The sequence below is a fragment of the Impatiens glandulifera genome, chromosome 8 (assembly GCF_907164915.1).
Source record: "Impatiens glandulifera chromosome 8, dImpGla2.1, whole genome shotgun sequence".
Taxonomy (NCBI): Eukaryota; Viridiplantae; Streptophyta; class Magnoliopsida; order Ericales; family Balsaminaceae; genus Impatiens; species Impatiens glandulifera.
Genome location: NC_061869.1, coordinates 20,275,258 through 20,336,205, shown reverse-complemented (window position 1 = coordinate 20,336,205; position 60,948 = coordinate 20,275,258). Strand labels below are relative to the sequence as shown.

Here is a 60,948-nt window from a genome sequence, read left to right as displayed (position 1 = left end):
TAAATAAGATTTAAAATATAATTAATTAAAGAAATTCATAAAATTCAATTATAGCGTCAAAACAATTGAATAACCCAAAACTACCAAAATGAACATGAATTTTGAAGTTCCGTGTATCAAATGCTAAATAAATTAATTGGAAATGACATGCAGCGGAGAAATCTTCGCTAAAATTACTTCATGTTTACGTTTTGATTTTTTCAAACATTTTTTGGTACGTGGAGTCGTTCGTAAGCGAAGAAATCTATGCTTCATTATTTTTCACATGTCCTACATGTAAACCCACCAACACAACCATGAGAAGACCGTTTGCCTGTCATGGAAATACACTTACCCTTATATGTAAAGGCCAAAATTAACATGAATTTTATATTTAAATTTATTAAATATGAATTCAAATAATTATAGATCAAATGCAGCGAACAAATATTCGTTTTTAATGAAAATTGTAATTTATGATGAGCATATTTAAAACGAATAAATCTTCGCTTCAATTATTTCTAACCTGACGTTCATGTAAAACCCCCTACCCTTCCATGAGAAGACCGTTTACCTCTGATGTTAGTACACCAACGCATGTATGTAAAGACCAAAATTATCATGAATTTTATTTTTCAATTTATTAATGAAATTTATTGGAATAGACATGCAACGAATAAATCTTCGCTCCAATCACTTTAAACTTTTTTTTTTAAATTCACACTTCATTTGTATTTTTAATTCATTAATGAAATGTTTTTTTCCGGTATATCATATCTTAAAGTAATCATGAAATATCAAATTGGACCAGTCTACATTTTTTTTGACAAGAAACATCATTCATACTTTATATATTGTTAATGAAAAAGTAAAAACAAAAATTAGGTGTTGTTTGATCTTGGTGTGTTTTTTTATAAAAACCAAAAATTTCTCCAACTACACGCTCAATCTTCTAATCATAAATCAAATAATTCCATATTTTAATTAACATTATATTAAATATTAAATTATTCATATATAAAAAACATTATATTTATTACATCAGTGTAAAATTAAAATATATATACTGTTATTTATATCTAAAGAAAAATATATTAAATATAATAAACATTTAAATTATATTACATTAAATAAATGAAATGAAGCGCCAAAACCTTTTTGTCATGTCAATTCACCTGTCACATAGTCTCAGGCTTTGTGAAACCCGTATACGGCAAGTCATTTCCACTGCTACCATCCAATCAAATGTCAATCCTTCAGATTGTATACGATACGTTAAATTTGCTGATCGAAGATTTCTTCGCTTCTTCCGCATTTAGAAGCGAATAGTTGCTCACCTTTGGGAATTTCTTTTTTTTCATAATGTTGAATCATGTAAAAGAATTCCTGAGCGAAGATATATTCGTACAATCAGGCATTCAACACGAATACATCTTCGCCTATTCTAGTATGTTTTATTTCCATAATGCAGAATTACATGTCACATTTCATGAGCGAATAATGCTTCGACTCATATGAAGTTCATGAAAAACTCCTTATTCATGTTTGTAAAAACCGATACGGCCTCATGAAAATACATTCACACTAATAGAGGAATTTAGAAAATATAATATCTCAAGCCCGACTCCGGCCGTTATACCCCCTGGTTATTCTGCTAATTGACCTAAGCGCTTTCGTCTCCGGTCGTTCGACTACGAATCCATTTCTCTTCCGGTTAGTATCTTCTGCTGCTGCGAAAATGGTAAGAAGTGTTTACGATTGCATGCGTTGGTCTTTTTCGTTTGCTTATTTGAGTTCGTTTCAATCTAAATGTGACTCTATCATCTCAGAATCAGGATTCCGATAAGCAAATAGTTCCATATACTGAATCGACGGCGGAAGTTAACACACTGAGGTAATTACGCTAATGTTAGAAAATGTACAAATTTGCCTCTTTTTGGATTATGTAGTTCATCGAATTTGATAATGTTAATGTAGTGTTCAGCAAAGGAAAAGAAAACCCGAGGCATCAGGCACGCCCACGACACCACTGGATATTATGACCAACGCTGCTAATGAAGCACTTAATGAGAACCAGGTTGAGAAGAAAAGAAGAAAGACTCGTGACCCTGATGTTGATTTCAAGAGTAGAACCTCTCCATCGCGCCTTCATTACCTGATTAACAGGTTATCCGAAGAACAGAATGAGGCTGTGAGGGACATAGGATTTGGTTCCCTTCTTTCACTGGGCATATCAAAATGCCCACTTCAATTCGCACGGTGCATTGTGAGTCTCTTCAATCCCAGAAGGAGGAGCATCGTCCTACACAGTGGAGAGGAGATGCAGATTGATGAAGAGGATGTTCAATGTGTATTGAACATTCCTAGAGGGGAATTAGAAGTGGCAGAGTTTTTAGGAAATCACACGGATTACAAGGTGTACAAGTACCATCTCACGGCGTGGAGAAGGAGATGGGGATTCGAGAACAGTGGAGGTCCTTCGACCTACCAAATGCCGGACAAAATTCTTCAGAATATATCCGGAGACAGTAACTTCAAGATGGACTTCGTGGTGTTTGTTGTATCCAGTTTTTTTGGACATCCCAAAATCCACAGTGCAGGTATACCCAAAGAACATAACAGTAATTCTGTAATTTCATTTAGAACTTCAATGACATTTTAACTGATTTGAGTCACTCCTTTTTTATGTACAGATTCAAAGTACTGAAATCCCTACAGGATGTATCTAAAATCAAAGACTACAACTGGTGCAAGTTTACGTTAGACGGACTAGTTGACAGTGTTTATAAGTGGAAAGAAAAAAAGACATCCTATTTCCATGGACCATTAACGTTTCTTTTGGTGAGTGTAGAAAGCTATTTGCTGTAGGTTATACCTTCATAATTTTTCATTTATTTTAACGTAACATATATTTATTTATGCTAATGTATCAGTTGTGCTACTTGGACCGTGTGGTTGAGTTCAAGGTAAACAGTCAGATCTCAAGGAATTTTCCTATTTTGGGATGCTGGGACGAGAAGAAGATGTACGAAAGGGTTGAGTATGAGGCTGCACAGAGGGGGTTTGGACATGGTAGGGTAGTTGTTCGCATAGCCATTCCCAATGAGCAACCACCGATTCAACAAAATGTGGAGCCAACACCACCACAATCTGGGGGTGACAATCTTACTGAGCAGGCACCAATTCCACAAAATCTTGCATCATGTTTGAGGAAGGTTGCGGCCGCTGCAGACGAATTGGCACAAGGGGCTAAATATCTAAATGAGATGCACCAGATAAACGCAATGAAACTTGTACAATCTGCATTTGAGCCATTGGCCACTGTACTAAACTCCCATTCAATCCTGAGGGAAGGCTTACAAAGGAGCTTGGACAAAACAAAACATCAGCAGCCAAGAGGAAGTGGCATTAACCCCAACACAGAAACCACCACCCAAGCGAAAGCCAACACCCTTCCTCCCAACACCAAAGCCAACACCAAAGCCAACACCACTCCAACAGCCCCAACCACCAAGAACACCATAACCCCCACCACCGAAACCAACACCAAAGACAACACCACTCCAACAGCCCCAGCCACCAAGAACACCATAACCCCCACCACCGAAACCAACACCAAAGCCAACACCACTCCAACAGCCCCAACCACCAAGAACACCATAACCCCCAACACCGAAAAAAACACCAAAGCCAACACCCAAGCCAAAGCTAACACCCTTCCTCTAAACACCCAAGACAACACACAAACCACCCTCACTCCAACGACCCAATCCCACAAGAACCCCATTCCTCTCAAAACAGAAACCAGCACGAAAACCCCAACCCCTACAATGGCACAAGCCAAAGCCAACCCCATTCCTCTCAAAACAGAAACCAACACCAAAACCCCAACCCCTCTAATGGCAAAAGCCAAAGTCAACCCCATTTCTCTAAAAACAGAAACCAAAACCAAAATCACAACCCCTCCAATAGCACAAGCCAAAGCAAACCCCATTCCTCCTAAAATAGAAACCAACACAAACACCAGCATTCCAACCGCCCAACCCAAAGCCAACCCCATTCCTCCCAAAACAGAAACCAACACGAACACCAGCACTCCAACAACCCCAGCCTTGCCTCCTACCCAAATTATCCCAAAAAATGAAGAAGCTGGACCATAAAATGCCTTAAATGTCTGTAGAAAAGTCCCCCGAAATTTGAAAACGGATTGGTTAACCGATGTCATCAACACCGAAACCAACAACAACTCCCCTTCTTTGGCGATAGTAAAAATTGAACTAGAAGAATGCATCTCTAGTCTACCACCGTCACTTCAAACTACCTCTTCTCGTCCACAAATGCAATTGAAAGAATGGCTTAAAGCATTGGAATTGCCTCCAGTATTGAAAACTCCATATTTCAATAAAATGTTTAAGGATGTCAAACAAATTACAAACATTTAGAAGATTTTTGTGGGTTTCATATTTGCTACAGGACTTGATCAAAGGTAATGTTTCCTGGACATACTTACTTATTCCTGAAAAATATAATTTGTACCCCATTCTAAAACATGTTTTTCTGGTTTTATGCAGTGAAATGTTATTTTTTGGGAGAGACTAAGTCTACACGTGACGCGCGGGGACATGCTTACAATGGCTGATAAAACCTGGGTAGACAGTATGATTATTGACATTTGGTCGTACATGTTGAACGACCTTTGTAGGAGAAATGTAAAACGTCGTTACAATAAGATTTTTTACACAACCGCGCTCACCGTAAGTTGTACTAGCACCGTTGTTTATCAATTATGTTATTCGTGTGAGACTAAAGACTATACTGTAAACAGATTTTTCGTAAAGGTGGGATAACTACCCTAAACCAATTCAATGAAAGGTTCTGTCGTGAAGGTCGGGTTTTCGACATTTCGAAAAGGGACCTCTTGGATGTGGACCTCGTAAGTACATCTCTCGCTGTGATATCTTATAATAGCATGTACAACTCAGTTGAAATCTAATTTGTTTTAATTCTATCAACATATGTTTTTCCCAATCAGGAGCAAGGTCTACAATTCCTGCAGTAAATGGATTAGTCAATGAATTTGGAAATGTATACAGATTGTGTAATTAAAGTTTACAAATAATTTTAGTTGACATTAGTACAATAATGAAGATGCATACAGATTGGGTAATTAAACGATTCATATAATTTTAATTCACATTTGTACAATAATGAATATGTTGTGTAATTTAAATTTTCAAAAAATTACACTTCACATTTTGATAATAATGAAGATGTATATATACAGATTGTTTTTAATGAAATTTGATTTACAATCATACTTGTTCATTTATGTATTAAATGAATAAATTAATTGAAAGAAGCATGAAGCGCATAAATATTCGCTTCAAACAATTTTTGTTTATTTAATAAATTATGATACAATTTATATGTGAGGAGACGAGTTGGAGCGAATAATTTTTCGATTCAAAAACTAGTTTTTAGTTTGACAATATTATATGAAAACTTTTAATTTAGAGTAATCGAATTCGAGCGAAGAATTTTTCGCTTCAAGTTATTTTAAATCTGACTTTGATGTAAAACCCCACCCCACCCATGAGAAGCCGAATTACTTGTCATGTCATTACACTTACCCTAACATGTAAATACCAAATTCTACAAAAATATCATTACATGAAAGAAATATTAAGCGCGTAAATATTCGCCTCAAATACTAGTTTTTATTGAAACGAATAAATATTCGCCTCAAATAATTGTTTTGGTAAAACACACACCCCACCCATGAGAAGTCGAATTACTTGTCATGTCATTACACTTACCCTAACATGTAAATACCAAAGTCTACAAAAATATCAATTTCATGAAAGAAATATGAAGAGAATAAATATTCGTCCCAAATACTTGTTTTCATTGAAGCGAATAAATATTCGTTTCAGTTTTAGGTTTTAAATTCTCAATTTTTAATAAAAAATGATAATTAATAGGAGTCGACTGGGGGCGAATAAATATTCGCTTGTTTTAGGTGTTCTTATTTTTAGAAATAAATTAGTGTTGTCATTCATTTGGTATTACATAAAACATCGCATTCATACATTCTACCTTCTTCATGGTTTCAAATCAAATATACATACAAATACATATCAGATTTCACATGAAACTGGAATTTGATAGTTGAGATGACAAAAGAACAGTGAACGGAGTATTAGCGTCCATGCTGAAACTTTCGTCCCATTGTTGAGGAGTTGAGAACTGAGGAGTGGTCGTTGGCATTGAATTTGATGGCTGGAAAGGTATATCAATTTATTTAAAAGTATGTTAATAAATGAATATTAATAACCCAATTATTAGTAAAGAAGTTAAGTTAGCAAATTCATACCGGAATCTGTGATTCGCTAGTTATTCTTGTTGATTTTCTTTTTCTTGAGTTCTTCTCTAGTCCACCTTTCCTTCTCTTACCAGACTTTGTTGGCTTCTTAGTTTTGATTCCTTTCGCTTGAACATGGGCACCCTCGGCAGAACATGATACACCGGTTGGTGGAGTTTGCATATTTATACTCTCCTGTAATTTTTTATCCACAAACGTACACTAGCTAAGCATAATTTCTTTGACATGCCTATACGTGTCATCTCTTTCGGCTGCCTTGGTAAATAAATGCATGGACAAGCCACACAAATCTCTGTATCTTATGTTATGAAGCTCACTCGGATCAACATTACTACTGTCCACGATTGGATCAGTTCCAAATAATCCATCTTTGGCTGTTCTTGTCCACCTCTTCAATATCAACGCAGGAGGAATCTTCAACACGTCAATTGTAGTGAAAATCTTTAGGATGTGAGCACACAAAATCCCTCCAAATTCAAATTTACAGCAGCTACACTCAATATTCTTATCATCATTCTTATGAATTGTAACTATATGAGAGCATCTCCTAGTGTGGGGTGTTACCTTATATTTTCTGTGTGTGTCGACATCCTCTAACATTTCTACACCACAGTCATGCGACATAAACCATTGTTGTTCAAAGCACTTAAATACCTATGGGGTGTAAACTTTGCAGGCATCCTTTAAGATCAAAACTGGATAGTTCAGACTTGGTTGGCTGGTAATTGATTTGAAATCAGCCTTCAACACATCATATCTTCTTTCATCGATTAGTCTTTCAAAGTGTTTGAAAAATTCTAAAAACTTGTGTTTGTTGGAGCAGTACCTTTTCAACAAACTGTTCATACTCTCACTTCTCTGTGTTGTCGTCATATCAGCACAAAACATTTGTCATCCATAGACTAATGCCCACTTTCGCCTAATGCAAAACATACGTTTCAACCAGTCGTTGTTTTCAAGCCCGTAGTTTGTCAACATTTGATTCCAAGCTTCAACAAACTCTATCTCTTCTTCAAAATCATATATACACGAAGAAAAATCCTTCGAAAATTCTCTGAAATTATGGAAGACGGAGCTAAGATGTATGGATGCATTTTGAAATATGTGCCAAATACATAGACGATGATTTGTTTCGGGCCATGTAGACGACAAGGCCTTAGCCATGGCCGCGTCTTGATCTGTAAGAATGGTTTTTGGTTTTTTCCCACGCATAGCATAGGTGAAAGTATCAAACAACCATTCAAAAGTCATTGCAGTTTCATCGTATAATAGAGCTGCACCAAAAATAATTGATTGTTTGTGATGATTCACACCTACAAAAAGTGCAACTGGACGACCTTCCTTATTCTTCTTGTAGGTGGTGTCAAAACTGACAACGTCTCCGAAGTATGAATAATCAGACCGCATGTTGGAATCACACCAAAAAATATTCGTTATCAAATCGTCCGCATCAAGTTGAAAATCATTATAAAAACCAGGATCATTTGATTGTTTTTTCTGCAAATACTCTAATACACCCCCTGTTTCCCCAAAATTACAGTCTCTGATTCTTTTCGTTCGCAGGTAATTTTTGTAATCCTCAGGAAGAAAACCTAGATTCTCCCTTCCACCGATTTGTTTAGACATTAGAGCATGTGATGCCTTAGGAGGAATTCCCACGTTAGTGGCCATCTCGATATGTAAGCCTGCAACTGCAGAAATATTCCTATGGCATCTATATATGTGAGTTTTCTTTGGACTTGCAAGAGGATGACAATGCTCACTGATAAAATTTACCACTAGGAACTTTCTATTATCTGCCCTCTTTATCCTCAATTTCGCTTCACAACCGAACCTCGTTAAAGAACGGCTACGTCTCACATAGACATCACGTTTGTCTTTTACCCGTTCGCCCTGTCCACTACAACAAAAAACTCTATCCAGTATTTTACCATCGTTGTCAACATGTTTTGAACTGCGCCTTATACCAAATCCTATTAGTTTAGCGTATGCTAAATAGAATACGTAGCTTTCTTCTTCACTCTCAAATTCCCTACCTACATGTGGAATTAAGTTGGCTTCGATGTCCTCCAAAGGTTGGCCGTTTCCATCGAAATTCAATTGACGACGACAACTAGCAGATTCGCTGTTAAATTTGAGAACACGTGGAAAATAAATCTTCCACTAACCAAAACTTGTAGATGATTATAAAATGAAGGCAATATAAGCGAAGATCACTTCACTGCCCTATTATTCAAATTTATACATTAAGCGAAGAGAGTTTCACTTTACAAGCTATTATCAAAAATCATATACATGAATAGATCTTCGTTTAAATATGAACGAAAAAAATTTGAGAAGTTAAACAATATACCTTAAATCATTAATATCATTCTCGTTCATATCATTCTCGTTCATGTCTATTCCTTCCTGATAATCAACAAGAACAAGAACAGAACATTTCATGTCGAGTATTCAAAAAACATAAAAAACTGTGAAGAAAAGTAGAGAAGGAAGATGGCATTCAAAAATGTACCATTTTTATTTAGGAAGATGGATTAATATTAGAATGAACTCTCCGGCGAAGGAAAGGTCGATGGTAGACAATGGAGTATCACTCCGACGAAGAAATAGTCGACTTCTTCTCAGACAGGTGAGAGAGAAAATAGTACAATTCTAGCAGCATGGCAGCATTTAATGAAAAGGTGGGGGTGTTAGGTGGCGGTGAGGTGACTTAATAAAAAAAATATTTCATTTTCATAAATAAATGAATAACATTATTATGAATTAATACTAATCAATCAAGCACTTCATCAGAAAGCGAAGATTGCTTCAAAATATTATTTTGACAATTGAAAAACATATATAAATTTAATTTTATCACTAATGTGGGGCGCTTATTACATAGATTGCTATGTATTAATAAATTAACAATACAAATTTATACTTTAAATTATACATTATTTCATTTTAAAGATTTCGTTTATGATAATGTTGCTGTTTAAAAAAAAATACAATTCTAAGAACAAAAAAAGAGAAATCTGAAATCAAAAATAACATTACCAAATTCAATAATGCAAAATATTCAAATATGCAGTAACAAAACAAAACAAAAACATGTCTATTACAACAACAAAGGCTGCAAATCACAAGCAACAATGGATTCAAGCAAGCTTGTGTGAGGAACACCAAATACATCCAAATAAGTCGTCAAAGGATTCACTGCCTCAAATACCCAAACAAGTTCATTCATTGTGCCGAGACTTGTCGTATACCACTATAGTTTTATCGTCCTCGGGCTCAACAAATGGATTCTCCATTTCTTTAGTAGTACCTCCTCCAACAATTACAAAACCCATCAGATCCTGTTTGTAAGCCGGGATGAATTCCCCTGCAAATATAAAGGTGTAACTGTCGAACAGTTTCGGCAGCTGAAAGAAAATACAAAACATTTTTAGTTATCATGGAGAATTGAATATCATATGGAGGAGGAGGAGGAATCAGACAGACAAAACTTATATTGTTCAAATACCGCATTCTGCCAGCTCTTGGACCGCCCGCAGTCCCATGATTATCTCGCTGCACCTTGTACGGTTCCTCGTCGACGTAACATTTATATCTGATTGATGATTTTATCCCTGTACAAAAGCAAATGGTATTTTTAGTTTCATATATGTGAAAATGAATATTGAGTAAACAGTTAAGAATAACAGAGCCTCACAATCAATGGTAAGGACCCAACTCCCGTTCAATATTGCCTTCAATACTTTGATAGTGCGACCGCATCCACCATTAGCATAGGTGGATGCTATGACGTGGGTCACATCGTCTCGCCACCTCATTGTCACCGTGGCACCACATGTGTTTGCATATTGTTGCATCAAGTGCTATTTAAGAACAATCATAAATATTTTAGATAAACAGGATGAAAACTTAAACAATATGGAAAAAAAGGGATATATGTAAAGAATAGTACTATATCTTCACTTGTTAATTGATTTGGACATAAAATTCAGTCTTTGCCAAAGTTTTGGACGGATGCATTTGCGGTTGCCTGCACATGCATGAGAAAAAACAGTCTTTCTTAGTATTTAATAGGGTTTCGTGGAAATAATATCCTAAATCCTAACACTATGTAAGTTTTCCTAAATAAGATGGATTTTCATTCAACGTGACATTTGGAGAGTAGGGTTTCCCTATAGATTAACGAGAGAACGACATCCCATAACATAATCTAGGGTTTAGTGCAAGTCATAATCCTAAATATAAAAAGTATAATATTTAGGAGTACGTACCATTATGGAAAAGTGAAGATGTTGCTTCTGGTCTGGTCGACGGGGAGCCGGTTGCGAATCGCCGTGAAAGGAGGCAGGAAGAGAGAGAGAGATGAATCGGGCGGAAATGATTATAAAATAATCATATTAGGGTGTATATATATTCATGGAACCTGGGCAAACAAGTCTTCTCTCGAAAAGCGACTATTCATTCCATTTCACATGACACCTAGACCAGGGGCGAATAAGTGTTCTCTCGAAAAGCGACTATTCCTTCCACTTTACATGGAACATGGTCTAGGCGAACAAATATTCTCCTACAAAGCGTCTATTCATTCCATTGAATCTGGGCGAAGGGTATTCTCTATGAAAATTAATTATTTGAAGCGAATAAGTATTCGCTTTCAAGCGTCTCCTCGTAAAAAAAATTAACTAAAAAATTAAAAAATAAATTTCAAGTAATTGAAGCGAATATTTGTTCGCTGCATGTAATTTTTAATAAATTGAATTAATATTTAATAAACAGAAATATAAATTCAATGTACTTTTGGCCTTTACATACAAGGGTAAGTGTATTTACATGACATGCAAGTGGTCTTCTCATTTATGGGTTGGGGGGTTTACATGCAGGTCAGGTTAAAAATAAATCAAGCGAAGATTTCTTCGTTTTCATTCTTCTCCTCTTAAAAAAAATAATAAAAAAATAAAAAAATAGTGAATTAATTGAAGCGAAGATTTGTTCGGTTGCTGCATGTGATTTTTAATAAATTGAATTAATATTTAAAGAATGAAAATATAAAATCCATGCAATTTTGGTCTTTATATACACCGGTAAGTGTATTTACATGACAGACAAGTGGTCTTCTCATAGGAGGGAAGGGGGTTTTACATGAACGTCAGTTTAAAAATAATTGAAACGAAGAAATCTTCGCTTTCAATCGTCTCCTCGAAAAAAATAAAATAAGAGTGAAGTAATTAAAGCGAATATTTGTTCGTCTCCTGCATGTCATTTTTAATTAATTGAATTAATATTTAATAAACTGAAATTAAAAATTAATAATAATAAAATATAATAAATTAATTGAAGCGAATATTAGTTCGCTGCATGTCATTTTTAATAAATTGAATTAATATTTAATAAACGGAAATATAAAATCCATGTCATTTTGGTCTTTACATACACGGGGTAAGTGTATTTACATGAAAAACAAGCGGTCTTCTCATGGGTGGGTATGAGGGGGTTTACATGAGGGTCAGGGCTCCTGGGCGTGGAAATCTTCGCTCCCTTCGCTTCTCACCCTTCCCTCTGACATGGTGCCCGGAGCGAAGATATCTTATCCGGGTTTCATATGAATATTATATTATTTCCTGGCGTTAACAAGCGCTGCCGTTAACGGCGTCTGGTGTGAACCCGGAATGAAACCCGGATTCCGGATTCTCCCTCCCTCCGTCTCCTACCCAGATTGATTTATTATTATAATAATGCTGCAATTTGATTGGTCCGCAACAGGGGAACACAGGAATCGGTAGCACAAGATCTGAACTGAATTAAAACATCTTTAACATTACAAAAATAGTTCATAATATTAACTAAAACACTAGTTAAATAATAAATCAACCAAAAGAGTTCACACTTGATTGTCAAAGAATATATATTTTTTTTAAGTATTTACAAATTTAGTAAATATATTTATTATATCCAAATAATTTAAATTTTCTTTTATAAATGATATATGTGAAGACTAGAACTTATCATTGATTAAATAAGTTTTAATCTTGTGCCAATTTGATTTTATAATTTTTTTTTATTAAAATATAATTTATATTTTATTTAAAATTGAGTAAATTAAATGATACAAATAAATTTTGTTATAATTGTTTTCTAAAATATAATTGATTTAATTATTGTGTAGATTAGAACAAACTTTAAATAAAAAAAACAAATTGAAATTTATTTGTACACAAAATATGCTTCCAATGTCTTCGTGAATCATAAGAACTCAGAGATAGAGAAAGATGAATTCCTGAAGAAGAAGAAGAGAAATAATCGTGGATTACGAGTTTCTGAAATTGGAAGTTTGGAAAGCTGTTGATCGAAGTGAGCTTCCAGCCACGGACATAATCAATTAGCTCGCTCTACAATTCAGGTTCTATTCATAGAATTTAGAGTTCATTAACTTCTCTGTGTTTTCTGAGTTTGAGAAAAAACGTGTAAACGATGCCTGGTAGCAATGCTTATGTGATAGAAATTTCATTGAATTTCATTGAATTTCATTGAATCTTCAGTAGATTACTTTCTGAAAAATATACATAGGGTATTTAGGGCTATCGACTAATCCGGGATGGGGGATAGAAGTTGAGATACATTTCCAATCTGGGTTGGGGCCATTCCTAGTTAAAGGGAGATCCTTGGTTCATTTCTAACTCTCTTTTGTTTTGATTTTTTTGGGTCCTCAATCAATCTTGCAGACGATATTGAAGTGGGAAGCAGCTGCAGGTGACTTCAAGTCAAATTTGAGAATGAACAGGTTTTTCTTCCAAATCTTGCGTTATGGTACCTGTTTTTGAGAGTTTTAACTATCTTCCATTATGGCGTGATAATCAACCAGAGCTATAGGGTATAAGATGTTCATGTTTGTGATTACTATTTTCACATTTATGTCGAAATGCTGAATCGCATTAGTAATGTGTTTGGTTTTTACATCGATTCGACTCATTTCACTGTGGTAACTGTATAGATTGTTTAGGGTTTATTGGAGCTGTAATTATCTACATTATTGTAATTGATTAGTGTCTTATTGGTTGTATGATAGATATGCTTCCTATTGAAGGATTATTTCCATTTTGTCCTGTATATTTCGCCTTGTACTTTTCTCTTGAATTCTGGAATTTCCCAAATGATCTTCTGAATTGAACCTTTGTGAATTCAATATCGTCTTCTTTATTGCTTTGGGTTTATAATTTTTTGGTATTAAGATTTGTCCTTTATAACGCCTGTGTTATGCACACATAGGTTGGTCTCCAAGAGAGTAGCTTGCTTTATTTATCGGCCGGAACTTGCTAAGAGAGCCTTTTGTAGCAATGTGGCTCCAGAATTATCTGCTTCAACACATGGACAAATCAGTAATGTAATATTTGTTCCTTTTAAACTTTAGATATCTCATTTTGATTTTTGGTGGTTGTCCTTTCTATTAAAAAAAGGAGAAAAACTCTATTCACATTAATAATTCAGCAATCTGTCTTTATAGTGCATGTTTGGAAGTATCTTTGAAAAAGATGCAATTCCTTTAACTCTGACACAAGGTGTTATTTCTTTGCATGCAGATAATATTATCTTATTTCCTACTAAAACAGCAAGAGAAAGAATGATATAAGTTGTTAGTCATTTCAAACTTTCTAATATCCTTCTGTATGCCACTCTATAACTTTTCAATGCTTAAGTTTTCAATTGGTTGTAGAATTTGCACAATGCTTTTTGGTTTATTTTGATAATAATTTGTGCTATCCTATATAGAGTATCAGATAAATACTTGGTTGGATACCATTTCAGATAATTGCAAAGTAATAAAACCTTCATTTAATTGGTTGCAGGAGATCTCTATAATTGTATGATTTATGCAATTACTGGAAATGCCAAAATGTTGTAATTTATATGACCTGCTAAATATATGTATTTGTTGCTCTATTAATCCACATGAAGTCACATTTAGTAGAGTTTGAAGTGTTTGGTCTCTGTGTGGAAGTGATCACGTATTCCACAGTTTTATTTGAAACTAAACAGGGAACATTCAATCATTTTTGCTCCAAGCAACATTTTTATGACCATCAGAATTTACATCTTTCCTTGTCATTTGCTCAAGAATATATGTTCTTGTATGTTAAAATGTTGTCACATTTCATTGCCTTAGTTCCTTGCATTTAGTTAAATTTTATATTTTTCTATTTCATTTATAGCTTTTGAGTTAAGTGGGCATTAAAATGTTTTGATCAAATGTTACAGGAACCACAAAATAATACCTTTAAAAATACCCCCCAACATGACATTGTTATTGTTGGAGGTGGCATGGTTGGCATGGCTCTAGCTTGTGCTCTAGGTAAGTATTTGTTGTCATTCATCCTTATGCTGCAAACTGACAAGTATTGGACTTTACATTGATGACATTTCTTTAATCACTCACAAGGTTAAACTGGAATCAAATATATGGATTCCTTAAACAGTCAGGGAGTAAAAGGTCATGTAAATTGAAATGAGAGAGTATAAGTTTCTTCTAAGGAAGTATCTTGTTCTATTGTCTGTATGCTTATATAAAAATGAATTCAAAACAAGATCTGCAGCATACCATTCTGACCTTCAGAGGACAGTTATAGATAAGATTAATTTTGTAAGTTTAATGCATCCTCTGCTGCGAAAGAAGCAATGTTTCTTTTGGACGATTTAGGACATCCAGGTCTCTCCTAATGTAGTTTTATGCAACCATTGTTAGACCTCTTTCTTGATCTAGGCTTCTTACAATTCCTATATCTCTTCCCAAACTTGCTTATGTTAACTACTGGAGGTTTTGATGGCTTATAATTAGTTAGGAGAAAAGATTTTCTGAAGGAATGGACACACGAAAAAAAGTTGTATCATGGCTTATGTCCTCTATCAGTTGAGTTGTAGTTATTAGACCTGTAAATGTAGATCTTAAACTCATGCAGATCACCATTGCAGCTCCAACAAGCCTCATATAATGACGTCAGATATTTCACGATATAACAAATTCATCATGGAACCTACATGATGTTATTATATGATTGTAGCAAATTTTGATCTCATTTTTTATTTGGTGAGGTGAATTTTATGCTTTTCATATATTCTTTTCCCAACAAAGGACAAAAAGAGTTTGTGAACAATCTTTTATTTCCTGGTATGCTAGATCAAAAGGTGAGGTGTTATGCTTATCAGAAATAAAGAAGAAAGAAGTGTGAGGCACTTTTTAAGGAGAAACTGCTCATAAGAGAACCTTTGAAGTTATATCATGCAATGTTCTGTTTCTCGTATTCTAGCTAATTTGTCTTTGTAAACTGTTTATATTAGCCTGGATATATTTTCTGCAGATGCATATTTCACAAAAGTTGCAAGTAATTGTTACTGTACCAAATATCTTTTCTATCTAACATCAGCCTTTGTTTTATGTTCTTTGTCCTCCCTTTTTATTGGTTTCCCTCAATAAGTGATATTGGATTGCATTATCTACAACACTTGGATTTTTTTAGTTCATTCGAATAGGCTTTAGTTTTTTGTATCCATTGATTGTTTTGTAACTTAAGAAGATTACTTCTGCATATCTGGTCTCATTTTTGCCTGCAGCAAACACACCATTGACAAAACACTTGTCTGTTGCAATTGTTGATAAAAATCCTACTTTGGGGAAGGAAAGCAGCATCAGGAATGAGGATCCCCCAGATCCCAGGGTCAGTACCATCACCCCTGCATCTATGTCATTTCTCAAAGGTACATTTTTGAGATCTACTTTTCTATTACATACATACCTTAAGAATCGTTTTTCTTCTATATACATGCATTGTGCAGGGAAAAAATAGTTTGTTCTAACAAGACTTCTGTACGGTGTACTTATTTTAGACGTGATTGCCGAATCACATGAGAGTTCAGGCTCCAAATCCCTTTCCCATCACTTTCCTATTGTAAATAGTAGGTTTTTCGATCTATATATGCAAGTAGTAAACTTTTTTTAATATGGTCATGAAGGCTTGAATCCACAACCTTGTGGCCATGAGGCTTGCGCTTTACCAATGAGCTAAACGAACCTTCAAGTAGCAAGCTATTGTTGCTTTCCTGATGAACAAGTACCCATTTCATTCTTTAAGAGATTGCACAAACTTAGCAGAAACAATGAATGCTTGGATTGTGCTGTATAATGTGGCAATTATTGAGAAGCTAAACTTTTTATTCAAAACAGCTTGCTGTTGTAGAAATATATGTATCAACAAAATGAATTTGAGAATATCTTACTGGACTTTATGGTAGAAGATTTAATTCACATGCATGTGGAAAACTTATTTGTTTCGGACTCTATTTGACTTATTGAACAAAACCACAGAAGTAGTTGGGCTGCCCAAAAGCGACGCTACGAGGGGCAATAGCTTTTGGCGCTATATGAGCTATAGCGACAAAAGCGGGGTTATTTGAAAGTGTATAGCCTATAGCCCCTTATAGCTACAAGTAGGCGCTACGCTATTCGCTATAGCTAGCGCTACGCTACGCTACGCTATTCTCTATAGCTAGCGCTACGGGCGCTATTGACAACTATGGCTGTGCAAATGCTTGTAGGTGTACTGAGTATAAAAATGCCAATGTTATGGAATTTTCTAGTGCCAAGACACACTTGACTTGAATATTTTTTTTCTTAATTATTTACTACTTGCAACTCATTCTGAACCTCTATTTTTGGGTGAGGTCGGACTTTTACCTATATTTACTGTAATAAACTCTTTTAACCACTTCTATTTTTATGAAAATGGTCCTAAGGTTGCATAAACCTTAGCTTCTGGGGAACACTCTATTCTAATATGATGATGGCCTTTTGTGATACATTCAAATAGAAGGCTCATCTTTTAGTTTGTAGTGGAGATAACATTTATCGACGAGATACTGATAGCAAAAAAAACTTTAGATAACAATAAGCACACTTTTTTCAGATATTGGTGCTTGGAAGTATGTTGAACAACACAGGCATGCTTATTTTGACAAGATGCAGGTAATATTTTATGGTTCTCCTAGTTATTTATATATTTGCATGGGAAAAAAATTGATGGATTATGCTTCTTTTGTTAATGTACTCCATGTCTTATAATCTCATCACACAAACTTTGCTTTCATTCTTGATTCGTGTCATGTCATATTCCAATTGATTTAATTACCAAATGGATTTTTTTTAGGTATGGGATTATACTGGATTAGGGTACACAAGGTATAGTGCAAGAGATGCAGATAAAGAAGTACTAGGGTAAGAGCATTTTCACAGGTGGCAATTTGTATTTGTCCTTTTTCTGTTAGTAATGGCAGATCTTGCTTGATTTATTCAGCTGCGTTGTGGAGAATAAAGTCCTTCATAGGTCTCTCTATTCATGCACACAGGTATTAAGAATTTGATTTTTGTATTTACCAAACTGTTAGAAACTTCTTCATGAGAGATCCATGGGTTTGGTGTTGATATTTCATTCCTTTTTATTTCCTTGCCTCTTGGTAATTTTACTATTTTTCTTATCCAATCTGGAATATTGTTTCCTCTCAGTTGGCTGCTTCAAGCAAAGACTCTTTCCATAATGTTTTCAGTTGTAGATGTTTCTTATCCTTTTCCTATTCATTACCTACTCTTTTTGGCTTTTACAGTTCGATCTCTTTGATCAATTCATTCTTCTTGTAAGTTCTTTGACAATATAGTTGGTAGTGTGTCCATACAAAAGAGTGTATAAGACAGATCTTACAAACTTTCGTACCCTTATTATTAGGTAATTATAACTTTTTAATTTTTAATTTTGTGACTTGGGCACTCCACAGTAATGACCCCTTTAAATCAGAGCGTTTTTTTGTGTGGAAATAGAACCCAAGACCTTTTGGTCTCTTAGGTAAGACCCTTGCCAATTGAACTACCCTGGTGGGTTAGGTAATTATAACTTATGATAGTATGCATAGTTAGTAATGAAAATGTGAAGATGTCATGTCCTACCTTCGTTTACATTATCAATATTTCAGTAACTGTAGAAGAACAAAAATGGAGATCAAAATTTAGAAAATAAACTAGGTAGAAGAGTAGTTGGAGAAAGGAAGGAAAAGTAGCAAGAGCCATGTGTCACGGCCCATTCAGCTCCAGTGATCTTATAAGAAAGAAAGAGAGTTTAGTGTTTTACACCAAATACAGCTTAATGTCACGGGCTAAAATTCGACCCGTGCGGCACTAAGCTAAATCGACCCTGATTCTAGCTTAGAAAGCCTTTCTAAACACAATGCAAGAAGAACTCAAACACAAGAAAGGACTTAGAGAGAGAAAACACTTGAGAATAAGATTATATTGAAAGAATGCTTGATAATTACAATGAAATACCTTCAGGGTATTTATAGGACTTACACGTATTAAATTAGGAATTACGTCTAATTACAATTTAATTACACTAATTTAGGATATTCCTTCCATAACAAGAATATCCCTACCTAATTTAGAATATCCCTTGTAATCTCTTCCTTAATTAGAATATATATTATAATCCTTTCCTTGATTAGAATATATCTTCCAATCCCTTCTTTAATTAGATTATCTTCCAATCTCTTCCTTGATTAGAAGATTCACTGGGCCCACGTAGGTAACTGGGCCTCTCCTTGGCTAAGAAGATTAGCGCACTATCAGTCCAAGGCTTTATTGAGCCTCGACATCCTTCGGGATTGGGTCGTGACTCTAATGGGCCGTGACATACTCCCCCACCTTAGTCGTGGCCGTCCTCGGTTCGACCTTGGCATGATATTCTTCAACCTCTTCCTTGAAACATTCCCCACACGGTCCCTCGTATCTGTGCACAAGTTCCATGAGCACAGATTACATAGACTTGCATTCTGGAATATCATGGAAGTACACCTCGTGGCTCGATGTTTACACCCCATAAAAATGGGACGTGACATACTCCCCCACCTAAGTCGTGGCCGTCCTCGGCACGACCCTAAACCGGTGCATGATGATCTTCTTTCTGGCATCCCCTGAGCGCTCTTCCTCCCCCTTTGCACGTCACGACATCGGGTGCACTTATGGTCGCCAGCCTTAACCGATATAAGACGTTTCCCACACGTCTCTCGATTGAACACAGTCCCTTGAAACTGCGCACAAGCCCCTTGAGCACAGACCGCATAGACTTCAATAATTGCGGGGGCAACTTCCCCCTTTCCATCGTCCCCTTTCGTAACTGCACACCCTCTCAGATCTGCCCCTCTCTTTATATTCTCGGTGTCTCCCTCTGAATATGCCTGAGCACGACATGCTTCCTTTCCCACGGACTTGGTGCGAGTGAAGGCAAACTGACTTTGGCCCACGTTGCCTGTGGCCAAACCTTGTGGATTTAATGGTTGTGTGTTGTCTTTGGCCTTGAGCCCCTCGAAGGCTTCGACACACGCTATCTGGACTTCCTCAGGTGCTTCTTCTTTTCCCTTGGACCCGTCCCCATCATCCATCTTGGCAAAAGTGGCAAATATCTCTTTACCACGTTTACGACCTCGAACGAATCGCATCGCCGAGAACCTGCTTATTCCCTCTGATTCTCTCCTTGTTGGAATCACGCTAGTCTTCCCGTGATCCAAAATGATTAAGGAATCGGAATAAGGCATTATGCAAGCGCGTACCTGATCGCACCATTCGAGTCCCAACACTACGTCGTAGTCTTCCATTGGGACCAAGGTAAATGAGACTGTCCCATTCCAGCCTCCGATCCTGGTGTGCACTCTCCTAGCCTCCCCATTTACCGGCTTGGCTACATCGAAGGACTTCACCATCCCTCTTGTTGGGCTGATCCGCAGACCCAACGCCTTGGCTACTCCTTCTCGCATGAAGTTGTGTGTAGCCCCTGTGTCTACTAGTGCCTTGATGCGCTTTCCCCCGATCCAAGCTTCCACAAACAAAGAGCCCCTCCTTGTTCCCTTGTCCGGCTTCGCAACACTAGTCTTCACAGCATTGAGCAGTCTTAAGGATCCTATTTGAGCCTCTTCTTCCTCATCAGAGGACTCAGTTCCTTTAACTGCTGCAACCTTTTCCCCCTTAAACGGGCACATAAACTTTATGTGATTATGAGCACCACAAATATGACAGGTTATTGGCTTACCCGAGTCATCGGTTTGCCTCCCTGAGTTTTTATGTGCATGCCCCTTCTTAGATGGGCGGTGTCCCCCACCTTTCTCCTGGTCCTGTGGGCGGTCTCCCCCACCTTCTTCCTCATCATACCTGATGAACTTTGGCCTGTCCACCGACACTTTGAGCTCTATCAGTCTTTCTGCAACCGTTATTGCCTCGGAAACGTCCCGCACCTTGGCCCTTTGCAGCTCCAACTGTGCCCACGTCTTTAGGCCGTTAACAAACGCGAACAGTGCCTCCTGTTCCGTTAGACTAGGTAACTCGAGCATCAACTCCTGGAATTCCTTCACATACTCCTTGATGGTCCCTTTGTGCACAAGTTGACTCAACCTTTTCCTAGCTTCGTACTCAGCATTCTCTGGGAAGAATTGGCGTTTGAACTCGGTCTTGAAGTCTTCCCATGTTTCCATCCTCAAGGTCCCTCGTTCAATATCTCCTTCTCGCCTCCTCCACCACAGCAATGCCATCTCTTGTAGGAAGAAAGGTGTTGTCTCCAACTTGTCACGATCATCAAGTATGCTGGATGCTCGAAAGTACCTCTCCATGTTCCAAAGGAAGTCCTCCACTTCCCTTGCACTCCTCGATCCTTTGAATGGAGTTGGCTTAGGAACATCCATCCGTTGAGGTGCCGCACCTCTGTGTTCCCCTCCATTCCTCGCAATCCGTCTTTCCATCGATTCTAGCCTCTCCAAGATCTCCCTCTTGAGAGTCTCAACCATTGCATGGACTTCTCCCCGGATTGGATCAAGCACCTTCTGGCAGATGTCATTAACCTCCCCTCGAACCAATCCTAACACTTCATCACGAATGCTACGATTCGAACCGTTAATGATCCCCATTAACTCATTCTCCAACTTTTCAGCACCCTCGTCCAACATCGTTACCTTCTCGGCCACCGCGCTAAACACTTCGAGAGCTTCTTGGTGATCGCTCATGCCTTCTTCAAGCCGGGTCACCCGCGCTTCCATGGCAGCACCTCTCTCGGCGGACTTATCCCTCTTGGATCCCTTGTCCTTATGTTGGTCGGTCGGAACCTTAGTGACGGTAGTTCGTGAATCCATTTCTTGCAGCTTGAATGCGGAAATACAACCTTGCTCTGATACCACTTGTCACGGGCTAAAATTCGACCCGTGCGGCACTAAGCTAAATCGACCCTGATTCTAGCTTAGAAAGCCTTTCTAAACACAATGCAAGAAGAACTCAAACACAAGAAAGGACTTAGAGAGAGAAAACACTTGAGAATAAGATTATATTGAAAGAATGCTTGATAATTACAATGAAATACCTTCAGGGTATTTATAGGACTTACACGTATTAAATTAGGAATTACGTCTAATTACAATTTAATTACACTAATTTAGGATATTCCTTCCATAACAAGAATATCCCTACCTAATTTAGAATATCCCTTGTAATCTCTTCCTTAATTAGAATATATATTATAATCCTTTCCTTGATTAGAATATATCTTCCAATCCCTTCTTTAATTAGATTATCTTCCAATCTCTTCCTTGATTAGAAGATTCACTGGGCCCACGTAGGTAACTGGGCCTCTCCTTGGCTAAGAAGATTAGCGCACTATCAGTCCAAGGCTTTATTGAGCCTCGACATCCTTCGGGATTGGGTCGTGACTCTAATGGGCCGTGACATACTCCCCCACCTTAGTCGTGGCCGTCCTCGGTTCGACCTTGGCATGATATTCTTCAACCTCTTCCTTGAAACATTCCCCACACGGTCCCTCGTATCTGTGCACAAGTTCCATGAGCACAGATTACATAGACTTGCATTCTGGAATATCATGGAAGTACACCTCGTGGCTCGATGTTTACACCCCATAAAAATGGGACGTGACATTAAGCAACAAATGATCCTCTATAGTGTTTATATACTACTAAGAACCATGTAAATCAATTAACTAGAATTTCATAAGCAGTTTATATTCTTTGGATAACTGCTTTATTGTTATTTTGTTACGTCACTTCATAACCGCTACAACTGCTATAGCTTCAATCCGCTACAGTTCCGTTCATGTCAAGTACTCTGCTCTAATATTATTTCTACAACTCCAATCAGCTACAACTCTGTCCATGTTAAGTCTCCTGTTCCACTGCTACTAGTGCTCTGGTTCCTCTGCTACAGATAATCTAGTATATAAGTCTTGACTTGGGTCATGACAGAAGACTCATTTAGCTTAGTGCTAATGCGTAAGACTCTTTTTCGTATGGTCATGGGTTTGAGTCTATATTGACCATTTTCAAAAAAGAAAAATTAATGTAAAGGTAACAATGGAAAAGATAACCACATTATGGATAAGACATAGTAAAAGGTCAGTTAATTAAAAAGTAAAAAATTTATATATTGTTGTGTTATAACCCAGTTTTAGAACTAGGGCTTTGAAGAAGGTATTGGGATAGGGGAACTGGCCATATTATATGGAAGATTACAGAGAGAAAAGAGATGAGAAAAACAGATATTAAATTAATTTCTCAATTATTTAGTAACTGCCAATAAAAGATCTTTTAAGGCCATTTATTTGCCTTTTGAAGACATTATTTTCACCTTAGCATCTACCTTTACTTGCATGTATGCCATTAACCTTATGCTACTTTTTACAATCCTAAAATCAGGTAAACCTGATGATCAAGCGAGGAGGTTGATTTATTGTGTTAACTGCAGATATTTTCTATGGTCGCAGACCTTTTTACTTTTTTTTGTCTCCTCTTGAGAAATAAAAAGACCTGGTGAGATGGAATCTCCTGGGATCCAAGATAAATAACTCCACTGTTAGGTAGCTTCTGCACTTGTATTGTATGGATTGTTCCCCTTAATTTATTGAATCTAAAGAGCTTGTGAAGGTTGAGTTCTATTCCTCTTTGATGCAAAAAAAATTGCTCTCTTTCGGTTTTCCCATTTTGGAATTCTCTTTACCTTCTGTTCTAAAAATATTGGTCTTATCTTTCTTTTTTCATTGTGATGTTGACTTGATGGACCTGTCATAGGTTTATGTAATTCACATGATTTCTGGAAGTTGAAATTATATTAACTCCAGCACCTCCTTTTATATATGTTACTTAATATATATATCTTTTGGATGTGAACATTTCCCCCACTAAAACTATTTTTGTTTAAGCTACATTTAATAAGATGCCTTTTCAACCTTCTTGAATATAAAAGTGAAGTATAAAAAAAATGTCTATAGTATATTAGTAACTATGTAAATTTACTATAACCAATTCACATAAAATGGATGAACTGATTATAATTGATTTAGAAACATGCATACACCACAAATCAAAATGCATTTTCTGGAACGATTTATCCAAATAGTTCACATGCATGTGTTAATGAGTCTGGTACAACAAATTTAACAGCATCTGATGTATCAAGCATGGCCAATTGCACTGACAACAATCAAGTGAATAAAACATTTTGAGTATTTTATGTCGATCTTTTGTATCTGCATTGACTTCATTTTCTGAGCCTAGTGGAATAACTATGTCAGGATGCAGATTCAGAAAAGACAATTTATCCATCAAGATTATCTTCATTGTCTGTGTCTCCAAGCTCGTCATCCACTCAAGGGGGTTTAGCTAAATTGGAACTTGACGACAACACTAGCTTGTTTGCAAAGTTGGTGGTACTTTCTTTCTCCATGTCTCTACAATTAACTTTTCAATAGAATAAGAGAAAAAGGTATCAGGTATTTGTGATATACTCAAGGCCTTGTTTGATTTGGGTTATTTTAGTTTAATTTCAAATAACCCACTATTCAATCAACAATCTAATCATTAATCATATCATTCAAATAATTAACCAAAATGCTCTCATCTTTTTAATATCTTTTTTTTTTTCATTATATATTTCTGCCCCTAATGTCTTTTTACCAACATAACCCCAAATAAAAAGGTTTTCAATAACCTACATCAAAGAAGATTATTTGGAATAACCACATGGTTATGTAAATAACCCAAGATCATACAAGGCCTAGGAATATTTTGGTATGCATGTTAAATCTGTGATTTGGATCTGTAGATTGGTGCTGATGGTTCCAAGTCACACGTCAGACAATTAGCACAATTTGAAACAACTGGATGGAATTACTCACAAAGTGCAGTCATCTGTACAGTATTACATAGTACAAAAAATGGATGTGCATGGCAGCGATTTCTCCCTGCCGGTCCCATTGCACTTCTACCAATGGGTGATAATTTCAGCAACATTGTCTGGACAATGAATCCGAAAGAGTCTGCTGATTACAAGTTAATGACAGAGGAGGATTTTGTTACAGCCATAAATCACGCTCTAGACTACGGTTATGGCCCTCATCCTAGATCAGAGTTACTGAACATGGGAAGTATGTTTTCTTGGCTTAAAGCAGATGTGACATCATCAGCTAGTCAGCATTTTGAAGTTCCACCAAAGGTGGTGAAGCTGGCTTCTGAAAGAATGGTGTTTCCATTGTCGTTGATGCATGCTAATAAATATGTGTCGAAGCGTTTAGCTCTTGTTGGAGATGCTGCGCATACTGTTCATCCCTTGGCAGGTCAAGGGGTAAATATGGGATTTGGAGATGTATCTGTTCTATCAAAAATCATTGCTGAAGCTGTTGCAGTAGGATCTGATGTGGGAGAGGTACATGATCTTCATCCCTTACCATTTATAAATCGTTTATTCTTATGCATGCATTCGCATACGTAAAATATCAGGAAGCCTGTAACTAAAGTACATATTGCATGTCCTCGAGAATTAGTAATATACCTTGTTTTTCTATTTTTTGAAAATGATCATACCACTGAGCTAAATGAGCCTTTACCTGAATTTTTATTACACTGTAGATTTTTGGATGGTGCAGATTTTATAGCCTTATCAAATGTGTTGGTGGGTAATTGAAATGATGTCTGACCTTCATGTTATACAACTTCCTCCGGATTAGAAGAAAATAATTGCTGTTGGCATTTATTAGTCAAGATTTCCTTAATTTCAGATGGACAAAGATTAGGGAATTCGCTTATTTTCTTTTGGATTAAAGTTCATTTCGATTCCTGCCTTGCATCAAATGCACATTCTATTCAAGTCAGTAGGGTAGCTCAAGTGAAAACAGTATTGCCTAGGAGACCGTCTCAGAAAATTCGATTCTCACTAAAAACGCCCTAAGTTGAAGTGAAGGGTCATGACTGAGGGGGTCATGCTAGCTTCCTAAAATTAAAATGCTCCTTTTGATTCCTCAACTTGTGCCGGGATCGTTATGCTATCTATATTTACTTTTAAAAATGGTTCAAAATACTCAACGTAGTCAATTCTTTATTAATTATGTTAAGTTTTTAAATCACCTCTGCACAAATGCAGCTTCTTAATCTAAATTATTGATTAAAATATTATAGTTTTCTCCTAAAATGCATACTAAGACATTAACAAGGTCAACTATAAATGATGACCGCAACTAAATTGACCCATTTTTAAAAGTTGAGAAAGCAAAATGACTTATTTCTTTCTTTCTTTTAAATAAGGTCAAATTTCATTATAAAGGTGCCAATAGACTGTAGAAGTAAAACAAAGGAAACAAAGACTAGTATACATTATTCTTACATGAGTAGAGAAATCTCCTAAGTTTATAATTCCTCTTGGATAAGTAGATTACCTAAGGCTGCAGTTATGGGAAAAGAATCAACCCCTAGGTGTCCACCCACCAAAGCAAATTAATAGACCTTATATTAAGTGCTTTAGTATCTTTTTCTTTGTTGCCTTCCAATATCTAACATGTAGCAATAAATTGAAACAAAAAAGAAAGCATTAGTAGGAAATGAATTGAGGAAATCAGTTCATTCATTTCTTTACTTTCGCAATAGAAAAATGTTGCTGATTATTATATATGTGAGGTATACAAGGTGAAGAAGGATCCAATGCATTTGTAACAAGTATGGAATTTAAGAATAAAGATGAAATGATTTTTTTTCTTCAACATAAAACGCTTCCAGATGAAATCGAACCCGTGACCTTTTGGTCTCTTAAGCCGACTCTTACTACTAGGCTACCTTGGTGGGTTAAAGATAAAATGATTAAAATAACAGATTCAAAGAGAGATAAGGTGAGACACAGAACAAATTAGGATACTAAGTTCAACACAACTTGTGCCAGGTTACTAACAACTTTAAAGAACTGTTTGTGCCTCGTTAAAAAAAGAGTTATGTTCCTTCTTGCCTTTGAGGAAAGAAAGCAACCAACTCTTCTTGCTTGAGTAACTGACATATTGAAGATTTAATTCACTATCCTGGACCTGATCCATTCTGATATCTAAATACCAGCTGGTCATGAGGTTGTTGTGTCTCAGTTATAAGGGCTATCATTATTTACACCCAAGTTATAGTATTTCTGTGCATTTACTGATTTACTCATGACAACATTCTTTTCTAGTCAACTTTTCAGCATAAGTAACCAAATATTTGTGGAATGAGTTCTTCTAAAACTTGGCATTGCAGGTCTCTCTTCTGAAGAAATATGAAGCTAATCGAAAAGTAGCGAATATTTCAATGATGGCAATATTGGACAGCGTTCAGAAGGCTTATTCGGTTGATTTTGGGCCTCTAAATGTTGCGAGAGCGGCTGCTTTCCACGGGGCACAACACATTTCATTGCTGAAACAGAGCATTATCTCATATGCATCAGGTGATGGGAGGCTACCTCTTTTTCCATGAAGATATATAAGGAGGATAATCATCATTTTCCAGTGATCTAGTTCAAATAGTTGTTGGCAACACTATTTAAGCTTTGTATATTTGGTTCATGTATGACTGTCAGGTTTGCTTCTGTCTGCATTTGACAGGATTGATTCAGGGAGACCTTATCCTTCATGTTTTTGTTAATTCAGTTACGTTGGAAATGTTAAATACTTAAAAGCTGAAATAACCCATCAAACCTGTAAAAAACAGCTTAGATTACCTACGTATTTTTAAATTGTCCCAATTTGAGTTCTTGTTATTTTTTTCTTGTTTAAACACCAATCTGGTTCAATTGGCTCAAATGGATCTATGTCTAAATTGACTTATGCTTTGTTTTTTTGGGGGATATTTGAGATTATTTCTGAATACCGTGTAAAAAGTGATTTTTAGGTAGATGATAAATAGATTAGAAGATAGTTTATTTGAAAATAACGCGAGTAATATGTATTTATGTTGAATGAGAAAAATACATTGTTATAGTCTTGCCAATCTAATGCCAAAAAGGAATTTTAGATTTTCAAGATCTTTGTTTTGGAATTTGGATATCTATTTTAGATACCAATTGCATGTTTTAATTCACAACTCTTTCTATTGGGGATTTAGTAGCTCCCTACTCTATCTTTCAATTTTCAATATCTATTTTGGATATCAATGTCTATTATAATCCACGACACTTTTTAGGGTGAGTTGGTTTTGTGAGTTGGGTGGCTAACTTTGACCATTCTCTTTTTAACTTGGAGTGGATTTAATAAATCTGTCTTTCTACATTCGATATAGACTAGGGGTTTAACGACCGGTTAAACGATTCTAGTTAAGTTCGGTTTTACTTTTTATTTTATAAATCGGTTAATCGACCAATATTGGTAATGATTTTACCGGTTTTGGAACCATTGGTTTCAGTCAGTTAACCGGTTTAACCGTGAATAAATAATTCAATTTTTTTAAATTAAGTATTAAACTTATTAAATGATTTATTTTTTCAATTCTTGTTTTTGCCGTACCTTTATGTTATTTTCCATTTTTTTATTTATATTATAATACAATAATATAATATATTATAATAATATTTTATAGATATATTTAAAAATATTTTATAATATATTATATTATTCTAACAATATAATATATTTTAAAAGTATTCATTTTTAAAATAATATCCATATAAATTAGATTTTTTTTAACAATTCTATACAAATTATAATTTAAAATTAATATATATATATATATATATTATTAAATATTATTTATATATATATTTAATATTTACAAAATAACTAATATAAATATATATGATTAAATTATTACCGATTTACCGGTTAAATTGCTAGAAAAATAGTTTAACCGAAAACTGACTCGTTTAATCATTAAAAACCGATTAACCGGAACCGTTAGAATCAGTTAACCAATAAAATGAAACCGGTAAGCTATCGATTCGGTTGAGTTATCGGTTTTCCGTTTTTTGCACAGCCTAATATAGACACTATTTTTTTAGATTCAATTTAGAATTTTAAAACAACAGATTTAATTTTTTTTTTATATACGGGATTATTGCATGACATTAAGACAAATAATTAGTTTAGAAAACGGTATGGTTTGAATCGAATTTTAAATTAATTAAATTCCGATTTTTTTTTTTAATTAAAATTCAAATAATATAAATAAAATAAAACAATAAATAAATTGAATAAAAATAAGGTTTATAATTATGATATACTTTGAACCAAAATTATAATTATGTATAAATCTTGAGTGAGAAATAAAATGAATAAAAGATAGAAAAATTATATTGAGATGAGAAATGAAAATTAATATATGGAGATACAACTCTAAGGTGAATACAATGTAGATGAGAGAAATAAACTCTAACAATAGAATAACTAATATTTTTTTTTATAATTACTCTTAACCACTAATATTCTATTTATAACTGTCCTTTATCATAACCTAATACAATTTTCTTTAGTTTTGTATCATTACCTTCTCTTTCAATTTGTTCGTTAGTGAACGACAATAAACGAAGGTTCAACTAAAACTCCCAAGTTATCTTGTGACTTTTTGAACTATGAGTGATTTTTCAAACCACACACTGTTTCAAAAGATTTCTCAATTGTAATTAATGTTGGTAACAAGAGTGCAAAATATATCTTCTTATTCATCTCAAATGGATTCTTACAAATCTTTATAGAAAAGTATTGACTATTTAAATACCAAAATAAATTATGATGCATATTAAATAAGTTTTCCACTCAAATCTCTTGGTTATCTCACTCACCCCTAAAAATATTATTATTATTACTAAACATCAAAAAAAAAACTTATTAATTTAAGTTTTTTCAACAAAATTTCCCCTTAAACTTAAATACTCTTTCCATCTCTCATTCCAATCAGTCTTTTACAACTCTATAGTAGTGTGGTCGACAGTGGCTTATTGAATACGCCAGTGACTTGAGATTGACTTTCAACATGCTCTAGCTCAAACTTTTCTTCTTTGACTTGTTCTCGGATGAAATGAAATCAGACATTGATGTGTTTGCTCATTCCATTATTAACCGGGTTCTTTTCCAACTCGATCGCTGACTTGATCGCCAACTTTTTATCAACTCGGATCACAGTCCCTTCATCTCGGATCACTCCTAAATGCCTTAGTAAATTTGAAAGTCAAACTGCATGACACAAGCTCCAAGAGGTTGCCACATACTTTGCATCGCTGGTCGACAGAGTTACAATAGGCTACTTCTTTGACAACCAAGTAAAAGCCATATTCCTAAGTAGGAATACATAACCCAAAGTACTTTTCTGGTCATAAACATCACCACACCAATCACTATCCGAGTAATCCACTAATCGGTAGTCATCTAATTTTGAATAGAAAAGACCAAGTAAAAGGGTTCCTCGAACCTATCTCATAATTCTCTTCAAGGCCTTCCAATGTGTATAGTTTGGATTCTCCATGAATCTGCTTGCTATCCCAACACTCAACATTATGTCGGATCTCGTACTTGTAAGATACTTTAGACTTCGGATTAAGCTTCGATATCTCCCAGCATCATCTTGTTCTCCTCCATCAAACTTTGAGAGTTTAGTGTGTCTGGTTCCATTGGAGTAAAAATCGGGTTACAATCCTCCATTTTAAACTTCTTTAAAATTTCATGCAAGTACATCTCTTGGGATATAAAAGTCCCTTCCTCCGACTGCTTCACTTCTAGGTAGGGTTGTAAATGAATAAAATACTTTTGATTCGATTCAGTATTCGTATTCGAATTTTGATATTCGTATTCGTAATTTTTTTATTCGAATTCGAATAAAAATATTCGATTCGATTCGACTAATAAACGAATACAAATACAAAATCAAGATATTCGATTCGATATTCGCTAATATTCGATTATATATATATACTGTTTTATTAATTTTAATTTTATAAATATTATTTATATATTATGTAAAAATATTAATTTTCAAAATTTCGAATAAATTGTATAAAATATGTTTTAAAAAAAATCGAATCGAATACTCAAATCAGATCGAATAATACGAATATTAATTTTAAATCGAATACGAATCACATTAATTATTCGAAACAATTTTGAATACGAATATTCAAATAGTTTCACGAATACGAATTGAATACAGTAATATTCACTTCGATTCGTTTACAACCCTACTTCTAGGCCAAGCAAATATTTCATCAGATCTAAGTCTGTTATCTCGAACTCTTTCTTCATTACCTCCTTGAACTCCTTAATCAATTATGTGTTGCTTCCAGGAATATGAGGTCGTTGACATAGAGAGCGACTAAAATCATATCATTTTCTGATTTCTTTGTGTAAAATACATGCTCCCACCCGCTTTTCTTGAAACACTCGTCAATTCTCTCATTCCAAACACGAGGAGCCTACTTCAACTCGTAAAGAGATTTTCTTAATCTCAACACCTTCTACTCATTCCCTCTCTTCATATATTTGAGTGGTTGTTCGACGTACACCTCCTCCTTCATCACTCCATTTAGAAAGGCTGACTTCACATCCATCTGTAGAATCGACCATTAGTTAGTTCTAAGAAGCTAACGAGATCAGAAGTCGGATTGACTTCATTCTCATGACAGGAGAAAAGACACCATCATAATCGATTCCCTCCTTTTGTCTATAGCCCTTCACCACAAGTCGAGCCTTATAACGCTCAACCTCTTCCTCAATATTCATCTTTTTTGTACACCCATTTTACTCAACTGGGTTGAGCTCCTTCAGGAAGGTCGGTCAACTCCCATATTTTATTGCGTTCAATTGCCCCAATTTCTTCATCCATAGCGAATCTCTATTTATCGTCTTTTATAGCTTTCTCAAAATTCAAAATTTCTGAGTCGGACATGAGATATACAACGTGGACTTTATTTGTAGTGTCATATATCTCCTGCAAACTTCTCATTCTGGGCTGTTAATGCTCAGATTCATCTTCTGAAAGCTCGATGGTTGTTGATATCGGAGGCATAACAACCTCAAAATTTGTTTCTTCCTCAATTGGGTTACTCTAGTTCCATGCCATTGATTCCTCTACATGAACATCTCGGTTCACAACCAATTTCTTGTTAACATGATCAAACAATTTATATGCCTTAGATTTTTCATCATATCCGATAAATATGTACTTTTTGCTCTAATCTTCTAATTTTGTCATGTGCTGACTTGGTACTTGTCCATAGGCCATACTACCGAACATATTGAGATGAAAGCCATTCGCTTTCATACCACTCCAAATCTCTTAAGGCATCTTCTCTCCTAGTTTTACATGTGGACATCTATTTTGCACATAAATTGCACACTACACCGCCTTGCCCAAAACTTTTTCGGCATATTCTTTCCTTTCAACATAGATCGAACCATATTAAGAATAATTCGATTCTTTCGTTCTGCTACACTGGTTTGCTACAGAGAATATGACACAGTCATGAAATGCTTGATCCCATGTTCCTCGTAGTATTTGTTAAACTCAACAAAAGTGAACTCACCTCCTCTGTCAAATTAGACTCCTTTGATGACTTTGTTTGTTTCTTTCTTCACCATCATTTTAAATTTATTGAATATTTCAAACACTTTTGACTTCTCCTTTAGAAAATAAACCCATGACTTCCTCAAGAAATCATCAATTAAAGAGAGAAAGTATCTCTTACCTCTGAATAATTATGGAGTTATCGGCCCACATAAATTAGTATGGATCAGTTTGAGTTGCTTATTTACTCGGTATTTAGAACTGCTTGTGAAAGAAGTTCTTACTTACTTCTCGATCACACATTCTTCACATAACCACTTTTCGAATATAATATTAGGCAGTTCAAACACCTTCTCCATTTTCACCAGCTCGGTTAACCCTCCGAAGTGAAGATGACCGAACTAATAATGTCACTTCATGGCCTCATCCTTTAGATCAAGTTGCATACATTTATCTTGAATTATTTTAAGCTCAAGTTTGTACAAGCAACTTTCTTCATTTTTACGTGGGCAATGATCCTCCAGAGTTTATCCCTTAGTTGTAGTTCTCATATCTTCATTAGAGCCGAGTACCCTTTCTTAATCAACTTTCTCATGCTCAGTATATTACTTTTGAGATCATGTATATAGTAAGCATCTCTGATCTCTCTGATTCCCCTATTTCTCCGTTGATACCTGATCATTTCTCGACCCTTGTCGGCTACTTTTAAAGCGTCACCGAAAGAAATGGACCCGGACTCCACTTTTGAGAGTATTTTGAATAGCCTTTCGCCACACACATGTGGTTACTTGTGCTAGTGTCCAATTAACAAAATGAGTTATTAGAACAACTCGGTTTGATCTCAGTTTCTGGAATTTTTGTCACCAGAAACAATCCTACATCTTCTTTCTCAACAAAGAAGTTTATTGGTTCCTCATTTTTCTTGGTTTTACAATAATTGGAAATATGATCCAATTTTCCGCAGTTGTAGCATTTTATCGAGTAACAATCCATGGAAACATGCCCATACTTTCCACAATTATAACACTCAATATTATTGTTTGTGTTTGTCCTATCAACCCAAGCTTGACCTCGACCATGCCAGATCTGTTGGCCGACTTGCTCACTTCTTTGTCCTCCTCTTCCTCTACCACTTAGGCGTCTACCTCTTCCTCTGACTCTAGTACTCTGAGCATAGAGCACATTCTCTTCTTTTATTTTCGCCTTCACCTAGAGAGCCTGTTCAATGGACTTCCTCTTCTTATTTTTCTTTCTCTGCTCATGCGCTTTTAGGGACCCATAAAACTCTTCAATGGTGAGCATTGATAGATCCTTAGATTCCTCTATTGCGCACACGATATTTTCAAAACCATCTGTCAATGAACTCAAAATCTTTCAACAACTCGGTTTGATGAAAGACTCTCACCATTCTGATTCAGCTTGTTCACCATGGGTTCCACCCGAGTAATAAACTCAGATACACTTTCAGACTCTTTCATTCTCATGTTTTCTAGATCGCCCCTTAGAGTTTGAAATTGGGCTTGATTCACCCGTTCGGCTCCTTTGTTTTCTGTTTCGAGTATATCCCATGATACTTTGGAAAATTTTGTGTCGGCTATCTTATCAAAGCCAGATTCGTTGACAGATCAGTATAGTAGATACAAAGTCGCTTTGTCTTTAGCTCGAATGATCTTCAACGCGTTCAACTAGGCATTTGAATACCCATCTGTGTTTGCCGGTTCCTCATACCTAGTCTTAACCACATCCCAGTTATATTAGGAGCTGAAAAGGGCCTTTATCTGCACCTTCCAATTGTCGTAGTTGACGCATTTTATTAACTTGGGTAGTGGGATACCATTGGTTAGAACTACCATTTTCTTCAAGTGTTTACACTCAACACGCACCTCACAAAGCTCTCGATCGCTCCTCTATCTCTCTCGATCAGCGCACACCGCGACGTTCTCTTTTGAGACTGACATGTTCTCTCACGCTCACCTCACACACAATGACTCTGATACCAATTTGTTGGTAACAAAAGTGCAAAATATTTATTTTTATTCATCTTAAATAGATTCTTACAAATCTTTATAGAAAAATATTGGTTCTTCAAATGCTTGACTCTTCAAATACCAAAATAAATTATGATGCATATTAAATAAATTTTCCAACAAAATCTATTGGTTATCCCACTCACTCCGAAAACTATTATTATTATTATAGGAACTAGCACAGTTCCTTACATTTGAACTGATAAAGATATAATTAAAATATTATTTATGAATAAATATTTTAAATAAAATAATATTATTTAAATTTAATTTTTGAATTGATTTTAATTATATTTAACATATATTTTTAGATGCATGAAATATCTAAAGTTACATGATTTATTTTATAAGTTTGAAGTTTAATTTTTGTTTATTTATAAAACTTAAAGGAAATATATTGTATAAAATGTGGTCTAGATTAACTAAACACACTAAAAAAAAATTGACAAAATATTTTCAAACATTAAGTTTTGAATATATCCGTACTTATTGGTGATACTGTTTATTTAAAAAATATAATACCGAAATATACCGAAATATTAGATAACCCATTCATTTTAGTTTGTATATTGAAAAATCAAATTTAGTAAAATCCCACCAAAGTAGCATAGTGGTAAGAGTCGACTTAAGAGATTAAAATGTCACGAGTTTGATTCTATCTTAAAGCATTTTGAGTTTAATCGGAGACCATGACAGTGAATTGTCAGGCTAGTTCTCCTTTAATTATAAACAAATAAAAATCAAATTCAGTAAAAATATATATTTATCAAAAATAGAAAAATAAATAACTTAAATATAATAATAATAAAATAAATATAAAAAATAATATTATTATAATATATATTTTACAAATATTATAAAATATTTAAAATTAATATATATATATATATATAAATAAAAAAATTATATTATAATTATATTTTTCTCTGTAAATCTTGCATCAATTCTATAATTATTTTTTTAATATATCATTTGCTTTTTTTATAATTATAAATAAATTTTAAATACATTTTTACCATTTTAAAATTTAAATTATTTGGTACCTAGTAGGAAAAAATCAATAATAGTTTCATATGTTACATAGACAAATGAGTAATTTTGTATGGTACATTATTATAATTACATGAAGTGAACCAGGAATAATTTGAAGGTAAGAAAGTCGCAAAATTGCCAATACAAGACGCCACTCAACATCGTCGGAACAATATCTCTTTTCAACCCTCCCCAACTTCCACCTCAAGAACGAAATGGTAATAATAAAAAATTAATCTAAGCATTCCATTAGATCATAATAATTACTTCATTTAGAAAACATAATTTCTCCTCTCGATATTGATTCATATATAATTATGTTCAATACTTGAATAGGTCAGCCACAACAACACTCCTCCAGCAAAAATGGACAATTTCCTATTTTCATATAATCTTAAGTTATAGACAATAAAGTTAGAGATACAATAATATAACTATCTAGACTTGCAAATATAAAGAAATATTCATCAACAACAAATAAAGACCTAAGCTACTATATAAAGAGAGATAATTTTCAACAACAAAGAAAGACCTAAACTATTATCTAAAGAGAGATTATTCAAGATAATTACCTTCGTTGCGGTGTTGAACACGTACCGCTTCGAGATGAACTTCAGCTTCCAACACCATCTAGATGTCAACTTTTTTGTTCCGATATGGAATTTGCATCATCAAGCTAGCCACTCTTCATATAGAGACAGAACAGACAAACAAACAAAATCCAAAATTTGTTGCACTGAGTTTGGGGTGGTCAATTTCAACCATTTTCCTCCACTGGCCTAATTGTCTCCCTTACTCCTCTATCAGTTCTCCCGCCAACAATTTATGCCGCCATCTCAACTGACTTCTTCAAGGAGGAGGAGGACGAAGTTATCACCACCTGCTCCTACTACATCTAAAAATATTTAATTAATGGAAAAGTTAATAATTGAATCCAAAATCTTCTACACTAAAATTGGGGTGGCCAATACCAACCAATTTCCTCCCACTGACCTAATTTGTTAGAAATTAAAATAATAATTAATGTGTTTTTTTGTTATTCAAGAGCCTCTTGGATTGTCAAAGACTCTTGGTCTTATCTAGTAAATGAGACTCTTCATGTCTCTTAGTTATGCTTTACTTTATTTAAGGATTGTAATTGTGTTCTTATTCTATCAATTTCAATAGACAGATTTTCATTCAAGGTTATTTTTATTCTCTAAATTTTCTATTCACTTTCTAATATATTTCTCCACGATTCGATCATCGAAGTCCTGATTGTGACTTCGTTACATGGTATCATAACTTTGGTAATATTGTTGAAGAAGGTATCGTTGTTATTCGATATGGAAAGTGGTGGTCGTGTAGCTGGACTCAGTTTGGAGTTGTTAAACCAGTCAAACTACCGGATATGGAAAACCTATATAGAATCGTACCTGGTTGGGGAAGATTTGTGGGACATCGTCGTAGACGATGATGATGTAGCTCCTGATGATGTTGCTGAAAATGCAGAAGCATCAAAGAAGCGAAAGAGACTCAACGCGAAGACATAATTTGTGTTGAAGAGGTCAATCTCCCATAATTTGTTTGAGCATATCATCGGTTGTGGATCTGCTCGTGAGATCTGGGAAACGCTTGATCGTCTTTTCAACAAGAAGAACGAGGCTCGTCTCCAGATGCTTGAAAACGAGTTGGCAGTCGCAAAACAAATCGGATCTGTCTCAGAGTTCTTTCTTAAGGTAAAGAGTATATGCTCAGAAATTTCTTTATTGAAACCAGATGAGAAAATCTCAGAGGCTCGAACAAAGAGGCATATTGTTCGAGGAATTCGACCGAATATATACCATTCATCACCTCGATTCAAGGTTGGGCTCAACAACCTTCACTCGAGGAGTTTGAAAATCTCTTGTCATCTCAAGAGTCGTTGGCCGCACAAATGACTGGAACAAGTATAGAGGAGGAGTTGAACAATGCGTTGTTCGTGAAGAAATCGAGCTGGAAAAAGGGAAAGTCGAAGAAGGAAGAAACATGTCAGGATTCTTCAAATATTCCTAAAAAGTCCCTTAAGTGTTTCAGGTGCGGCAAGACTAGACACTTAAAGAGAGATTGTCGAGTAAATTTAAATGGAAATTTTGTTAGTTCAAATCTCGGAGAAAAGTCTAACCAACGTATTGAGGAGGACTGAGAAAAGGCTTTTCATGTCGATGTGATGACTTCGAAAGAAAAGAAAACAGAGGCGTCTCATGGTAAATAGGAAATCGATCAAAGGTGGATCGTCGATTCAGGGTGCGGACATCATGTTATTGGAGATGATTCTGTGTTCTCGTCGAGTCGAGTTCATAATGGAGGCAGTGGCATTGTCACGGCAGATAACTCGGTTCACAAAGTTAAAAAGGAAGGATCGACTGTCATTGAAAGCGACAAAAGAGAATCTATTACTTTGAAGAATGTATACCACGTCCCAGGAATTCATAAGAATCTCTTCTCGATTGCAAATGCTGTAGACGCTAGAAATCTAGTGTTGTTCGGTCCACATGATGTGAAGTTCTTAAGGAACGTGAAAGAAATCAAGGCGGATGTGGTTCATACTGGAACTCAAGTAAATGATCTCTTTGTCCTTTCAACTTTAAATTCGTACATAGAAAATGTGAACGATAAAAGCACCTATTTTCTATGGCATGCAAGACTTGGGAATGTCAATATGACTAAGCTCAGTGTTATGTCTCGAAAGAAACCTGTCGAAGGTCTACCTGAAGATCTGAGAATTGAGGTGGGAAGTTTGAGTGAAGGATGTCAATATGGGAAGTCTCATCGACTTCCATTCGAAAACTCTGTATCGAGAAGTAAGGGTCCTTTGGATCGAGTTCATAGTGACTTGATGGGACCAACTCGATCTGCCTCATACTCGGGAAGTAAATATATGTTGTTGTTTGTGGATGATTTCTCCAGGTTCAATTGGGTGTACTTTGTGAAAGAGAAGTATGAAAAGTTCTCTAAATTTCTCGAGTTCAAGGAGACGATAAAAGGAGAACAAGAAAGGAAAATTCGAGTATTGCGGACAGATAATGGTGGGGAATTTTGTTCAAAAGAGTTTGAATTGTTTTGTAGGCAAAATGGCATAAAAAGAGAACCCTCTTGTCCTGACACCCCACAACAGAATGGGATAGTCGAAAGGAAGATTCGACACCTTACAGAGACTTGTAAGTCTTGGCTGCATATGAAGAATATACCAAGGCAGTTATGGGCAGAAGGCATGAGTTGTGCTGCTCATGTCATCAATCAAGTTCCACTTAGCCCAAATGAGTTCAAATCTCCATTCGAGATGCTTTTTTCTTTTAAGCCAAATGTTAAACATTTTCGAGTTTTTGGATCTATTTGTTATGTCCATATTCCAGACTCGAGAAGGAGAAAATTTGATGCGAAGGCAATAAAATACGTGTTCGTCGGCTCTGACCATAGAAAGAAAGGGTGGCGGTGTATGGATCCATCAACCCATAAATGCACTGTGTCGAAATATGTTTTTTTCGACGAAATTTCTTCATACTATATGAAGGACGTTGAAGAAATTGTTCAGACTGATTTTTCCATTCCCACGTCTACGGGAAGCTCCTGTAGTAGTAATAATAGTGATAGGGGGAGCCCTGACTTAGCTCAAGATATTTCAATCGATGAAGGAGCCAAAGGTGAAAGGTTACCAGGAAGTCCACATCAGGAAGAATCAAGTCAACAACAGAATGAAAAATCTCGACCAAAAAGGAACATTGTAAGGTCCTGTCGATTCAGGGATGATAATTTTGTAACAACCTCCTTGTGCTCAGAACCTGCTGTGTACAATGGAGGCTTTCCAATGGAAGAGTGCCACGTATCATTCTAAAAGATTCTACCGTTAGCTCCTGCTCAGTATTTAACATATCTCAAGGAAAAAGGACAAAACACTTGTTCTTTGACAATCAATTGACTGCCTTACGAACTGCCATTATCTCGATCATCTTGCTTACTAAATTCAAGCCTTTGAATATTTATACTATGAAACCGCTTTCTGATTGTACTGTGTGTGAATCAAGAGAGAGCTAGAATCAAAAATAGCTGAGTGATATTCTTCATCTTGTAATTGAACAGAAAGTGTTATGTTCAATAGTGAGCTAAGTGTGTGTAAACTGTATTTGATTTGAATCATATTATAGTGAATCCTTCCGGTAGTTAGAAGGGGTGACGTAGGAGAGTTTCTCCGAACATCCATAAACAAACTGCTATGTTCCTTCATTTCTGTCATCTTTTCATATTTTATCTTGTGCTTCAAACCTAAGTAAACAATTCCGCCTTGAATCTGTTCCAAGTGTTTACAAGTGTTTGCGTAGAATAGAAAGCGAATTAAATCCCTAACAAAATTTCTTTCAAACCGTTTTTCATAAGCCTTCATCCATAGCCAGACCCCTGTCTCTATCGATTAATCCGATCCTATCAATTGGTATCAGAGTCTTGTTTCTATTCTCAAGCATCAAGAAACCTGAAGCATGTCTATCATCAATGAGATCCTTATTCTGTCAATGGACAACAACTGTGAATATTGGATGATGAGTATGCAAGCTCACTTGGCTGCTCTTGACTGTGATATGTGGAGCGTCATTACTGATGGCCCTATGAAGACTTCGAAGCCAAGAAGTGAGTGGACTACTGAAGACAAGATGACCAATAACCTGGACAATGTTGCAAGGAATATTCTGTACCAGTCGATCAACATGAACGTGTTCTATGAAATCAAGTTCTGTTCCTCTACTATAGTGATATGGGATAAGCTTTAAGTACATCTACGGTACAAGTACTCAAGTTAAGAAGAACCAGAAAGCATTCATGTGTAGTGAAAACAAATCCAGATGGGCTGACAGTGATTCAGAGGAGTCTCCTGTTGAAAAAGAAGATGAAGTTGTCACATGTTTGATGGCAGATGATCAATCCAAGGTAAATGATCTCTCTGCACCAGAATTTACAAACGAGGAGTTAACTAATGCACTCAATGAAATGGCCATTGAGTACAAGAAGTTAACTGACTCTTTTTATGAAATGAAAGTCAAATATGAATCAACTGTTCTTTCCTCCAACAAAATTCTAAATCAAACGTTTTTGATGAAAACTTCATAGATATCTCATCTGAGAATCAGATACTCAAGGAACAGATTCAGACCCTCTTATCTGAAAACAAGAGATTAAACTATGTAGTCAATGCATGGACAAGATCAGGAGATGCTGTCAAATATCAGATAAACATGTTGAAACCCGCTGGATCTAGATCGGATTGGGGTTTGATAGCAATGACCCTAACCTGTCATGCAAAAAGTCCAACTCATCTGACAAACTTAAGCCAATAAGTTTTTTCAAAGGGAGTATGAATGATATTGAATCTGATGCTATTCATGAAGAAGTTGCTTTCAAAAATAAAATAGTTTATGTTTCGCTGACTATTAGCTGGCTTAAGAATAAGCTAGAAGCAGCTAACAAGTCTGGCAATCTAAAACCTGACTCTAAGTCAAGGAGTTTTAAAAAAAGTCTTCATCAAAAGCTAAAGGATCAGTGGCTAGCAGAAAGTCGTCTGTAAAGTCAAAAACATACGCATTAATCACAACACAAAATGGGAAATCCATCAAAATATCTCAAATATGGATTCCTAAGGGACCGATTGACCGAGGACCCAATTGAAAGTGGGTACCAACAGATTGTAAATATCTATTTATGTAGGTACAAATATACGAAGGACTGGAGGAATCTGTATGGTATCTTGATAGCGGATGTTCCAGGCATATGACAGGAAACAGACGGCTTCTCACTAATATATCAGATTGCTTTGGACCTAAGATCACGTTTGGTGACAACAAGAAGGGTAAGACCATGGGTAAGGGTAAGATTATCCATGGTAATCTAACTATTAATGACATGCTGCTTATTGATAATCTGTGCTATAATCTAATCAGCATTAGTCAATTATGTTATAATGGTTTGTCAGTAGATTTTCAAACTCATGCATGTCTAGTTAAAGACCAAGATGGAAACATTTTATTAACTGGAAGTAGAGTAGGAAACTCATACAAAATGAATTGGCAAAAAGAGTCTTATGATCCTATGTGCATGATTGCCAAGAATGACTAGAAATGGTTATGGCATAAACGTTTGAATCATTTGAATTTTAAAACCATCAACAACATTTGTTCAAACAATTTAGTCATTGGTTTGCCCAAACTTCAGTTTTCAAAGGACAAGATATGAACTGCTTGCCAATTAGGCAAACATGGCAGATCATCGTTCAAAAGTAAAGGGAAATAACAATCCATCCGTATCCTAGAACTTTTACATATGGATCTGTTTGGTCCAATTCCTGTAAAGAGTATAGGAGGAATGAAATTTGCCTTAATTATTATTGATGATTTCTCTCGATTTACATGGGTTGCATTTTTACCATCAAAAGATAAAACTTCTGAAAACTTGATTAGAATATTTAAAGGAATTCAGAATCAGAAATCTTTAAATATTACGTGCATTAGAAGTGATTAGGGAACTAAGTTCACTAATAGATACCTATCATCTTATCTCGAGGAAATTGGAATTAGGCACGAGTTGTCTAGTGCCAGAACTCCACAACAAAATGGCATTGCTGAGAGAAGAGTGAGAACTTTGAAGGAAGCAGCGAGATATATGCTTGCTGAATCAGATGTAGCTCAGAGGTTCTGGGCGGAAGCCATTAGTACTGTCTGCTATACACAAAACCGGTCAATAATTAACAAACGTTTTGATAAAACTCCCTATGAACTGTATTATGGGAGAATTCCTACAGTTTCTTATTTCAAGATATTTATATGTAAATATTTTATCCATAACAATGAAAAGGTTTATTTGACCGCTTTTGATGCTAAAGCAGATGAGGGATTCATGTTGGGATACTCATCAGTAAGCAAGGCTTACAAAGTATATAACAAAAGAACACAGACTGTTGAGAGCAAATCTAATGAACCCATTGATCTTGCTTACAGACTAAAAGCGACTAGTCTTGAGTCTGTAAGTGAAGAAGAAGAAACTTTGGATAAGTGGATGGCTCTGTCTGATCTAGTGGCTGATCCGGTTGTAGTTCAACCAGACGTGAAAACTCCTGTTCAACAAGAAGTTGAGAGTTTGGATGTCGCGGTGTCACCAGCTCAGATGACCAATCCCCTTGGAACCAACTTTAGATGAAACAGAAATCATCCACCAGAACTGATAATCGGAAATCCTTTTTCTCCTCGAAGGACAAGACGTCAACTGATGAATGAAATGGCCAATTCTACATTTATTTCTCAGATTGAACCCAAGAAAATTGGTGAAGCTATAGTTGATCCAGATTGGATCAATGCTATGCAGGAGGAGTTAAACCAATTCTCAAGAAATAAGGTGTGGTATCTTACTCCTAGACCAACTGACAAGTCAGTCATAGGAACAAGATGGGTCTTTAGAAACAAGCTTAGTGAAGATGGTTTAGTCATTATAAACAAAGCTCGTTTAGTTGCTCAAGGATACAGACAAGAGGAAGGTATTGATTTTGATGAGTCTTTTGCATCGGTTGCAAGACTAGAGGCAATCAGAATCTTCCTAGCATATGCATCATTTAATAATTTTAAAGTCTTTCAAATGGATGTGAAAAGTGCATTTTTAAATGGGAAATTAAGTGAAGAAGTATATGTTGAGCAACCCCCTGGATTTGTAGATCATGTTTTTCCAAATCATGTTTATAGGCCTGACAAAGCATTGTATGGTCTAAAACAAACCCTAGAGCTTGGTACGATACATTAACCAACTTTTTGTTTGATCATGACTTTGTTGTGGGAATTATGGATAAAACTTTGTTTAGATTTTCTAAAGATTCTCACATTCTACTTGTTCAAATATATGTTGGTGATATTATTTTTGGTTCAACTAACCCCAAGTTATGCGAGAAATTTTCTTAGTTGATGCAGGACATGTTTGAAATGAGCATGATGGGAGAATTAACATTCTTCCTTGGGCTTCAAGTCCGTCAGTTAGAAAATGGAACCCTCATCAACTAGGCCAAATACACCAAAGAACTGCTAAAGAAGTTTGGTTTAGAGAATTGTTCTTCAGCAGCTACTCCAATGAGATCCTCAAGTAAATTGGATAAAGATGAAGGTGGCCAAATTGTCGATGTAACAACATATAGAGGACTCATCGGATCCTTGCTGTATGTAACTGCTAGCAGACCAGACATTCAATTTGTTGTTGGTGTTTGTGGAAGATTTTAGGCTAATCCTAAACTCTCTCACTTATTACTGCTAAACGTATTCTTAAATACTTGAAGGGAACTCAAAATGTGGGACTGTGGTATCCGAAGGATTCCAGTTTCAATTTAACTACTTTCTCAGATGCAGATAATGCAGGGTACAAAATTGATAGAAAAAGCAGAAGTGGAACTTGCCAGTTCCTTGGAGATCGTCTAATCACATGTTTCAGAAAGAAGCAGACGTCGGTCGCCACGTCTACAGCTGAAGCAGAGTATCTTGCAGTTGGAAGTTATTGTTCTCAAGTTCTGTGGATTCAACAACAACTCAGAGACTATGGGATTGAGGCTGATGAATCTTCAATTTTCTGCGACAACACAAGTGCTATCGCAATGACCTATAATCCAGTTCTGCATTCTCGGACAAAGCATATTGAAATCAAGCATCATTTCATCTGAGAACACGTCAATCAGAAGCAGATTCGTCTTGAACATGTTCCTATAGATACAAGTTTGTCAAGATCAGAGGATGCACTACTACCAAAGAAGTGTGGGAGACAATCATTCAGCTTCACGAAGGAAACGAGCGAACCAAATAAAACAAGACCATGGTTTCTACCTAAAAGATTGAAAATACCAGCATGCGACCCGATGAAACTATGAAGGAATTTTGTGACCGTTTCACTAGTGTTGTGAATGAACTCTCACTTCTTGGAAAGAAATACGACAACGAGGAATCGATTATGAAAGCTCTAAGATCACTTCCTAGAATTTGGGATATCAAAACCATGGTGATGAGAGAATCAAACGATCTTCATAAGATGAAGCTACATGATGTCTTAGAAGATCTGAAAGCATATGAATTCGAAATAAAATTAAGAAATGAAGATGAAGCCTCACCATCAACAACTACCAGAGCTCTGGTGGCCTTAGTGGAACCGGTAGCTTCTGTACCTATCAAATCAGATGAACAGTTCAGCGATGATGCAATGGCCACGCTTGTCAGAAAGTTCGGAAAGTTCATGAAGAAGAATCAACCCACCAACTCATACAACTACAACTACTCTAATGGTAACAAAGCTAACGTTCGTTGTTTTAATTGTGATGTATTAGGTCACTACGAGTGCAGAAAGCCACGAAGGGACGACAGAAAGCCAAATGTTCAGAACCAAAGGGAAGATCACCAGTCAAAAAGTCAAGGCAAAGAAATCCATAAAGCCTTAATAGCCGATGATAGCGATTCAGACAGTGATGATGAGGAATCAGATGTCTTATGGCTAATGAGGAAGAAGTATTCGACTTCACACGTGAGGAGTTCACTCGAGATTTTATGATTAATGCACTCAATGACATTGTCATTTAGTACAGGAACCTATCCAACCTTGTACTAACTCAACTAAATGCTCAGACTGGTGGAACGATTGAACTATCTTTTGAGAATGAGAAGCTCAAGGAGACAGTCCAATCGTTGACAGAAGAAAATGAAAGAACAAAGTACGTGATTACTGCATGGAAGAACTCTATAGATGATGTGAGCCAGATGACGAGTCATCAAAGACCCTATAACTGCAAATTTGGTTTAGGCTATGACAACAAAAACCTAGATAACTCCAGGACTTCCAACTGCAAAGAGTTGACGCTCATCAAAGACAAGCTTCCATTTATAAGCTTTGTAAAAAGCACCTCAACCAACAGTGATGCAACTCACAACTCAAAACTGACGAAAGAATTAACATATGTAGAACCAACCGACAAAGCATAGTGGCTTAACCTTGAGAGAAGGAAAGCCCACCGGCCGGTTAGACAAGAACATAACAAAAGGACAAAAAAAGCTCATCAAAGATTATCACCACCACACAATGAGGTATTCAAATACAGACAGGGAGATGCCAAGCCTGGTACAAGTTGACCATTACAGGGAGAATTATTCGATTAATTTGAGTATGGATTTCTAAGGGACTAATTAACCGTGGACCCAATTAAATGTGGGTAACAAAAAGGTATTAAAAGTTATATTTTTCAGGTCAAACAGATTAAACGCTTGGAAAACTCGGAATGGTACATGGACAGCGGATGCTCTAAGTACATGATAGGAAATGACAAGTTGTTGACTGACATTGTAAAAGAATCCAGTTCAAAGATCATCTTCGGTGATAACTGTAAGGGTAAGGCCGTGGGCAGGGGTAAGACTGACCATGGAAACTTAACTATAAATGATGTATTACTTGTTGAAAATTTGCATTTTAACCTTCTTAGCATTAGTCAAATGTGTGAGATAGGATACACGGTCAAATTTCACAAACAAGTATGTTTAGTTAAGAACCAACAGGGCAGTACACTATTGACAAGACATAGTATATAAAATATTTATAAAGTAGATTGTAAAGTTAAATGTCCTAATTTTGTTTGCATGATTGCTAAAAATGATCAAAACTGGTTGTGGCATAAAAGATTAAATCACTTAAACATTAAGACAATCAACTATATCTGTAGTAAGGAATTAGTTCAAGAAATTCCTAATATGAAGTTTTCAAAAGATAATGTATGCTCTGCATGTCAAATGGGAAAACAAATTAAATCTATTTTCAAAAGTAAAGGAAACACTTAATCCAACAGATACTTAGAACTACTTCACATGGATCTCTACGGACTAGTTAGAGTAACTAGTCTAGGAGGAATGCATTATACTATGGTAATTATTGATGACTATTCTAGATATACTTGGGTTATATTCTTAGTTTCTAAAAATTAAGCTACATCAAATCTGATCTAGATGCTTAGAAGATTACAAAATGAGAAATTTGTATGTGTTAACAAAATTAGAAGTGATAGAAGTATTGAACTTACTAATAGCACTTTAACTGCATTTCTTGAGGAATCTGGTATTAGAAACGAGTTGTCTAGTGCTAGAACTCCTCAACAAAATGGACTAGCTGAGAGGAGAAATCGAACCCTCAAGGAAGTTGCAAGATCCATGATAGCCGATTCCGGTGTTGCTCAAAAGCTTTGGGCAGAAGCTATCAATACTATATGTTGTACTCAAAACCGATCCATGATAAACAAGCGTCTAAACAAAAAGCCTTTTGAAGTATACCATGACAAAGTTCTTAATATCCGATATTTTAGGATCTTTGGCTGTAAGTGTTACATCCACTATAATGTCCAAAATTATTTGAATGTCTTTGACGCTAAATTAGATGTTGTATCATGTTAGGCTATTCTGAAGTTAGTAAAGCATATAGAGTATAAAACAATAGGACTCTTACTGTTGAAGAATCATCTCATGTCGTAATTGTTGAATCCGTTGAAAATAATACTTCTTCATCCATTGATCTACATAACAGATTGGAAAAATTAAATATTCAATCTGATAGTGAAGATAAGGTTCATGTATACCGAAGATTCATTTAAGATTAGACAGTTAATGATGCTGAAGCTCAGCAAGATCAAGTTGATTTACAGTAGGAATTTGACACCTCAAAAACTGCTGAGGAAATCGGTCGTCCTAACACTGTTCAGCCTACCGGTCTGTCTATCCTTGATCAAATAATCAGTCAGTTAGAAGGTATTTCAGGACCGAATCTTATATGGAATAGAAATCATCCTCCTGAGCTAATTATAGGTAACCCCTCTACACCCATCAGAACTAGGCATCAACTATTAGAAGAATATGCAAACTCTGCATTTATCTCACAGATTGAACCGAAAAAGGTGGATGAAGCATTCTTGGATCTCGATTGGATCTTAGCAATGTAAGAGTAACTAAACGAGTTTGAGAGAAATAAAGTCTGACATCTAGTTCTAAGACCAGATAATCAATCTATGATTGGAACTAGATTGGTTTTTCGAAATAAACTCAATAAGATTGATTTGGTTACGAGAAACAATGATAGATTAGTGGCCCAAGGATACAAACAGGAAGAAGGGATTGATTTTAAAGAACCATTTGCTCATGTTGCCAGACTAGAGGCCTTTATGATCTTTCTTGCATTTGTTGCATTCAAAAATTTCAAATTCTTTCAAATTGTTGTCAAAAGTTCTTTCCTAAATGGTGAATTAAGTGAAGAGGTATACGTTGAACAACCTCATGGTTTCAAAAATCTTGCTTTAATTAGTCATGTCTATAGATTAGATAAGGCACTTTATGGTCTTAAACAAACTCCTAGAGCATGGTATGATACTCTAACAAAATTTTTGTTCAATCATGATTTCACCATAAGATCTGTAGACAAAACATTATTCAAGTTTGAGAAAAATGAGCACATATTACTTGTACAGATCTATGTAGATGACATCATTTACGGTTTAACGAATCCAAAGTTATGTGATAAATTCTCTAAAATGATGACTGAGAAGTTCGAAATGAGTATGATGGGAGAAGTGAGTTTCTTCTTAGGTCTTCAATTTCGATAGATTGAAGGACGAACATTCATAAATTAGGCAAAGTACACGAAAGAATTACCAAAGAAATTTAGTTTGGAAATCTGTTCCGCTGCCTCAACCCCAATGAGCTCCTTAATCAAATTAGATATGGATGAAGATGGTCAAAGTGTCGACATAACATCATATCATGGAATAATTAGATCCCTTCTATACTTAACAGCAAGCCGACCGGATATCCTCTTTGCAGTCGAAGTATGCGGGAGATTCCAGGATAATCCTAAACAATCTCATTACACTACTACAAAACGAATATTGAAATATCTTAAGGGAACTCAAGATGTGGGGCTGTGGTATCTGAAGGATTCCAGTTTCAATTTAACGAGCTACTCTAATGCAGATTACGTAGGATATAAAATAGACTAGCAATGGTTGCTCCTAAATCCTCTAGGAGTCCTGGATATGCGTTATAGATCAGTAAGATCCTCACTCATATGAACATTCCTACTGGTCAAGGTACCCCTCTTCCCCAATGCAAAATCCTCAACTCTGCTAGTACAAGGAAATACTTTGTTAGACTCCATATCTTAAGTACCGGTGAGAAAACTTATTGTCGAAGGCGCCGCTAGCGATGACATAGATACTGGCTCAAAACATCCCAAATTTGTTTATCGAACGTCATCATTCTGAAAGCTTCAGAAGGCTGTTGAATTGACTGCTAGTATTGGTAGTCAGGTCAGAATTAAACGAATGAAAATCGATGGAATTTAACCTGCACAAGAGATATGACAACAAAAGGTAAATATTCCAACTTTGTCTAATGTTGATTTCAATGTTGTTGAGATTGATCTCTCTGTACCACTAATTGAACTTGCGATTCTAGAAGCACAACCGGTGGTATTGGATATTATACACCAGTTTGTTGTTGAGACCGGTCGGATAGCTGAAACTGACCGGACATATTTTATTGATGAAGTTGGGCAAATACTCGACACCGATAGAGAGAATGCTGACATATCCAATCAGTGACCTCCATCAAGAACAAATCAAATGCATGAAACCAATCATCTAGAAATAGCTGTTATCGGTCAAGTAGATGAAGAAAATCGGGAAGAAATTCTTACCGAAACTGAGGTTATTCCAAAATTTAATGAAAAGACAGTCGGCACGGCTATTCCAATTATCAATGAAATACCGTATCCTCGTAAGGAGGTTAAAGAAAAAGCGAGTGAATTGTCGATATATTCTATGTGTGGGAGAACACAAGACTGGAGGTGAGTTTTAGAGAGATCCTCCCTGATGTTTCATAGGAGAACAAGTGGTCTCCTCTTATGAACTTAGAACATGTGGTTTTCTCATTATCAAACACCACATCATTACCCGAAGTATTGGAAAGGAGCAATCTTGTTGAAGCAAATGCAAAAAGGAAAGCGTTGTTGCCAATTATTGAGGAACGAGAAGTGGATCTCAATCTAAAAGGCTATGTGACACAAGTGGACATGATTGTTATTATATTACTTAAAGTCGTTATGGCAGATGTTCTTACCACTATTTCCACGGTTGAAGGAATATCTGTCACGGCTGAAGGACAACCAATATCTGCACTGGCTAAAGAAGAGCACATTATCCATGGTAAAACTCAAATTGTTTAAGTTGTAAGGAAAACATTTGAGAAAGGTTAATCATCTAAGCCTACATGGACCCCCTCGGAAGAACAAGAGATATTTGGCTGATGATGAAAAATATTGCTAATACCTCGGATTGGGCAAACAGAAATATAATGAGATAGCCAAACAACGTTGAATTGAATTGGAATAGGAACATGGATCCACTGATGATGAATCCAATGATGAAAAAGGGAAGGACACTTCAAATTCCAACCCATCTCTTACTCGAAATGAAATGACTAAATCTCCATCGGGTAAGTCTTCTGACCGCAACAAAACAAGAGAGATCAATATTGAAAGACTGACATGCACCGAAGTATCTCATCATGTCAGTTCTCATGGGGCACGTCCTATACAATCCCGCACTCTAGGTTCATCTCGATCTTTTTCTAAAGATTTCCTAAAGGTGACCATTTAACAGTTGATCCAAAAGGATCCAGCCCCAAGGCAAGCATCCATGGAAGGTCAAGTAACAAAAGCACTCAAAGAGCGCACATCCTCTTCAAGGTCCCACGATCAAAAATTGGCACAAGTATGGTAGGAAATAGGCCGGATACAACCTATCGTCTCTAAGACACTTTCTTCGGTTGAAATTATGGCATCACAGCTCCATGAGCTAGTGAGATCTCAAAGTGTTGCCAACGCTGAAAGCCTAAGGGATCATGAAGAGGCTGCCCATCGATTTCAAGAAGAAGAAGATGCAAAAGCTAAAGAAGCTGAACAGACAACTCCATGATGAAATCAATAAAGAAACAACTGTGCAAGCACCTCCTGCAAAGAAACCAAGATCTGTTAAACGAAAAAGAACCAAAAAGTCTGCGGCAACGGAAACTAAAACACCGGTAAATGCACTACCGGAGACTGAAAAGTTGAATGATGAGGAAGAAGAAGAAGATGACATGTCATTGATTCCAATGGGCGGATGTGCCATACCTCAGCCTCAACTAGAAGTCCCTCCCATAGAAATCGTTCCTTGAAGTGCTCGATCAAACTAGAGAATCAAAAGAGGTGGTGGGAACTCGGCTGCTGAGACTTAACATTGGCGATCGACCAGAAGAGAATGATCTCACACACACGCTCTCTAGGATCAAAAGAGGGAGACACTAAATTCCTATCCATCTATCTATCCTTTTCACACACACGCCTTTACAACCTTTTGATTTTGTGATTGACTCGCTTTAATTTCTTTACTAACTCTATTTAAATGTAATTAAACACGAATGCTATTTGATGATTTTATTTCCTTTTAATACACTGGTTTTGATAAATTTAAGAGTAAAATGTATTGAAAAGGGAGAAATTTCTAAGAAACCAATCCACAATTTTTCTGAAATCAGAATCTTGAAATCAAAATTAACTTAAGCGGCCAACAATTACACGTTTTAAGTATTTAACTTAAATAATCAATAAGGGAGAAATGGTTAGATAAATTAGATAATCAATTAGCAAGAAATTAATTATCTAAAGAACTTAACCAAATTCATCATTTCTGTAGGATAAAAAAAACCGGAAAGCCAAGATGTTCAATTTTCATCAAAACCGGAAATGTAGGAATTGGTAAAACCAAAACCGAAAGATTACTCCTTAGGCCTTACTAATCGGCTCTAGAATCAGTTTTACCACTTAAAGGCACATAATTGGTTTTACCGCTCAAAGGCACATAATCAATTTTACCGCTGAAAGGCACATAATCAGTTATACTAGTCAAAGGCACATAATCGGTTTTACCGATCAAAGGTACATAAACGGTTTTACTGCTCAAAGGAACATAATTAGTTTTACCGCTCAAAGGCACAAAATCTGTTTTACTGTTCAAAGGCAAAAAATTGGTCTTACCGCTTAGACCCAAAAGGCGAAACCAACTATTTGCTAAGAAATATTTATATTAAAAGTAGTGGGCAGTTTCTCGTTTAATGCAACACAGAACATTTCCGGCAAATATAGAAGGAAAATTTAACATAATCAGACTGTTTTATTACCATTTTAATACAAGTCTGATAAAATCTTTTGGGATGCAGAAGTCTGCTGAAGAAGATCAGACTTCTATTTTGGTGAGCAGATTTTTGTCACACTTTTCCAGATAGTAAAATCATTAGAAGACAAATTTTCCAGATGATCTTCTTCCTTAAAAGGATTAACCTCATTAAATGCTATATTGAATTCTTATCAAACAAGATTAGAAGATATACTAAGAACGTACTACAAAGATCCTCAACCAATGAGATTCAAGAGATGATATATCTGTTGAAGATCAAGGATATGACCGTTGTCACATTCTTATTTAAGAGAACATAACTCAACTAGAAGAAGCACTTGATCTTAACGTTATGACAACCTTACGATTTTGCAATAACAACTGTTCAAGCTTTCAAACCTGTTCACGCTTACATATTACTCAAGCAATCAAATCTGTGTGTGTCAGAATTTCATGTTTATTACAAGTTCACTTTTTTTGTGTGAGTAGTGAGGGTTATAAGTTCACAGAATTTGTTTCTGTTCAGCAGAGTAAGCGCAACAAGAAGTCGAAAACGAGCAGTAAATAAGCCTCGGTTGTTCGACGTATTGTAAACTGTTTTGAATATTCAGAATGAATATCCTTCTCAACGTTTGAGAAGAAGGGGTGATGTAGAAGCTTTATCTCCGAACATCCATAAATCCTATGTTGTGTTTCTCCTCTACTTCGTATCTTCTTACTACTGTCCAAATCGTGTGTGTGTTTTCTTCAAGTTAAAACGAACAGTTCCGCACTTAAACTCGGTTCAAGAGTTTGTGACTACTTGCGTAGTATTGAGACCGTTATTAAACTCTAACAGGGTTAGTATCAACCGGCGTGTTGTGTAAGCATTCACCTTAGCGAGACCCCTAGTCTCTACACTTATATAGATAAATATGACTATCCGTATAGGATGTTGTCCTATCTTTTGAGATGAGAAACTAGAAAAGATTTCTATATCATAGAATTTTTTAGATTGACCATTATATGTTTTAAATTAGTATGCGTGGAAGTATAATAAGCTAATTGACTTTTAGAGTCGTGTTAGGATCGGTGCTAATAATAGAGACAGGGTCTGTCTATTGTGAATAACTTATACACTTCAATTCAATTTTAACTCTGTTAGAACTTAAGATTTGTTTATATTCTTCACAAACTCTTGAACAAGTTTAAGTGCAGAACCGTTTGTTGAATTTAAAGCTTCAGATGAATAAATATAAATGGTAGAAAGTAAAGAACACAAGGAGTTTTATGGATGTTCATAGATAAAACTCTTACGTCACCCCTTCTTCATCAATAGGAAGGATATTCACTAGAAGACTTTGATCGGTATAGAACACACTACACAAACCTAGTAAGAAATCCAAGACTTAATTGACCACCTAATCTGAACTTCTAACTAACTCTATATTTTACACATCATCTCTGGACAATGTATACACAATGCTTTAGATAGAGAATATGACTTTATAGTAGTGAGAAAGTTCAACAAGCTAGCAAGAATGATTGTGAGATGGTAAGTTGGTAATTGATTTGTCAAGCATGAGCAGGTTAAGAAGTGATTCGTTTTGGTTAGTGGTTTGTCCGTTTTCCTTAGGCTTCTATTTATAGTTGAATTGCACAAACAATTGAAATTTCTTTGAGGACATGTGTCCTCCTTTTGTTGGACGACCACCAATAGTACAAAGGTACATCAGACTGAGCATTGGGATCGTGATCTTACGAGATAGGTATTATGCCGAATATTCTCTGATATTGTGTTGTACTGGAAGGTAAAACACATTGTGGATAATTTGCATATTGGAGAACGTTCCGGTTGTTTATTCGTTGTTGGAGCTAAGTTGTCAGACTGTTGAAAACGGTAACTACAGATGAGCTGAATTACTTAGTTAGACGCTCCTTCGGACGTCTGATCAAGTTAGACAAAGTCTACTTGTTCTCCTTCTTTAGAGCGCGTCTAAGAAGGAGTAGATGATGTCTAAATGTGCTTCCTCTTTGGACTGCATCTAAAGGAGTTAGCGTGTCTAACTGGACTTCCATTTAGACCATGTCTAAAGGAGTTACACCGCGTCTAATTGCGCTTCCTCTTTAGACCGCGTCTAAGAAGGTTAAACGGCGTCTAACTGGACTTCCCTTTAGACCACGTCTAAAAAGTTAGATTGCGTCTAACTACGCTTTCCTCTAGACCACGGTTAAAGGAGTTAAATCGTGTCTAACTGCTTCCCTCTAGACCACGTCTAAAGGAGTTAGACCGCGTCTAACTGCGCTTTCCTTTAGACCACGTCTAAAGGAGTTAGACCGTGTCTAACTATGCTTCCCTTTAGATCACGTCAAAAGGAGTTAAACTGCGTCTAACTGCACTTTCCTTTAGACCACGTCTAAAGGATTTAGACCGCGTCTAAGTGAACTTCCCTTTAAACCACGTCTAAAGGAGTTAGACCGTGTCTAACTGCACTTCCCTTTAGATCACGTCTAAAGGAGTTAGACAACGTCTAACATCGCGCACTCCTTAGACTATGTCTAAAGGAATTAGGCGACGTCCGAATAGGCAGTCTTCTTTAGATATGTACCTTCACAACGACAATTTCACAGTTTAGTCTTATTCGTTTGTTTGTGCATAACTAAGTTCTATTTTATTTAATCTGCATATCATCAAAATAATGTCAGCTCATAATTAGAACAATGTTGATTTAAATAAACTTATTTCCTAAGTTCATTTTAATTGACTCATCAATTTCCCCTTTTCGATGATGTTAAACTTAGATAGAACATCAGGAAGATTAGAAAAAATTCCTATTCCCCCTAAGATTTCATATAAAATCAAAGTTTCCCAGTAATAGACACAAAGAAAAATTTCTCAAAATAGGTCACTCATATCCTCCTCTTCCCTAGTATATAGTCCTTTTCTCCTAATCTTCCCCCTTGATTGCAGGCCGATGCATTCTCCCCTTTTGACATCATTGGAAAGATCAATATTATAATGCCCTTAAAGCCCTTTGAAGCTTCTAATTTCTTCTCTTTTCCCTTGCTCTTCCTACCTCAATGAAGAAGTCATAAACGCTTTGAGTTTCCAAAACATTGGAAGACTTAATGTGGACCCCACATCCGACATTAACTCGGAGATAAGCGTGCAACATGATGAGCTGAGAATCATACCCAGTTGGCTTCCTTGCAGAAGAGATCAGCTTCACCAAGTTATCAAAGAGAATTTTTGACCAGTTGATGGATATTCCCCTAGTTATAGCCACCATCACCTCAAAGATATTTTTGGAATAGACATTAGTGATTTCCTTGGCCAAGAGGGATTTAGAAATGATGTTGTTGTGAATAAAAAACTCAGGTTTTAAGGAAGACGTCATCACGTGAGTTTCAACAGGGAAGGAGGTATTTGAGAAGACACTCTTCATTTCAGATAGGATATCATTCGGAGAGGTGGTGAACTTTGTCAACCCCTCCAACGGAAGCTCGAAGAATAGAGCGAAGGTTTCTTTAGAGAATGAGACTTCATCTCTTTTTATTGTTTCCAGGATAATCCTGTCTCCTATTATCTTTGTATACTCAAAGAACTCACGAATCTCTTGTTCGTGAATGATGAAGGATCCCCCGAGGAATTTCCTTAGGCCGGAAGCTTCAAGAGTTTCGAACATTGAAACTGTTTCTGAAAGCGTCGAAGAAGAGACAAATTCAAAGTTTATTTGTAGAGTGTTTAGAGCAAAAAAGGCCATTTCTTAGCTTCAGATTTTGAATGAAGAGGAGGATTTATGGTTACAGGAAGCTCAAAATCTTAAGTGATTTCTAGAGAGAGAAGAAGTATTTAGACTCATAAAGAATATAATGAATCTCTTCAGATATGTTAGTTACTTTTTATAGAGTATGACTAACACATGGCTATGAAAGTCATCATTAAAAGTAAACCGTCATTAAATTTAAGAACATGTTCCCAATAAAATCATCATGAAAGAGAAAATACGTTATTTAAAAACATCATAAAGTCCATCATTAATTTGAAAGGCAAAATGAAAAGAACTGTTAGATATATTACTCATATTTTTAACATTGACAGACATGTGTCTTCAAGTTATTCGAAATATGACTGTTCAATTTCTGGGAGGGAAAAGTACATGGACATCTAATGACAAATTAGACAGCTATCCAACTTGTCCGAAGATGAGGCGTCTAAGTATACACATAGTTAGACGTCTATGCCATCCGCATGCCTCGCATATAAGATGGGTAGGCATCTTGTTTGGACAACGTCTTAACACATTCGTCTATAGACGTTTAACGTGCGTTTGTTCGGACGACGTCTAAATACGCTCGTCTATAGACGTCTAACATGCGGTTGTTGTCGCTGCTAGTGTTATTGAAATTCCAGCAGTTGTTGAGACTGCGAGCATTACTCCATATGAAACAGAGTAGGCCTTGTTCCAATGTCTGCTTCTATTGCTCTATTATCTGAGCAAGTTCCTACTCTGCTGGTTATCAAACCTCTTGCGTACAAAATTACTGAAATGAAATATAATTTTATTGGGAAGGGGGTTATGTCTGTTCTTCTAGAAGGGTGTCTATGAAATCTAAGACCCCTTTTGAGATTATGAGATCAACAAGAGGAGCCCCTGGAATCATTATTAACGAACCTATGTACTTTCCTAAACCTAAACCTGTTGAGGATCCTGAAGAAAAAAGAAAGGAGACTTTCGTTGAATACCTAAGAAGGTATCTGGATCTGGCTGCATTGTCAACCTTGTGATGGAGCAGTTTGAACAGATGGCTGCTAAGAAAATTAACATCTTTGACACCTGGCTTAATTACATAATGGAAACTCAGTTCGATGAGATGTTCTTAGAAAATGAGATTGTTAATGAGTGAAAGAACGTAATAAAGAATGAGAAAACAATCTTAAGATGGGCTATGATAGACGCGGTTTCTGAAGCCCTTAATGGAAGGGAACTGGTGGTTGCAAACATTATGGGGCATACCCTTCTTCCCACGTTAGAAAAGAGAAAAACCAACTTGAACCCTATGGAAAGAGATGCTCGTATGGAGCAAAATGCTTTGAAGAGGTTGGATCTCATTATGTATAGTTATTGCACAACCGTCCTCCAAAACGCTCACGGCACAAAATATTCTAGGCTAACTCTATTTCATGATTCTTCGATGAAGACGAGCCTATGGAATTTTTTGATGTTAATCAGTCCCAAAAAGAAGAAGATGAGCAGACTGCTGCCCATCTGGTTGAATTGGCAAATACTTCTTTTAAAGAGACACGTCTATCTTCCATACAAACTGCTGATAAAACCCGTGCTTTGGGTCAAACTGAAAAAGTGGTAGAAGAAGAAGAAGAAATTGTTGTTGAAGCTCGTCTATCTGATTCTCAACCGAAGGAGACACCTGTAGTGGATCCTACTGTTAATGTTGAAAAAGAGCATTTGGTGGAAGAAGATGAATCAACAAAAATTGCTGATGAGTCTCCGAATTCAGAATTAAAGTGGGAACCTTTGAAGGAAGCTAATCTCGTGGAAATTCACTCTTCTGCTTAGGAAGAACAAGATGCTAATGAAGATTCTTCAGAGGGTATTCCTTTGGAATAATTCTTCATTCCGTGTTCTCCCGTTCCTCGATCATCTCCCATCATTACGAGTATGTTAATAAACTTCCTCTGCATTCTGACGACATTTTAGGAGGAATTCGTAAATTTGTACTGATATTATAAATGATGAAGACAAATCCAATGATACGTCTAAGTCCCCCTCTTCACATTCCAAGGATAAAGAACCCGAGTGTTCTTTACAAGTAAACACGTATGTGAGTCCAATTCGGACTACTCTTGCTCATTCTCATTCTGTGTCCTCAGTTGCTTGCTCTCCCAAAGAGGCACTTCATGGAGGTGCAAAATTTCAGATTATGATGGATGAATAAGTTCCATAAATCTGAATTTGGAGGATATGCAGTCCAGATTGGTAAATCATGAAAAAGGCTCGGTGATTAGTCGGAAAGAGATGTCTTCCTTCCTCGCTATTCAGAAAGAATTGAAGACGACCATGCACCAAAACACATATGAACTCAACGTTGTAAACTCCAAGCACAACAAATTTGAGAAAAGTGTCATTAGTACTCAAATAGAACAACATGCTGACATAAAGGCCTTCAACTTGGAACTTCATCAGGTCATAGTACATTCAATGGATCTCCTTCAAGCTCAAATGGTGGAAATGACCAAATTAATTGCTAGAGCCGAAGCAGAACGAATTGAGCAAGTTGATTCTCTTGCTAGGTCTATTCAAGCGATTGAAGTGGCTGAAGTCAATCTCATTAAAGAAAGACTCGTGTTGAACTCCTATTGCTGCTGCTGTTGATATTGTTAAAAAGGGGAAGATAGCTCAAGAGGAGACAATTCTAAAGGTGGAGCTGCTAGAGGAGCTTCTAGAGGAACCCGATCCAAGCGAAAAGCTGCTGAAGAGGATGAAGAAGATCTATTACCAAGAAAGAAAAGTTCAGGTCGTGGAAGCGACAGAGGTGGTGGAAGTGGAGACGGCCGACGTGCTGCCACTCGTCATCTCAACCTCCTAACTGGAAACTCTTTGGATGCAGAAGATAAAGATGCAAACGTGAAAAGGGAAGGAACATAAATCTCTTTCCTAACTTATCTCATTTTCATCTTAAAACTTATGATTTAAAACTTATTTTGGTTTTTAACTTATAATGGGATATTTTTGTGAATCATTTTGATCGTATTTGATGGGTTTTTTCAATGGTTTATTTAAGACTGCATGATTTTAACATCATCAAAAAGGGAAATTTTTCAGAATTAAATTAACTCAACTGATTTTGATCATTTAATTTAAATCATAAAAAAATGGGAAATTGTTGAGAAAAATTAAGAGTTAATTAACTTAGAAGAAATAGTTTAGAAAACTAAGTAAAGAGGTAATTAATAGAAAAGTGCTAAATATTAATCAATTGAGATTTGATGATGTTTAGACATGAATGAAGCTCACCCGTCTAATTATTTCTATGCAGGTTCATCAGATTTGGCTAAGTTAGATGCGGTCTAAGTAGGCTAAATAGACGAGATACGTAGTTAGACGTTCCATTCTAATATATAAGTAGTTAGATGTGGCAGTCGAACTCCATTAGACGTGGTAGTCTAATGGGATACGTAGTTAGACGTGCTAGTGTAACAGATACGTAGTTAAACGTGCCAGTCTAACAGATACGTAGTTATACATGCTAGTCTAATAGATACGTAGTTAGACGTGCTAGTCTAACAAATACGTAGTTAGAAGTGTCAATCTAATAGATACGTAGTTAGACGTGCCAGTCTAACAGATACGTAGTTAGACGTGCCAGTCTATCAGATACGTAGTTAGACGTGTTAGTGTAACAAATACGTAGTTAGACGTGCCAGTCAAACAGATACGTAGTTAGATGTGCTAGTCTAACAGATACGTAGTTAGACGTGCCAATCTAATAGATATGTAGTTAGACGTGTCAGTCAAATAAATACATAGTTAGACGTTCTAGTCTAATAGATACATAGTTAGATGTGCTAGTCTAATAGATACGTAGTTAGATGTACCAGTCTAACAGATACGTAGTTAGACGTGCCAGTCTAACACATACATAGTTAGACGTGCTAGTCTAACAGTTGCGTAGTTAGACGTGCAAGTCTAACTCCTTCAAATTAGTCTGAAGTGAAGTAAGGTTAGACGTTGAAGTCTAACTCCATTAGACGTGATTGTCTAATGGGATGCGGAGTTAGACGCTGCAGTCTAAGTCCATTAGACGTAACACTCTAATGGATCTCTATGATAGACATTGAGGTCTAACTCTATTAGACTTGGTGGTTTAATGGAGCTCGGATAATGCCTTGCTTTAGTAGCCGTCTTAAGTTAGCATACGTTTACCCACGATCAACTAATTGTACGCTACTCCTGCTCCAATTTCTCTTGCAGTTCAATACGCCAGCTACTTTCATCAAATGAATGAATGCCACGTACGCAAATATTCCTCCCACTACTTGTTTAGTACAGGACAGTTGCAGAAGGATATCTCGCGCACTAGTGTTTAGTACGGCCACGTTCTAGAAGCACAAAGTATGTTGTACTCTATCCTTTAGGTGGTCATCCTATGGACGCGTGCCACGTGTTCATACAGAAGATTTGACCTTTGGTGTCCTTCCACTATATTTAGATGCTCAAGGACAACGGACAAATCTGCTAGAAGAATTAGAAGTTAATCTGCTCACATTACTCACGAATTACCGAATCACTCTTGTAATTACTAATTGTACTTCATACTCAAGTTCAAGAGAGAAAATCAAAAACACTGTTTTAGCTGAGATATTCTTAATCATATTGTAAGTTGAACATAGTCTGTTCTGTTCAACAGAGTGCTAGCTATTAAGTGAACTGTTTTTGATTCAATAAGTTTAGTGAAATCCTTTCGGTTGTTGGAAGAAGGGGTGACGTAGGAGATTTAGCTCCGAACATCCATAAACATATTTTTTTGTTCTTTCCTTTTGTCTTTCATTATTCATTGGTTCAAGGCTTCAAATCCAAACAAACAATTCTGCACTTGAATCGTTTTAAAGTGTTTGAGAAGTTTTGCGAAGAATAAAAAAAGATATTAATCTGTAATCAATCCGTTTATCCGAAGTTGTTATCCATAGTCAGACCCCCGTCTCTATTGATTACACCGATCTTATCAACGTGTATCTGACCCAATTCGCGACTCGGACCACTTCCGTAGGGCATGTTTGTTTGAGGTTTTTAACTTTGAATACTTTTAAACAATTAGAAACCTTAAACTATTTTTTTTTAAAATCTGTAAAAAATAGAGAATGATTTTAAAATATTTTAGAATTATTAAATTCTAACACCCCAAACTGATATTTTTCGAGTACTTTCCTTAATAAATCTCAACACTAATCGCACGTACTAGCTTTAAATATTATTTTAAATTAATGAAAAACCAATATATGTCTAAAACTTGAAAAAATTATTGATTAAATAAAACGTAATAGAACCAATTCTTTTAAAGAATTAGCTATATATTTTGAAATAGAGATCGTTTTTAACGATACGAGAGATATAGTGCGAAAGGCCTTTCTTGATTATAATGAAATATTGAACTCAATATAATCTCCAATAAAAATTACATTTATACACGTATACACAAATTTGATTGATTTTAAATTAAAATTTAATTGCCGACATTCTTTGAAAACACATATAATCTTTAAATTAATTATTTTTAATTAATTTAAAATAAAGATTTCTATTAATCAAATTGTGATTTGATTATTTTAAATCTAATAAAGTTTTTAGACTTGATTAATTTGAAAATATCGAAATAGTTTTTATGTTTAAATATTTAAAACAAAAGATTTTGGACACTCAAATAGAGAC

The 60,948-nt window shown here is 35.9% G+C and overlaps 2 protein-coding genes across 2 annotated transcripts; one reads left to right on the top strand and one right to left on the bottom strand.

The window, feature by feature from the left end:
- Window positions 1–244: 244 nt before the first annotated feature.
- Window positions 245–4,039, bottom strand: LOC124913156 (keratin-associated protein 19-2-like). Its single transcript, XM_047453767.1, has 3 exons — window positions 3,854–4,039; window positions 3,468–3,701; window positions 245–313 (listed from the first exon to the last, which is right to left on the bottom strand). The coding sequence occupies exons 1-3, from the start codon at window positions 4,037–4,039 to the stop codon at window positions 245–247; spliced, it is 489 nt and encodes a 162-aa protein (XP_047309723.1).
- An 8,561-nt stretch (window positions 4,040–12,600) lies between these two features.
- Window positions 12,601–27,489, top strand: LOC124911536 (ubiquinone biosynthesis monooxygenase COQ6, mitochondrial). The gene is made up of 11 exons (XM_047452036.1): window positions 12,601–12,761; window positions 13,084–13,142; window positions 13,628–13,742; window positions 14,615–14,708; window positions 15,965–16,108; window positions 17,314–17,372; window positions 17,554–17,621; window positions 17,701–17,752; window positions 24,007–24,141; window positions 24,537–25,136; window positions 26,981–27,489. The coding sequence occupies exons 2-11, from the start codon at window positions 13,135–13,137 to the stop codon at window positions 27,194–27,196; spliced, it is 1,491 nt and encodes a 496-aa protein (XP_047307992.1). The 5' UTR covers window positions 12,601–12,761; window positions 13,084–13,134; the 3' UTR covers window positions 27,197–27,489.
- The last annotated feature ends 33,459 nt before the right edge of the window (window positions 27,490–60,948 follow it).

What these genes read in the sequence shown, in the direction of transcription:
- LOC124913156 (XM_047453767.1), bottom strand. Translation starts at nt 4,039, where the DNA reads ATGGGGTTGGCTTTGGGTTGGGCGGTTGGAATGCTGGTGTTTGTGTTG. An exon ending in GGGTTGGGGTTTTGGTGTTG is followed by an intron (nt 3,702 to 3,853) that starts GTTTCTGTTTTG and finishes TTGGGTGTTTAG; the next exon opens with AGGAAGGGTGTTAGCTTTGG. An exon ending in GTTGGGGCTGTTGGAGTGGT is followed by an intron (nt 314 to 3,467) that starts GTTGGCTTTGGT and finishes TTTCCATGACAG; the next exon opens with GCAAACGGTCTTCTCATGGT.
- LOC124911536 (XM_047452036.1), top strand. An exon ending in CTTATTTTGACAAGATGCAG is followed by an intron (nt 17,373 to 17,553) that starts GTAATATTTTAT and finishes GATTTTTTTTAG; the next exon opens with GTATGGGATTATACTGGATT. An exon ending in GCTTGTTTGCAAAGTTGGTG is followed by an intron (nt 24,142 to 24,536) that starts GTACTTTCTTTC and finishes TTGGATCTGTAG; the next exon opens with ATTGGTGCTGATGGTTCCAA.